This window comes from Pinus tabuliformis, chromosome 8, assembly GCF_031772625.1.
Source record: "Pinus tabuliformis cultivar Carrire ecotype Pingquan chromosome 8, CPIR1, whole genome shotgun sequence".
Classification (NCBI taxonomy): domain Eukaryota; kingdom Viridiplantae; phylum Streptophyta; class Pinopsida; order Pinales; family Pinaceae; genus Pinus; species Pinus tabuliformis.
The window spans coordinates 1,125,226,905-1,125,298,993 of record NC_142294.1 but is presented as its reverse complement, the minus strand read 5'-3'; the positions used below and the strand labels follow the sequence as shown (position 1 = coordinate 1,125,298,993).

The following is a 72,089-nucleotide window of genomic DNA, read 5'->3' as shown; positions in this document are numbered from 1 at the left end:
AATACAAATCAAAGCAGAATATTATAACCTACTTCTACTATCAATTTGAGGAAGCTTAAAGATTGAGCTGAACAATATAACCAAAAGAAGAAGAATCAATGGAACAATACACATGAAAATACTTTGGGGAAAGCCTCGGCTAAAAACCCCACTTACATGGTGGAAATACATAGGAATTATACAAAGCCTTAGCTCTCATAGTTAGCCAGCTCTTAGTACAATCTTCACAGATGCTCATAGGAAATCTTGGCTTCTCTCCAGCCTTTCTCTCTACCCTCCAAGCTCCTATTTCCTTGCTATGTTCCTTTGGGATGATTCTCCTGTTACCAAGTGGATGATCTCCTCCAAAACTGTGCAAAATATTCAAGGATGGTTCCTTGACTACATGCATGAGTTTTGTTTATAAGAAAACACATGCAACTGATAGTACACTGTCATTGACATTTAACTCAACTGGGTCTTTCTCAAAATAGACATGCATGAGTTTCTGATGAGGGAATCTTCAATTAACCAGATTAGCATTAGTTGAGTGCATGCATGCATCAACTGACTGTTAACTCATTATTAATTCCTCAAGCAGTTTGGAACTAATTTAACTGGACTTAACTCAATAAATTGAGTTAACTAATTACAACTCAAATATAACTTAATCTTATCTCCTTAATTTAAGGGATAACTTTTGCATAACTTCAGAAATACTTCTAACTTGAATTTCTCCAACTAATTAATTTAAAATTAATTAATTAATTATTTTCAAGTAGCTCTTAAGACTAAAATCAATTTTAATTCACAATTTAATTCAAGAAAAAATTAAACTGGAATATTCTTGTTGCCATATTTCAACACTCCCTCTCAACAAGAAAGGGATTATCTGCCACCCCGATCCTGTCTCTATGGAACTCGAATTTACTCTTTGACAATGCCTTTGTCAAAATGTCAACATCTTGCTCCTCTGTCGAAATATATTGTAGCAACATGATCCTATTGACTTTTGATAAGCCACGGGCAACAAATATTGACTTATACTTCTCCACATTACCATCAGCAGCTTTATTTACCTTGTAAAGTCAACGGGAACTCACAACTGACTTGTTCTCCGGTCTTGGAACCTCATCCCAAACACTGTTACGAATTATGGAGTCATACTCCTCCACCATAACATCAACCCAAATCGGTTGCTGCATTGCTTCCTCAAAGTAAGATGGCTCGGTCTCAACACATTCCCCAGCAAGGGCCATGTATCCAGTGTACCTCTCAGGTGACCTCCTCTGTCTACACTGAGAAGATGGTGATCCCACATTCTCTCTCGCATCCTCCAACAATCTGTCAGCTTCTCTTGTGCGCTTCCATCCATCTCTGGAAGACTCTACTTGAGTGGATGTCTCCACTCCTGGAACCTCTGCATGCGGCTGCTCTGCATCAGTCTGAGGCTCCTCCTCCTTAGGAACCAACAATTCCTCCATAGCCTGTAGTTGGATCTCCCTCTCAAGGGAAACTCGCATGGCCTTCTGCTCATCAAATTTGAGATCTCTGTGAACCATTGTCCTTCGACTGGTAGGCAAGTACACTCGATAGTTTTGAGGTGTATCAGTGTACCCCAAAAATATCCCCGACTCTGTTGTCAGATCAAGCTTCTTCCGTGCATCCTTTGTCACATGTCAATATACCAATGAGCCAAATATCCTAAAGTGACCCACATCTGGTATCTTACCAGAGAAAGCTTCGTCTGGTGTCTTCATCCCAAGTATGCGATGCGGGCTTCTATTTTGCAAATAGACCGTTGTGTTTCATGCCTGAGCCCACAAGTGAAGTGGTGGGCCTTGGTCATGCAGCAATGCCTGTGCTGCCCCTACAATAGTTATGTTATTCCTCTTGGCCACCCCATTTTGTTGAGGGTTATGAGGTGACGTCAACTCTCGTTTAATTCCTTCTGCTACACAAAAGTCCTTAAAATCTTGAGAGACATATTCTCCACCATTGTTGCTTCTCAAGGCCTTGATCTTCTTCCCTGACTCTTTCTTGACCAAATCTTTGAATTCACAAAACTTTGTGAAAGTTTGGTCCTTCTGCATGAAATAAATCCAGCATTTATGAGAATAGTCATCAATGAAAATCACATAATACCTTTGCTTCGCTATGGATGCCGTCGAGAATGGTCCACAAACAGCAGTATGAACTCGCTCTAAGATAGCCTCTGCTCGACTATCTCGATCATGAAAGGAAGACTTGGTGTACTTTCCCAAGGTACAACCTTTGCATGTGTCAACTTGCTCAAGTTTACCTTTGGGAAGTCCCGTAGATATATGTTGCATTATCTTCAAAGCCCTATGATGCAAATGGCCCAACCACCTGTGCCACAACTCGCCAATGTCTTGGCTTTGCACTAATTCTAATTTCGTACTCAATGTTGCACAATAATCTACCTCTAGTTTATATAGATTCTTCACCTGAATCCCTATCCTCTTGGTCTGACCTGTGGCTGTGTCTTAGGAATGCCTTTCCTTTACTGAAGACAACATCATAGCCTTTGTCCTCCAACATCGCGATCGATACCACATTTTTCTTCAGTCCAGGCACATACTTCACATATGTCAAGTTGATAGGAGCTCCATGCTCCCTCTGAGAAGCAACCGTGCCCACTCCTAAAACACTATACCTTCCATCGTCACCTATCTCTATGTGCATCTTGAGGCCTTTCTCCTCCAAGGCATTGAATAAATTTTTATCACCGGTCATGTGGAATGAGGCTCCACTGTCAAGATACCAAACATAACCCATCATCGATGACACCATGCATGCGATGAGGGTAAAGTCCATTTTGAACTGAGAGGTTAATGCCTCACCTTCCGATCCTTATGGGGATCCCTTCTTGGACTTCTTCGATGGGTAATTAGTCACATAATGTCCCATCTCATGACTATTAAAGCATCTTACTTTAGATTTGTCCCCCTTCTTCCCTCCATGAGAAGAATTTGATTTGAAATGGGAAGCCTTCCCCTTCCCCTTCCTTTAATTACTTGCTAAGGCCAAATTTTCTTCATCATCATTCTTAGATGAAGAACCAAAGAACCATCTTGTGTGCTCCTCCTGATCTCCTCCTGCATAAGATTTGAACACAGTTGTTCACAATCCGACAGTTTCTCCCTTTCATTCACAGAATCCTAGTATCTATTCCAACTCTTGGAAGGCCAAGGAGAGTGAGGCTCACCATATCATCATCGGTAGTAGTTATTCCCACACTACCAAGCTCATCTCCACAGGTGGTGAGCTTGTTCAAGTATGTGGAAATAGTATCGCCCTTCTCCATCTTGATTCTTCGAAGCTTATCCTTGAGCGCCAATTTCCGCTAGTCACTATTGTTTTGGTAAACGTCCTTCAAAGTCTTCCACATTGAAAATGGAGTATCCTTCCCATGGAGACTCGAGACAATATGGTCTCGAACTCCCTCAAGGATGATCCATCTCACCTTCGCCACACACTTCTTCCACTCAACCAACTCTTGTGCAATAGTTGAAGCTGGCTTTGGGATTTCTTGGTCAATGAATTATGTCAAGCCATTGTCTTATAATACAGCCTCCATTCTATCTTTCGATGCTATGTAATCCGAGATACCTTCCAAGGCATACTTGAGTCTCAAGCCATAGAATGCCATTAGCCAACCTTGAAGTATGATATGAATTCGATTTGCACCTACAACCTCAAACTTCAAACTTTGAATTCTCTTCTCAGTATAATGTTCACAGCTCTGATACCATGTAGAAATTTTCTACAAATCTAGCTCTGATACCATGTAGAAAGTTTCTACAAATCCAGCTCTAATACCATGTAGAAAATCTGATGGTAGGTTAACCCGATAATGCAATATAAATCAAAGCATAATACTATAACCTACTTCTACTATCAATTTGTGGAAGCTTAAAGATCGAGCTAAACAATATAACCAGAAGAAGAAGAATCAATGGCACAATACACATGAAAATACTTTGGGGAAAGCCTCAGCTAAAAACCCCACACCATTGTATTATCATACATGGTGGAAATACATAGGAATTATACAAAGCCTTAGCTCTCATAGCTAGCCAGCTCCCAGTACAATCCTCACAGATGCTCATAGGAAATCTTGGCTTCTCTCCAGCCTTCCTCTCTACCCTTCAAGCTCCTATTTCCTTGCGCTATTTGTGAGCGCTAGTATTGCAGAAAGAATGTTGCAACTCCTGGGCTGCCAACTTTACTTTTATCAACCTGTTAGTTCGTAACAAACTTGAAAGCGTCGGTGCTATATGCACAAGTACTAGTTCTCATTACAGGTTGTCACTTGGTCAGCTGGCGCGAGATCACTAGGAGCTCAAGCCAACTTCTATAGATTTAAGAAGAAGCTCTATGTGTGATGAAAGGAAAGAAAGATTACTCTAAAGATGCTATTATAACTGCAGAAAGGAGAAAGATTGGAATGTAAAGAAAAACCTATTAAACCCTAATTAACAAGCTAATTATACTTTCGCCAAAAACACTATGAAAACCATGAAAGAAATTCCATTACCTACTCAAGGAAGTAAAAAACATCTAACCATGCTATTTCCGGAAGTAAATAAGAAAAAAACATATTTTTGGATTTTTATGTGAATTTAACATGCATCTAATTTACTGTGTGTGAGTGTGGCAGTGAACAGGTGGTGTTAGAGGGCGGTTTTGGAGCTTGGGAAGATGTAGGATGGTGTGGATGGGTCCTAGGAGGTATTAGGTGGCCTTTTGAGTCCTTTTCCCACACTCGTCCTTCAAAATAAAGCCTACATGAAAAACTACAAGAGGACACAAGAAAACTACAAGAGGAAAACAGGGAAACTACAAGAGGCCTACAAGAGGAGGCCGAGAGAAATTTTTGCTGTTTTGAGGGTGTGAGAGTGGGTGGAAAAGGTGGATGAAGGTTGGAATGAGGTTTTAGGGCACCTAAGGTCTACCATGAATCACCAGGAGAGAGAAAGATGATTTGGTTTTCTCAAGGAGAGAGGAAGAAGTTCTATGAAAAATGAAGGAAACTAGGGCAGAATTGAGGTGAGGTTTGGGAGACCCGTAGGGCATGGCTTAGATGGAGGGTGTGATTGCTGGTAAGCTGGCCTACTGCTGGAAGAGATCTGTTGCATAGAAACTGATAGTCAACCAAGAAAATCAAGCAACCAATGAAATGAGTGCATCCTAGGTAAAACAGAGTTTTGCATTAAAATGGCCTAAACTATGATGTATATAAGGAAATGTTGGGAAATGTTCTAAGAAAGGAAAGCATGCAAAAGGAATATTACAAATCAGGAAGTGAACATGATAAAGAAGATCTAAAGCAAGAAAAACTGGACTATCAACCTACTAAAGAGCTACAAACACTAAAAGTTTGAGGAATGAGGAAAATCTGTGTTTTTGGGGCAGCAAGAGAGTCTTCGCCTCAGATCATGGTCCCAGAGGGAGGAAGAAATGCCAAGGCACTGTTTCTAGCCTTTCGAATCTTCTCTGATCACTGCTTAATCTGCTACAGAAAGCATAAATGTAAGGAAGCTCCTAAATCATCAAACGCAACCTATTCTTAACCATAAGAGAAATACATCTAACAGTAAATTAATCTACAAACTAAAGTAAAGCATACAAATATAAGTAAAGAGAAGCTTGGCTACTTGGATTGGGCTCTAACCTAAGAGCTTCAGCCCTCTAAGGTAACTCAGTGCTAGCTCAAAAAGGATTCCATCTTCATTATCAAAAAATAGCAAGATTACATAAAACTGTTATAAAATAGTAAGCTCGAAATTTGGGCAGAGTTTTCACAAGAAAAAAAAAAGTCAACCCTAGTGAGGCCCTAGGCCTCTCTACTTATACATCTAAAGATACCAAAAGCTTCCTTAAAATCAAGGAGGCATGGCTCCCAAAACTCAAGATAACTCTCAATCATCTTCCACTTGCGCGATTACCTTCTAGTGTGATTCGGCTGCTTGTACTCCTAGCTGAATGAAAGGGAATTCAAAGTGAGGAGTAATAAATGAGGAGGATTCCCTCCTATAAGTCCTCTCTTCTGTCTACTTCGAGTTATTCTTGTAGTTTGACCATTAAATCCTTGACATTGACCTCGAAATCCATCAATAATCTGCATTAAATACATGTTAGATCACATGGCATAATAACTAACTCAACTCACCCTATGAGCATAAATATAATCAGAAAATCATACAATAAGCTAAGAGAATGGTTGATTTGACTAGGTTAGGAGGTAAAATGAGCCCATATAATTACCCATTTATGAGGTTCATCATCACCCCCCTACTGAAGGTGTTGCTCATCCTCTGAGCAACTTAGTCAATCTCTTCGTCTTTTATGGCCCTAGTGGCCTCCTTAGCATCCCAGGCTTCTGCTGTGGTCTGCTCATGTTCTCCATAAAATCTTTCCTTTCTGTCTATGTCCTTCCACTGCTCCTCCTCTTCTTCTTCTCTTTTGTCTTCCAGCATGCCTAATATGAGTGGAGGACTCAATTTAAGGCCAATCTAGTTGACCTTTAGCCTTTTCATGGAGTGCTTATACATTGGCACTCTTTTCAATGCCTCCTTCAGCCTCATGGGGGAATGGTATTACCTAATCTGCAAGCTGTGGGGTAGGGTGTTCCATCTTCTCATGCATGCATGCACACAGTCCTCCCCAAGTAGCCTAAACATATCTTCAAAGTGTGCAATGGCTTGTTCCTGGTTGGCTAGATATTTAGGGGCAATTTGAGGGTCATTGACAAGTAGGTTGTGTGTGTTGATGAGTGCCATAGGATCTGATGGCTTAGATCTTATCATCAATGGTTCATTCTGCTCTTTTATTAACAATATTTTCATTTTTGCTGCCCTCAATTCTTCATGGTTGATCCATGAGGCCATGGCCATTAATTTCAGATCCCTTGGCTTGGCATTGGGGTCCCACACATTCAGGTCTGTGAGGGCCATGTTGTGTAGATAGAACTCTGCCATCTTTGCTTTGTCCTCGGAGGTGCTTTGGTCACACAAATCCATGAACTTCCTGTAGTCTTGGAAAGGCATTGTGCCTCTTTTTGCCAAAGTTTTTATTTGGAATTGAAGCCATTGATCCTTCAGATAGAGGCCATAAGATTTGGCTAGTGTTCTGCATTGTAATGCCTCTATGGATAAGCTGGCCATGTATGCCAAATGAGTCTCTTTCTCCTGCAGCTGCCTCCTTAGTAATTCATTCTCATTTTTAAGGTGGCTTCTTGTAATGGATTCTCTGTCTCTGAGAGCACTCAATTCCCTGCCCATTTCCTTGAGTTTGTTTTCCATATGGCCAATATCCTCAACTCCTTTAGACTTGGCTATCTGCATCCACCTATGCGTTCTCACTCTCTCTTTTTCCAATTCGAAAAACAGTGGAATTACAAATTTCTGTGGGATTATCTTGCCTCCCTCAAGTAGATTGTAATAGGAGGCAAGATTAGGCTAGCGTTTAGGTTCTTGTAGCTCTTTTGCTTCCTCTTTCACCCCTAGCTATCCTCCTATATTTTCCTCAAGTTTTTGTGTCTCCTGTAGTCTGGACAGTGTCTCCTGTAGCACTGTTTTAGCTTCTTGTAGGTCTGGTTTGCGGTCCTATAGAATTGACTTTCCCTTCCATGTAGTAGATCTTGTAGTCCCCCTTTCATAGGTTATGGGTGTCTTGGAAGGAGAATCTTTCACCTTGGCAGATGGTGAATCTTCAATGTCAATGGGAGTCTTTGATGAGGGCTGAGGTTTGCCTGTTTTAATTCTGGTACTCTTCCTTGCCCTGAAATACATGGAGGTTTTTATTTTCCTCTTCTGCTTCTGCTTGACTGGTTTGGTAAGGGTAGTGAGGGCAGCTGCTGCTTCCCTTTCCCAAGTTTCAGGGGACTCTTCTCTTTGCTCTGCCCTCTCTGACTCCTTTTCTCCCTCTTCTGTCTCTTTTTCCTCCTCCTTCTCTGTATCTTCAACTTTTCCCTCCTCTATTTATTTTCTTTCCTCCTTCCTTTCTTGCTCTGCTATATCACCACTAGCTTCATCTTCTCCTCCTTGTTGTTCTCCCTCCTCACTGATAGCAGGGCTAACATCATAGGTTAATGCCTTTATGTCATCCTCAGCTATCATATTTATGAAAACTTCCCATGCTATAGGGATTGTAAGGGTATGGAGGGCTTCTTCTACTAGGATTTTGATTAGGCCATGGTGAGCTAGTTGTTTTGAATCTCCTACTTGTACCTTGGTGTTGGAGTTAATGAGGGACTGAAGGAGGAAGTAAGGGATGGTGAGCTTTTGATGTGCTAGGGTATTCATGCCATATCTCAAATCTTGGAGGATTCTGAAATGATATCCATAAACAATGTTGTGCCTCCCCTCACAAGAAATGTATTTGATCACTTGGTAGCTAACCTCATCCCAGGGATATGGTATACTAGCCCTCCTAATTCCATTCTTGTCTTCAACAGGGGTTTCATTATCTTGGAAAAATTTATTCTTGGCAGCCTGGCCAATTGGTTTCTCATTTTACTCCAAGGCATCCCAAGAGGAAGGGTAGTGACTCTATTGAATTCAGGGGTTATTTCAATGGAGAGGCCTCTAATGGTTACATTAGCATGATTTCTTGTGTGAGAGACTAGAGAGAGAGATCAAATTCATGGGTAATTTCCTCATCAAACCCTCTAAACTTCTCAAAGAAATTCATCCAGTTTGCCCTTGTAAATATTTCCACCACTTGAGGATGTGCATGGAGTCTAGTGGAGTTAGTGGGCTCTTTTCTCATAAAACCCCTTGTCATACTGCCTATACTTCTTTTGAAAAACCAAATATGGAGGTGGAGACAAAGAATTTTGAGTGAAATAGAAACACAGAGGGGACTGTGTTTTTTTTTAAACATTATTTTTTTTTATGTATTTCTACCTTCTTAAAGACTCATTTCATCTTCAAGTTGAGACCAGTTCTTTCACATTTCGATATTCAATAGAGGTCATTCATGAACCCTACCTCTTCAAACTGGAATTCGTGCCAAAATTGATGTTTTCTCCCTTCCAAATGGCTCATTTCCCCTCCTATAGAAGCCCGTTGTCCCTCTTGTAGATTTCCTGTAGGTGCTCATGTAGAAAATACCGAGAGCAAAAATATGGAGGAAATCAATGGAGGATGGTGGATACGAGGCTATGGGGGCATAAGAAGACTTCTGTGGCTAAGTTACGAGGAGAAAACTGAAGAAAAGGTGGTGAGAATGTGCAGGGAGGAGTGCTCAATACCTTTTATGGATATTTTCGGTTATGGGTGTTGAGCTGGCAAGGTGTACATTGCCCAGATTAGGACTGTTGGTCCCAAATTACTTGATCATCATGACCCCTCCTCGTAACCATCCCTCATTATTGCATCGGAGTTAACTCTTCCTCCCACTACTTGTCCTTGGCATCTTTTGCTTGAGTTGACTTTGAGCACGTGTGGGTGATATTTCGGTTAAGTGGAGTCAACTAAATGAAGGTGGCCAAGTTAACTGGCCACCTTTTCCTCTTTTGATTTCAACCATCTCATTGCCTTTGTATGATTCCTAATTACACAGATGCATATAGAGGAGTGACTTAGTTACTTACCTATAATCCAAGTGTATTTGCTGCCATCAACTGTGAGGTGTTATGGCTTCCTCTGCTGCATGCCTTCATTTTCCTTCATGCATGCTGTCTCTGCTTGCTGATGTCTTGTTGTGTGTTTTTGCAAGTTCTTCTTTTGCTGGAGCTGAGTGGCATGTGCCTTTTCAACCTATAGATGTGCACTCTCTTGCTGTTGGTGCTGGACTTCTATGGGATCAGCTGCTACAGGAATTCCTACAGGAGCTCCTGTAGCTGCTTCTCGCATTGAAACTTCATCTATTTCCCTGTGCTTGGAGCTCGAGAATGATGCTAGAGGTGGAGATGAATGATGGAGGGATAGTAGGTAAGCTTCAGGTAAGGTTAATGGTGCATTTTCCCTCTTTTATCTTTGTTTTTTTTTTTCAAAACTGAAAAACTGTTTTTCTGTGTTTTTTCTTGGACAGGGAAAAAAATAATAATGATGATTGGAGTGTGATGCAGGCTTGGAAGGGATGGAAAGGAGGTTTGAAGATGGTAAGAGGGATTAAAGGTTCCTCATGAGGCTTTTCTTGTCCCTCAAACTGCCTTCTATAGACATTTTTGGCTCTTTGTAATTCCTACAGGAGCCTCCAGTAGAAAACATAGTTTTGGAAGAAGAGGTACAGTGGGGTGAAAGAGATGCCAAAAATGATGGAGGAAGGTGTGGATAATATGAGATGGATGCTGGTATGAATGTCAGGGTCCCCTTGGCACCTTCTTCTGCTCCCTGTAGTCCTCTTGCAAACCTGCAATGCAATAAAAATTCATTTTTTTCTTTCTCTCTCTCTTTTTTTTTTTTTGAAAACAACTAGGGCACCTCAGAGAGGTTTTCACCTTAATTGCCTACCCTGGGTGCCTCCAAGGGATTTTTTCACCCAGGGATCTTATTCTTTTCCCTTTTTTTTTGACATCACTGGGCCGCCTCAGAAGAGGTTTTCAACCCAATGATGGGACTCAAGTGCCTCATGGAGGTTTTCACTTGAGTACTTATTTTTTCTCTTTTTACTTCAGTGAGTGGTTGAAGCGGAAGCTAAGACATGCTCCACTACCATCACTGTTTTATTCAAATATTCAATAAACTCTCGCTTGGAGAGGGGTTTCATGTAGACTTTCAACTGATGTCCATTGACAAGCATGGGGATGGCTTCATCATCAATGGTTCTGATCAGAACTGAACCATTGTCATTGTATTTCTCAATAGTGTAGGGTCCCAGCCATCTTGTCCTCAGCTTTCCTTTGAAATCCTTGTATCTTCAATCATAGAGTAGTGCCCAATCTCCCTCTTGGAATTGCTTCTCCCTGATATTTCTGTCATGCCATATCATTCTCTGAATCTGAACTACCTCTATATGGAGAAGGACTTGCAATCTGTATTCATCCAATCCATTGAGCTGAAGTAATCTCTCCTTCTGTGCATGGTTGAGGTATAGGTCCAGCTGAGCTGCCATCCTTAGGGTATTGAATTCAAACTCTATTGACATCAAAGCCTTCTTCCCATAAACCAGTTCATAGGGTGTGAGCCTGGTGGTGCTCTTCCATGTTGTGTTGTAGGCCCAAGTGACCTCAACTAATCTGTCTGCCCAGTCTTTTCTGCTGCTACTCACTACCTTGGTTAGGATCCCTTCCAATGCTCTGTTAGTGACCTACAATTGCCCATTGGCTTGTGTATGGTAAGGGGTGGAAGTTTTGTGCTTGATCTTATGATGTGTGAGCAGGTCTTCAATCAAGTTGGAAGTGAACTGACTGCCTTGGTCTTTGACCAACTCTCTTGGATACCCGAATTTGTAGAATATGTTCTCTCTCAAAAACTCAGCTACTTTTTCCTCTGTCATTGCTTTGATTGCTTTTGTCTCTTCCATTTTGTCAGGTAGTCGGTGCACACAATGATGTACTGCTTCTGCTTTGAAGGGGGGTTGATAGGCCCCACAAAGTCCATGCCCCACTTCTCAAATGGTTCAAAGGTCACTTGAGGTTGCATGGCCATTTCATCCTTTGGAGTGGGTTTCCCCATCCTTTGACACCAATCACACTGGATCGTGTATCTCCTCACATCCTGATGAAGAGTGGGCCAGTAGTAGCCTGCTTTCAATATCTTGAAGGCAGTTCTTTTCACTGCAAAATGGCCTCCACAAGGCCCGTTGTGACAGGCCAGGAGGATATCTTCTCAAAATCTGATCTGGGCCAAGTTTGAAGAGATTGCCTCCAATCCAGGTGAAAGGGGCGCTTTTCCTTAATATTTTTCTCTTCTCTTTTGAGGATAGGTGTGGTGGGAACTGTGTTGAAACCAAATAGTTTGCTATATCAAGAAACCATGGAGACAATACTGATATAGCAAATAGGTGTTCATTTGGCATTTGGTCATCCACCATCCCTTCTTCACCTGCAGGCAAATTTACTCTAGACAAAAAGTCAGCAACAACATTCTCTTTACTAGGCTTATCAATAATGGTTAGATCAAACTGCTGCAGTAAAAGCAACCATCTATTAATGCGAGCATTTACATTTGGTTTTTTCATTAAATATCTAATTGTAGCATGATCAGTGTGCACAAAGGTTTGATAGCCTATGATATAATGTCTGAATTTGTTTAAGGAATGCATGATAGCTAGGAGTTCCTTCTCGGTCTGTATAGTTTAACTCTGCCTTTGACAAGCTTTTTCTTATAAAGTATATGGCATAAGGTAACTTTTCATCAACTTGTCCTAAGGCTACTCCTATTGGTTTGTTCGAGGTGTCTATGTGAATGTGAAAAGGTAGGGCCCAGTTTGGGCCTATGAGAATTGGGGCAGTCACTAGCTTGCTCTTCAAGGTATCTAGGGCTTCTTGAAAGTTTTTCAACCATATGAACTCAATATATTTGCCTAGGAGGCCAAACAAAGGAGAGGCTAGCTTGCTAAAGTATTTAATGAATCTTCTATAAAATTCAGCTAAGCCTAGGAAACTTCTGACATCTCTCACCTTTTGAGGATGTGAGACCCTTTGGATGATGGCAATTTTGTTAGGGTCCACCTACAGTGCTTGTTGAGATATTGCATGACCTAACACTGTCCCTTTAGTCATAAAAAATTCACATTTTTCTAGATTGAGGGACAGGTTCATCTCAATACACTTATCTAGAACTTTTCCTAGCTTAGAGAAAGCTTCCTAAAAGTCAGAGCCATGAGTAAAATCATCCATGTATATTTCTATTGCATCATGAACCAATTTAGAAAATATACTCAATACCACTCTTTGAAAAGTGGTTGAAGCGTTGCACAAACCAAAAGGAAAGACCCAGTATGCAAAGGTACCCCAAGGAAAAGTGAAAGTGGTCTTATCTTGGTCTTCCAGGCTAATTTGAATTTGATTGTACCTACTAAACCCATCTAGGAAGGAGAAAAACTTTTTACCTGCCAGACTGTCTAACACTTGATCTATGAAAGGTAAAGGAAAATGGTCCTTTTTAGTGGCTTTGTTCAATTCTAGATAGTTGACACAGATTCTCCACTTACCATTTTTCTTTGGCACTAGCAAAAAAGGAGAGACCCATTCACTATCAAAGATGGGATAGATGAATCCTGCATCAAGCAATTTCTGTAGTTATTCCTTAACAATATCTTTAAGTGCTAGGTTCATCCTCCTTTGAGGCTGCCTGACTGGCTTGCAATCTTCCTTGATGTATATATGATGAGTACATACTGAAGGGTGCACTCCCTTCATCTCCTTATAACTCCAGGCGAAGGCATCTAGATGTTTTCTCAGTATGCTGCATAGCTCCTTCTCCTGGGAAGTAGATAGGGATGGATTGATCTTCAATGTTCTTTCTGGGTTGAAATCTATGCTTTTAACATGGAGAGAAGTAGGGTCGGCCACACAGAGATCAGTTGAGGGGTTGTTTTGGGTTTCTCTTACTATGTCTTCTAATGGTGATACACTGGGAGGTGGATTCTGAATCAAATTTTCAATCATATCATCCTCATCTTACGATTTCCCCCCCATGGCGATTTCTAATGTACAAAGTGTTGTAGAATAAACTTCATCCTCATCCTCCTCCCCCAACCAGAGAGGTATATCATGTTATAGAAAGGGTTGGGCAGGAGGATATAGGATTAACTGCTTGGACATGTGCCCATTCTTTATGGTCATGTTCCCAGCTTGGCAGCTGATGTAGGCATTGGCTGTAGCCAACCAGGGTCTTCCCAGAATGAGAGGATACCCAGTGAGCTTTGCCTTTGGCTGGAGAACTAAGAAATTAGTAGGGTACTCCCAAGAATCAATGGAGACCATCACATCTTCCACAATCCCTTCAAGGGTCACTGTGGAGAGGTTTGCTAGCTGTAGCACCGTCATGGTCTTCCTTAAGGAGCCTTGGAGGTTAAGTTTTAGCATCGTGTCCTTTGTCATTACATTAATGGCAGCTCCCATATCAGTCAAGGTATGTGGGACCATTGTGCCATTGATGTGGACATCAACTACTGGGCTTCCATGGTCCAGATATTTTGCACAGATTATATGCCCCAACATCAGGTCGGACAGTTGTCCTATGACATTGATGGTTGGGTCATCTCTCTTGCGCCTTCTTGGATGCCTAAAGTACTTCTCTTTGATCAACCTATTGTAGATAGGCACATCTTTTGTGGCTTGGAGAAGTGGTATCTTCACACATAAATGTTTCAATTCTCCCAGGAGTTCAGTCTCTTCTGCGTTTGGCTGGATTGTTATCGATAGTATCTCAAGAAAGGGTAGATTTGCTTTAGGTTCACTTTTCTCTTTATCTTCCTCAACCTCCCTGGGTGGACATTGGCTATCTGGGAGAACTTTCCCAGATCGCAAGTTAATTTCTTGAATCTCCACAGCATAAGTTGGGCATGATGGTTCCCCACTATATACTTGTTGAGCCTGTTTGTTGTTCAGGTTTGGATTTGGCTGGGCAAGTATTTGGGGTTGCCTTGGTGGAGTAGAAGGTAACGGTTGTGGTTGGGCAAGTGGTGGAGGCAGAAGAGAAAGAAGAGAGTTGTATTGGGGCCTCCACCCCTGGTGAGATGCATTCCACTGAGGTTGCAGCTAAGCATAGATTGAAATGAATGGGTGGCTGGTTGGGCATGATATTGAGATGTGAAGGACCAAGGAGGAGGCATGGACCAGGAAGGATGAGCAGGGGGGCCCAAGACGGTATGGAGGTGACTTGTTTGGGGTTGTTGTAGGCCTGAGATGTCCCTTGCATCTCCTACTGGTATGGTCTAGGTCCATGCAGCCTCCTTTTGTTTATGTGATAGATCTGTTCAGTGACTCCTTTGGTCCCTTGGTACACAGATTTAATTCTGGGCAAGTAAGGGCACTTATCTGTAGAATGATTTTCTTCATAGATTGAACAAACCTCTATAAAGTTCAATGGGCATTCATTCCTAGGATGCCTCCTGGTGCATCTAGGGCAAAAAATGGCCAAAGCCCTCTCTGCTTCCTCTTGTTTTCTTTTGATATGTAAGGTATCCATTTGCATCGAAAGAGTCTAAAGCATCTCACTCTTGAAGTCTTCCATCATTTTTCCAATTTTACCTTTAATGGATGAATTGGAAGAAGAGATACTGGATATGGGTTGACTCCCCCTACCTGTCTTTCTGGCTGCTCTAGAATGGTTTCTAAAAACAACCTTGATGTCATCATAGGATAGTTGGTAGATGTCTCCCCCGGCCAATAGATGGAGGGTGTCTAAAATGTCTTCCTGGATTCCCCTGAGCAGGACCAACTTCAGAGACTCGGGGTCAAGTGTACACCCGGCCCTTTTGTAACTGAGCTGGAACTTCTCTTCATAGTCTTCTAGGAACTCATCACTTCCTATGGTCATTCAGAAGATTTCTTCTTTAGTATCTTTTAACCTACAATAGTCTCGATACTTGTTGTTAAAGGCCTACTACATCTGAGCCCAAGTTGTGATGCTATTGCCAGGTATTCCCATGAACCAGCGCAGTGTTGCATCCTTGAGAGTAAAAGGGAATAGTTTCAACTTTTTCTCGTCTTTTGCATAGTCATAAGTTTGACAAATGACAACAAACTCAAATAAGAATGTGTCAGGATCTTCTGTAGTCAGACCATGGAAGTGAGGTAGGGCTGAAGGACTTATATTCTTCATTTTGGTGTTTCCATTGGTCTCCGGAATGAGGAAGGTACCCTTTATTCTCTCTCCATTTCCCCTAGCATTTCTGTTTTCAGCCATTGGCTCCAGAGGAATGTTTTCTTCTTCTTCTTCCCCTATAGGTTCTTCAAATATGTCTAGTTATTCACCTAAGGGTTCTTCTTGATCGTAGCCACCGAAGAAGAGAGAAGGTTGGCTGTGTGAAGCAGTGGGGGTGTTTGGAAAAAAATTTCCTGAGTTATCTATATTCCTACGAGGCATGAAAGGAAATACTTTTGGTTGGTTTTTGTTTCTTTTTCCCCACACTAAAAGTACCTACAGAAACTGAAATTGTGATTGAACAGAACAAACTGCAACGAGATGAAATGAACTTGCTGAATGGAAATTTGTAGAATTGAAAAGGAAAGCAAGGAATGTTGAACTGGAAGAAAAGAAAGGACTAGTCTACTTTTGCCAAAAAAAACTAATAGTAGAATGTTGCAATAGAAAATAGAAGAAAGCAGTAATCACAGAATACTATAACGCTTCCCTGGCAATGCGCCAAAAAGCAGTGAGTGCCAGTATTGCAGCAAGAATGTTGCAACTCCTGGGCTACCAACTTTACTTTTATCAACCCGGTAGTTTGTAACAAACTTGGAAGCGTCGGTGCTATATGCACAAGTACTAGTTCTCACTGCAGGTTGTCACTTGGTTAGCTGGAGCAAGATCACTAGGAGCTCAAGCCAACTTCTATAGATTTCAAAAGAAGCTCTATGTGTGATGAAAGAAAAGAAAGATTACTCTACAGATGCTATTCTAACTGCAGAAAGGAGAAAAATTGGAATGTAAAGCAAAACCTAGTAAACCCTAATTAACAAGCTAATTCTACTTTCGCCAAAAACACTATGAAAACCATGAAAGAAATACCATTACCTACTCAAGGAAGTAAACAACATCCAACCATGTTATTTCTGGAAGTAAATAAGCAAAAAACATATTTTTGGATTTTTATGTGTTTTTATGTGAATTTAACATGCATCTAATTTATTGTGTGTGAGTGTGGCAATGAACAGGTGGCGTTAGAGGGCGGTTTTGGAGCTTGGGAGGATGTAAGATGGTGTGGATGGGTCCTAGGAGGTCTTAGGTGGCCTTCTGGAGGCTTTTCCCACACTTGGACTTCAAAAGAAAGCCTATAGGAAAAACTATAGGAGGACACAGGAAAACTACAGGAGGAAAACAGGGAAACTACAGGAGGCCTACAGGAGGAGGCCGAGAGAAATTTTCACTGTTTTGAGGGTGTGAGGGTGGGTGGAAAAGGTGGATGAAGTTCAGAATGAGGTGTTAGGGTGCCTAAGGTCTACCATGAATCACCAGGAGAGAGAAATATGATTGGGTTTGCTCAAGGAGAGAGGAAGAAGTTCAATGAAAAATGAAGGAAACTAAGGCAAAATTGAGGTGAGGTTTGGGAGACCTGTAGGACATGGCTCAAATGGAGGGTGTGATTGCTGCTAATCTGACCTACTGTTGGAAGATATCCGCTACATAGAAACTGACAGTCAACCAAGAAAATCAAGCAACCAATGAAATGAGTGCATCCTAGGAAAAAAGAGTTTTGCATTAAAATGCCCTAAACTATGATGTATAGAAGGAAATGCTGTAAGAAAGGAAAGAATGCAAAAGGACTATTGAAAATGAGGAAGTGAACATGATAAAGAAGATATAAAGCAAAGCAAAACTGGACTATCAACCTACTAAAGATCTGCAAACACTGGAAGTCCTAGGAATGAGGAAAATCTGTGTTTTTGGGGCAGCAAGAGAGTCTTTGCCTCAGATCATGGTCCCAGAGGGAGGAAGAAAGGCCAAGGCATTATTGCTAGACTTTTGAATCTTCTCTGATCACTGCTTAACATGCTACAAAAAGCATAAATGGAAGCAAGCTCCTAAATCATCAAAAGTAACCTATTCTTAACCATAAGAGAAATACATCTAACAACAAATTAATCTACAAACTGAAGTAAAGCATACAAATACAAGTAAAGAGAAGCTTGACTACTTGGATTGGGCCCTAATCCAGGAGCTTCAGCCCTCTGAGGTAACTTAGTGCTAGCTCAAAAAGGATTTCATCTTCATTATCAAAAAATAGTAAGATTACATAAAACTGTTATAAAATAGTAAGCTCGAAATTTGAGCAGAGTTTTCACAAGCAAAAAAAAGGTCGACCCTAGTGAGGCCCTAGGCCTCTCTACTTATACATATGAAGCTACCAATAGCTTCCTTAAAAATAGGGAGGCTTGGCTCCCAAAACTCGAGATAACTCTCAATCATCTTCCACTTGCTCGGCTGCCTTCTAGTGTGATTTGGCTGCTTGTACTCTGAGATGAATGAAGGGGAATTTGAAGTGAGGAGTAATAAATGAGGGGGATTCCCTCCTATAAGTCCTCTCCTCTGTCTACTTCGAGTTATTTCTATAGTTTGAACATTAAATCCTTGACTTTGACCTCGAAATCCATCAGTAATCTACATTAAATACATGTTAGACCACATGGCATAATAACTAACTCAACTCACCCTATAAGCATAAATATAATCAGAAAATCATACAATAAGCTAAGAGAATGGTTGATTTGACTAGGTTAGGAGGTAAAATGAGCCCATATAATTACCCATTTATGAACCTCATCACTGTTCCTCTGGGATGATTCTCCTGTTACCAAGTGGATGATCTCCTCCAAGATTGTGCAATATTCAAGGATGATTCCTTGACTGCATGTGTGATTTTTCTTTATAAGAAAACACATGCAATTGATAGTACACTATCCTTGACATTTAACTCAACTAGGTCTTTCTCAGAATAGACATGCATGAGTTTCTGATGAGGGAATCTTTAGTTAACTAGAGTATCATTAGTTGAGTGCATGCATGCATCAACTGACTGTTAACTCATTATTAGTTCCTCAAACAGTTTGGAACTAATTTAACCGGGCTTAACTCAGTAAACTAAGTTAACTAATTACGACTCAAATATAACTCAATCTTATTTCCTTAATTTAAGGGATAACCCTTGCATTACTTCAGAAAGACTTCTAACTTGAATTTATCCAACTAATTAATTTGAAATTAATTAATTAATTATTTTCAAGTAGTTGTTAAGACTAAATTCGATTTTAATTCACAATTTAATTCAAGGAAAAAATAAATTGGAATATTCTTGTTGCCATATTTCAACATTATAATCCTATTTTATTGCTTGCACTAAATGCATTGATTTCAATGTAGATGGTGATTTCTATTCCTATTTGATTGCTTGCACTAGATGCATTGATTTCAATGTAGATGCTGATTTTTAATAATGTTTTATTTCTTGCACTAGATGCATTGATTTCAATGTAGATGCTGATTTCTAATCTTATTTGATTGCTTGCACTAAATGCATTGATTTCAATGTAGATGGTGATTTCTAATCCTATTTGATTTCTTGCACTAGATGCATTGACTTCAGTGTAGATGTTGCTTTATAATCCATTTTCTTACTAGCACTAGGTTCATTAATTTCAATGTAGATGTTGGTTTATAATCCAATTTTCTTACGTGCACTAGATGAATTGATTTGAGTGTAAATGTTGATTTCTAATCTTATTTGATTTATTTCATTATATGCATTGATTTTAGTGTAAATATTGTTTTCTAATCTTATTTAATTGCTTGCATTAGATTCATTAATTTCAGTGTAAATGCTGATTTCTGTTTTGATGTAATTCGATGTATGATGGTACATTAATTTTAAAGTGATTGGATTAACATTTTCCATTGATTTCAGTGTAAGCACAAAAAATTATTGACAATGTACATTGATTTTTGTGTTATAGTAATTCAACCTATTAATATTGGAGAGAAGGAGAGACAAGGAATAATGTTTACTACAATAGATTGAACTAAATATTTAAATGGTTTATGGTTTAACCTGTCCTTTTCATATAATCGATATGAAAATATGACAATCAATATGAAAAGATGATAAAAGTAAAAAGGGTAACAATAAGAATAATAGAAGAAAATAGTTTTAGATTAACCACAATGAATACTATTTGTAATTGACTATATTCTTATTATTCACATTTTCTATCATTCAACACTATTACATTGTCCCTTTACATTCAAAATTTATATTTCATCATTTTTCATCATTAAAGTTATTATCATCACAACAAACTGAGGCAACTAAGAAAATTTAAAATTAAAATATATAGATTAATCTGAGACATATTAGCATATTTAAAATGATTATATTAATATTAGATGAATTTACGTATTATTGATAAAATTAATCATATGTTCGTTAGATTTTCTTTGGCTGCACATGACTGAAACCAACCTAGATCCATCTTAACTCTGGATCTATCAAGCACCGAGAGGGATCAAATCTCTCGAGGTACAAACCTTTCCTCAAGTTTTTCACTCAAAAAAAAGGTTTGCACCTCAAGAGATGTGATCCCTCTCGTCGCTTGATAGATCTGGAGTTAAGATGGAACTAGGCTGGCTTTATTTTAAAATTGAGGAAATTACAAATATTTTTTAAAGTAACTTTTCATTAAAATAATAATTCTTTACTTTCAATTACATAAATTGATATAAAACTAGCTTGGATCTATCTTAATTTTAGATCTTAATTTTGGATTTACCAAGGGCAGAGGGGATCAAATCTCTTTTCACTTTAAAAAAGGTTTGTATATGAAGATATTTTATGCCTCTGACACTTGGTAAATTAAGAGTAATATGATTGAATTATTAATTATAATTATTAATTTTTTATTTCACTTTACTTATTTTTATTTTTATAATTTACTCCAACTTTATTTTTCTTAACATTTTTCACATTAAATTTTATTTTACGGAGTTTCTTCAAATTAGATGTTAAAATTGATTTTCAAATAAAATAAATTGGCTATATTTTTTAGTATTAAAAGTTATTTTGAATTTGCCCCATGGTGTAGATTAGTTGATGATAGAATGGGTTGTTAAGGCATTTCTTATGATGTTACGGTTTAAACTTCGATTAGCTCAGTGTGCCACGTGTGAGGCAATGTTGGTAAACTTGGAGGTGACTGTGGTAGTGGATAGAATCGATCCTTAAATACAAACATGCTATAATTGTCTATTCTCTCATATATAAAAAAATAACAATAACCATAATAATCTTATTTTTTTTTAATTTTATTGAATTAATTACTTATCAAAATTAGATTTTATTAAAAGCACATTATTCTATTGGAAGTAGTTTAGGTGATGGAAATAAAGGAAACTACTTTTCTTGTAAGAATTTTCTAAATTGTATCTCCACTCAAACAATCTCATAGAAAAAAAAAAGTCTTGACCCCACCCATCAAGCAAGCCACCCAATGTCACCTTGGTGGCCTTCTCTCACTCTTTAGACTACAAGAAGGATATCCTTATCTAGGGGGGAATGCTTGAATATCGAGCTAAGCTAGGTCATTGAGTAATGAAAGGAAGTTCCTTAACGAAGATTAGTGATTTAACACTACTCACTTTAAAAGTATAAGGTCAGGGATAAGTGTGTGAATAGTCAAACAAACCATGAATTATTAACAAATTTTGAATGATTTTAATTACACAACTATGCTTATTCATGCAACCAAATTATACTTGAAAAATGAAAGATAAATCTTGCTCAAATAACCATATAACATGAGATGCTAGTGAAGAATATATATACAATGGCACAATAAAAATAGAAAATTAATCATAAATTGTCTATACAAGTAAGGAATTAGATCATTCATTCATCGTATTCATGAGCATTGGAGATTGAGAGTTCGTTATCATCATCAAGAGACCATTCCACAATTAAGAGATCATACACCAACAATATTAACTATGTTTGGGACAACAAAGAGTTATGTGTTTGCGATGATAAATAAAGGAAATATTCAAACTTGTCATTGTTACTAAGGACAATGAAGACAACAAAGTTGAATGTGGACTGCTTACACATTTGTAACATTCAAATTTCATGCATTTATCATGATGCAAGTCGCATGAAGGAAATTTGGTAGTGGTACTAAGTGAACATTCTTTGATCAAAGTTCATACCCTCTCCTTAGCACTACCACTTTGCAAGACGAAGAAGAAATGTGAAATATATGTGCAACCAACTAAATAAGTTGGAAAGGTTGTTGTAACATATATAGGTGGTCATGTCGTGTTGCAAAAAGAGGTGCTGGCCCATTCCCCTTTTGGATAATTTGTCAACCTTTGAATTTGAATGTGATCAAATGATATAACCCTAAAGATTCTAATAAGCTCCATAATTTTAATCATCCTTTGATCCAATAAAGAATTGTATAGGGAAGTATAACCTTTCACCCAATCTAAAATAAACTTTGAATCCCCTATGACTTGTAATTTTAGATTGTTGAAGTGACACAATTAAAATGACTAACATAAATGACTAACTCATATTATTGTAGTTTTTTTTAGGTAGTCATATTCTTTTTCCTAGACTAAATTAGTCATTTATGTTGGTCACTTTTAGCTGGGTCTCTTAATATTGCTAATTTTTTGTAGTATTTCACTTGGAAAAGTTGTGGTGACTAACTTTTTTAGTCACCTAGTCACTAATTTCACCATTTTCTACTAGTTCATGGAGAAGAAAGTTGATGATCACATGGAATAAATGCTGGTTTGCATCAAAGGTGAAAATATGAACAATCAATACAGGGTTGGAGAATGGAGAATGCCTCATATATTTTACATTTATAAGATACACACATACTAATAAGATGCACAACATATGAGTCCATAAGGGATAAACATAATTTATACAGAGGAAGGTAATGGAGATATGATATAGTAGACTCTTAAAAAAGGGTATGTTAGGATCACTTCCAAGCATAGGCACCAACTGCTAAGTAAAATTCAACAATGATTGTAACCCTTGAGACATTAGAGTCTACTTGTGACTTCGCATAGTAGTGACAAACCAGATAGATCTCCTTAGTACAACAAACCATTGTCACATTGAGATAAGAACAAAATCTAGATATTGACATCTTTCTGTTATTTGCAATCTTTTGTATAGTTAATTTACATCCATCGATCCTATGAACATGGGTGACTATCTGTCTCTCCATTTTATGGATAGAAATGAAAGGCCTTGTATGAGAAATATGTCACTAACTAGATTTCGTATCCACAATCACAATATTTGCTACAAGAAGTAGAGCATACATTCCCTCTAGTCTTTGTGCATGCTTAGAAGCACCACTTTTAGCAAGTTGTATCAATGGCTCCACCAAAGGTATCATCTAGTTGAAAAATATAAAGCAATTAATTCAATTAATACCATCTTCAAAAGAAATTTCAAGATAGGCATATTTAATTTAAAACAATATATTTAAATCTATAAGATCATTTATAACTTGAAACTTTTGAACCATTAGATCTAGACCACAATATTTACCTGTATCAAAATCTTTGAGTTCTAGCGTGCTAATTTCAGACTACGAAGGTGTGCTCTTCGCAAATTTTCCTTCTCTTTAAGTCCCATAGCAAAGAAAGAAGAAACATCATGTACAAAGTCATCTGCTGATTTTGCAATCCAAGAACCCAAAGACAACAATATTGCAATGCGTGCCTCAACATCCCTGTATTTTTTTCCAAGAAAGTTACTAAAAAACCAAATCAAATAGTATACTAGAAAAAAACAGATAAAAAATAGAAAAATAAAACCAAACCTGCACAATGGTTGTAGGACCAGGAGTTATGTTCATGCACATCTTGAGCCCTTCTTGGATCTGTCATTCAAACATAGAAGTTATCCATTTTTTAATATTTTTTCTAAATTTCTCTTGTCAACTACCTCCATACACTCAAAGATTCATTTCTCCTTCTGCACCACTAAACATCTATCACCATGCAGAATCCTAAGAGAAAATTCAGGTGCCATGTCAAGAAAAAGGACTAGGAAACCACATTTGCACTCCTCCAAGGGAATAATTATGGATTTCAAACATCAACATCATAGCCAGTGTACATAGGTAGAAAATGGGATATAAATGCAAATGATGAAATGTCCATTGGGACTAAAATGTCTTGTATAGACCCTTTTTCCATCACAAAGGCCTTGGACCAGGCAGTTAATGCTTCCAAAATACCCTCCTTGTTAGTATTAATGAATAGCAATGTGAGACACTCGAAGCAGAGCACTCGACCTTTGATTCCTTTCACAACTTCAATAACAAGGCATGTGAGTGGCATGTTCGGCATGTTGTTTCCATTTTTCTTGGGATTATGAATTTCTACAACAAGTTTCCTAGGGGCACTTATGTTTTGAAAGTGAACATTGGGTGTTTATCCTTGTCCTCCACTCTCTTACAAGTTTTGATCAACTGGTATTCCTTCATCACAAATTTATTTATCTAGGCAGTTGTTGGTCTTTCTTCAACAATGGCCCAAACAACTAGTGATTATCCACGTCTACAATCACCAACAACAAAAACACCATCAACACTTGTTGAAAAATCACCAAAGTTGGCTTTGAAATTTGACCTGTTATCCCTTTCCATATCAAGCTTCTCTACAATGATCTATCAAACCAAATAAAAAACTGAAGTTAGAGTGAGGAGGTAAATGGAGAAACTCTAGAAAATATGGTGTGTATGTCCAGTATCTTTTAGACACAAAATATAAATGTTGAAAAGATGTGTATTCAATGTTATGGATTGGGAAGGTTGTAATATCATTGAATTACTCAATTTTCCAAAGAAAAAAACATAGTCCAGCAATGAATGTTGTCAACTAAATTTAGATTGGACCCAAATCATTATATTGTGCTTATCAATAAAAATTTAAAGTTTTATATCACCTTAGCAACAACTTTGATGCTTAGAAATATATAGCATACCTGTTCTAGTCCAAGAAATCCCATTTTACCTTGATCAATTCAAGCCCTTTATCATTTCCATTGTCATCATCTATAAACCTTTTTTTCAACACTTCATATGACTTGGGATCTTTACCAAACTTGGTAATAGCTTCTTGGTGGCCATAATCTACTTGGAAAACCTTAGGCCACTACCAAAAAGTGAACAAAGACCCATAATCATGGAATTGTACTAGGATACAACATGCTAGAAAATAATAGATAGCTAATTTTTATTTAGATGAAGATGAATAAAGACAAGCCTAAGGCCAAAGATTCCCAGGAGCACGAGAATTGGGGGGTTGTGGAAGGAGCTCCAAATTCACAACATTGCTACATCCATGTCTTATGGTTGTTGCTATACAATCAGTTCCAATGTCTCCTCCTCTAATGACAACAACCCTTTTCCCTTTTGCAGAAATAAACTTTCCATCTTGCAATCCATTGTCCAACAAACTCTTGGTATTTGAATGAAGGAACTCCATAGAAAAATGTATTCCCATTAATTCACGACCAGGCATAGGAAGATCCCTGCAATTTATATATATATAATAAATTGACACTGTACAACAAGGGCCTTGACTCCTATGGGAAAAATCTAAATTGAAATCAAATATAGAAAGTGTACCTTGGTTTTGTTGCACCACATGCCAAAATCATAACATCATTTTGAGTGTCAAGCTTATCCATAGAGAAAATAGAGTCAACTCCAAAATTTGCATTCATAAAAAAGTTAACACCTTCCTCTACCATTAGATCAACACGTCATTAGATAACATCAAGTTTGTTTTTCATATTAGGAACTCCATACATCGTCAAACCTCCAATTTGATTAGCACATTCATAAACAATGATAGAGTGCCCATGAGATTTATTACGTTGATCAGCAACAACCAAACTAGCTAGCCCATTTCCCATTATAACAACTTTCTTCCTACACCCAATGACTCATCCATATCAAGATCTAGTTCAAAACATCATAGAAAATATACATATTATTTTCAAAGTGATAAGCATCATAAGAATGGCATTAAGAATTATAAAGGCAAATACCTTGTCCTATTCTCAAGTGGACATGGAAACATATAACCTTCTTCGAAAGCTTTATCAATGATGGCACATTGAATACTTTTAATAGATTATATTTTCAATTATTCCTAGTACACACAAACCTTCACAAGGGGTAGGGCATACACATCTAGTGAATTCTAGAAAATTATTTGTTTCCAACAGTTGGTCCAATGCTTCTCGCCAATTCCCTTGGTGCACTAATTCATTCCACTGAGGTATTTTGTTCCCAAGAGGAAATCCATTGTTATCCTACATGGAGGAAGAAGTTTCACATGTTCATAATACAAACAAGTGTACAATATAGCAAAACAAAAAATATACATGAACAAGGAATGTAATTAAGAAGCTTTGCAATATACAAAAAGACAAACACTCAAACAGTGAATATAAGTTATAACATATGAATTTTGAATTGTATCACTACATTATGTTTCACTTGCTATTTTAATAAATAATTAGGGGCAAATAAATGATGTCTGGACTTTAAATTGATGACAAAAGCGAGTTCCACAATTCATACACCTATCTAATTGTGTCTTCAATAGTGGCCTTCGCTTTTTTTCCTCAACCACTTCTTTCTAATCATTCATCTATGCTACAACATCTCTATATGCAAGACTCTCACTCTCATGCATCAGAAAACCATGTTGCTTAACTACATTTTCTAGTTTTGTAGGTCTTTGCGCCTGTGCCACCACTTTCTTTTCACTTTGTTGCAAACTAGATAGAAATGTTAGCCCCATGACCAAGCCATCACACTCAACATTTATACAACTTAATATTTGATGACATTGTCAAATCATTTGAAAGAGTCAAGGATTTTATACGATGGAGTTAATATTTGATGATGATATACATGTTATACAATTGAAATTAAAATAAACAAAAAATGAGTTGAACTACATGAAAATGTACCTTGTAAGCCTTGTCATTTTTTCATGTTGATTTGAAGCACATTTTGCCATCCTCTTCAATTCCATAAAGGCATATTTCTTCATCTAGTCAGCCTCCTCTGCTTCCTTCATAGTATTCCTAGCCTTCATTTCTTGGAACACTCTTTTATAGTATCATGGGAATACTTTCACAAACTTTGGGAGGAAAGATTCAAAATCAGCAAGGAATTCTCTTGCCAGCTAACTGTTAGAGTGACGTTGGTGTTGTTGTATCATCATCTTCAGTGTCATGACATCATCTTCCTCTTCAACATTTTCAAGGTCTACCAACTCGAGATTGCATCTGGAATCAAATTTTCCATTAACATTAAGAGCATAGGCAATACCTACACTCATTCTAGCTACAAAATTCCTCCCAGTTTCTCCCAAGATGACCATAGTTCCACCAGCCATGTATTCACATCCATCATCTCCTACTCCTTCAACCACTTCTTTCACACTTGAATTCCTCACACAAAACCTCTCTACTTCCATGCCATTGAAGTATGCTTCTCCACTTGTTTCCCCATATAGAGCAACATTCCCAATGACAATGTTTTCTTTAGGATCAAACTAGCTTCTTCTAGGAGGGTAAACGACTATCTTGTCTTTTGATAAACCCTTACAAACATAATCACTTATGTCCCCTTCCAACTCTAGGGTAACACTTGAACAAAGGAATGCCCCAAGTATCTAACTTGCACTATCTGTTATTTTACAAGAATCATGTCTGTGGGTAAACCTGTCATATTGTATCTTTTTGTAACTTCATGGCTAGGCATTGTACCAAAATCTCTATTCACATTCCTTAAATTGTGATCAACTCTTGGTCCAAGGCCATATCTAGACCATAATCTTGGGCTTGAACACAATATTGAGCAACTTCTGGGTGAATCTCCACTATAGGCCGAAGTAGCAAAGAAATATCGACATTTTCAAGCTTCTCATTACTGTCTATAACCTCTTTATCCATATCTAGCATATCTGCATGGCCGACCATATCCTTTACAATTTTGAAACCCATCTCAAACATAAGTTCACAAACCTCTTCAGCAAGCATGAAGAAGAAATTAATGACATGTTCTGGTTCTCCTACAAAATTTTCCCTTAAAATAGGATCTTCAGTAGCAATACCAAGACGACATGTGATTTTGTGACATTTACACATCATGATGCAACCTAGACTGATAAAGGGTGATGTACTAAAATCAAAATCTTATGCACCAAGGAGAGCATCTATGGCAACACCTCTTGTTGTTTTCAGTTGACCATCTACTTGTAGAACTGTACGACCATGCAAGTCATTAACCACTAATCTCTTATGAGCCTATTAGCCCAAGTTCCCATGGAAGCCCAACCATTTTAATTCTTGTCCAGTGAGATGCTCCAGTACCACCATCATGTCCTTAAATAAATACATGATTTGTCTGACCCTTTACTACACCACTTGCTATCACTCCATCTCCAGATTCAGAGACCAGCTTTATGTTGATTCTAATTCCTAGATTAGAATTCTGCAGCAAAATCCATTAAAATAGTCAGATACACTTTCATGGTCTACAGGATTCAGAGACTTTCTTCGTTGCCAAAGAAAGTCTAAAGCACCAAGTCAAAAAATTCATGTGAATTTATTATTATTTATTTCATGAAAGGATGACCAGTTTATTTGTTTATTATTTCTCAAAGAAAATGTCAGTGGGAAGCCATACACACAGAAGTATGAGAAGTTGATTTTCAAATCATCAATGAGATTTACAATTTTTCTGAGAACGAGATATTTAATTTATGTACACTAAATTTCGATATACCAATGACAACTAGATGAAATCCCCATCAAACTATTGGAAAAAGCTAGTAGACATGACCAACCCCCATGACTATCTCAATGGAAACTGAGGACCTCACTAAAGACCCTGCTTTAGTCTTTCTGTGTGGACTCCTATTGGAGTTTGATAACGGGCCAATTATTTTCCCCTTTTCTGATTTTCCCTTATTGGAATCTGGCAATGTGATCTTTGCTGAAATTCACTATTAAATTGATTGAAATTACAAATTTCAGTTTCTCAAATAAATTCAACACCCTCAAAATCTCTCAGGCACCCAAATTATGCAATCCCTTTATGGAATTTCATCTATACAAAATTACTTTTTCTGAATTCCTATAGGTTTTCACCAGTTTGGCCTCTTGTTATTTTTTCCAAATGGGGAAGAGGCGAAACATGGGTCCATTATCCTATATCGACTCATATTGACAAGTATGAAGACCTACATATGTCACAAAAAGGGACAAACCTACTAAATACCAAGCAGAAACAAAGTGACAGAAAGCACTGCAAAGCCAACTAAACTAATGAGAAAATAAGAGTTGCATGTCTCGGATGTTGAAGGTTTTAAGATGTGCTACACTAACTGATAGAAATCTATATGGGTGGCCATCTTCTTGTCTCTAACCACATCAACATCATGCATCTTTTCCAACTACTTTCCATGTTTCAGTTTTTAGGATAAGTTATGTTGCACATTGTTAAATATTAGCCTCCATATTTGGTAAACATAACACAAGAGAGAAACCCATTACAGAGTAGTAAGAAGAGTTTGTACAATCTTATTGAAGCACTAGGGGTATATGACCATTAATCTTTTCCTTGTTACTCCACACCACACTGTTAGGGAAGGAATTATGACCATCTTAACTCTTCCATGAGAGATCCCCAGTGCTATGGTGAATACCACTTACGATCATCACTGCTTTATAGCCTGCAATAGCTTGATGATGGTGCTATGCCCCTTCATCATAGTTCTATAGGCATATGATGGCTATCTTTAGTGTCTTTGAGGCCTACCTTTCCCTAGTGGAGATAAAAGTATAATTAGATTTTGTGGCATTTCCTTCACTTCTAGCTGGAATTTACCATTATCCATGCAATGCTTTATGCCTTTCTCAAGCAATACATTTTGGTCTATGCATAAACTATGCATGCATGCATTATGTATGTGCACAACCATATATCTAAGCATCCACAATACTAGGAGATCCCATGTGAAATAATTGACATGATATAGTACTTAAGATATAGATCCTTAGATTTCTTTTCAGGCTTTTAGGTTCCATAAGCTTGTTTTGTTTGAGTCCACAAGGTTCATCTTATAGGACCATAGGATATTGTTAAGAATTTTAAAATCATGGAAAGATCGATAGAGGCCTTCCTAACTCTCTATTTATTTGTGAGCATAGTATAGCAAAGAATCCAACCCCCATGACTGTCTCAATGGAAACTGAGGACCTCACTAAAGACCATGCTTTTCTCTTTTGGTGTGGACTCCTACTGGAGTTTGATAATGGGAGTTTGATAACAATCTTACTGAAGCACTAGGGGTATATGACCATTAATATTTTCCTTGTTACTCCACACCACACTATTAGGGAAGGAATTATGACCATCTTAACTCTTCCATGAGAGATCCCCAATGCTATGGTGAATACCACTTACGAACATCATTGCTTTATAGCCTGCAATAGCTTGATGATAGTGCTATGCCCCTTCATCATAGTTCTATAGGCATATGATGGTTATCTTTAGTTTCTTTGAGGCATACCTTTCCCTAGTGGATATAAAAGTATAGTCAAATTTTGTGGCATTTCCTTCACTTCTAGCTAGAATTTACCATTATCCATGCAATGTTGTATTCCTTTCTCAAGTAATACATTTTGGTCTATGCCTAAACCATGCATGCATGCATTATGTATATGCACAACCATATATCTATGCATCCAAAATAGTAGGAGATCCCATGTCAAATAATTGACATGATATAGTACTTAAGATATAGATCCTTAGATTGTTTTTTAGGATTTTAGGTTCCATAAGCTTGTTTTGTTTGAGTCCACAAGGTTCATCTTATAGGACCATAGGATATTCTTAGGATTTTTAAAATTATAAAAAGATCGATAGAGGCCTTCCAACTCTCTATTTATTTGTGAGCATAGTATAGCAGAGAATCCAACCCCCATGACTGTCTCAATGGAAACTGAGGACCTCACTAAAGACCCTGCTTTTCTCTTTCAGTGTGGACTCCTATCGGAGTTTGATAATGGGCCAATTATTTGCCCCTTTTCTGATTTTCCCTTATTTGAATCAGGAAATGTGATCTTTGCTAAAATTCACTATTAAATTGACCAAAATTACAGATTTTGATTGCTCAAATAAATTCAACACCCTCAAAATCTCCTAGGCACCTAGATTATGCAATACCTTCATGGAATTTCATCTAAACAAAATTATTTTTTTCTGAATTCCTATAGTTTTTCACCAATTTGGCCTCTTGTTATTTTTTCCAAATGGAGAAGAGGAAAATATGGGTCCATTATCCTATACTGACTCATATTAACAAGTACGAAGACCTACATATATCACAAAAAGAGACAAACCTACTAAATACCAAGTAGAAACAGAGTGACAGAAAGCACTACAGATCCAACCGAACTAAGGAGCAAAGAAGAGTTGGATGTCTCGATGTTGAAGGTTTCAAGATGTGCTATACTGACTGATAGAAATATCTATGGGTGGCTATCTTCTTATCTCTAACCACCTCAACATCATGCATCTTTGCCAACTACATTCCATGTTTCAATTTTTAGGATAAGCTACGTTGCACATTGTTAAATATAAGCCTCCATATTTGGTAAACATAGCACGAGAGAGCAACTCAATACAGAGGAGTAAGAATAGTAGTACAATCTTACTGAAGAACTAGGGGTTATATGACCATCTTAACTCTTCCATTAGAGATCCCCAATCATATGGTGAATACAACTTATGGTCATCACTACTTTATAGCCTGCAATAGCTTGATGATGGTGATATGCCCCTTCATTATAGTTCTATAGTCACATGTTGGCTATCTTTAGCGTCTTTGAGGCCTACGTTTCCCTAGTGGAGATAAAAGTATAATTAGATTTTGTGCCATTTCCTTCACTTCTAGCTGGAATTTACCATTATCCATGCAATTCTTTATGCATTTCTCAAGAAATACATTTTGGTCTATGGATAAACTATGCATGCATGCATTATGTATGCGCAAAACCATATAGCTAGGCATCCACAGTAGTAGGAGATCCCATGTCAAATAATTGTCATGATATAGTACTTAAGATATATATCCTTAGATTTATTTTCAGGCTTTTAGGTTTCATAAGCTTGTTTTGTTTGAGTCCACAAGGTTCATCTTACAGGACCATAGTATATTCTTAGGATTTTTAAAATCATAAAAGGATCGATAGAGGCCTTCCTAACTCTCTATTTATTTGTGAGCATAGTATAGCAGAGAATGCAACCCCCCTGACTGTCTTAGTGCAAACTGAGGACCTCACTAAAGACCTTGCTTTGGTCTTTCGGTGTGGACTCCTATTGGAGTTTGATAACTGGCCAATTATTTTCCCCTTTTTTTATTTTCCCTTATTGGAATCTAACAAATGTGATATTTACTAAAATTCACTATTAAATTGGCTGCAATTATAGATTTTGATTGCTCAAATAAATTCAACACCCTCAAATGCTCCCAGGCAACCAAATTATGCAATCCCTTCATGGAATTTCATCTAAACAAAATTACCTTTTTTTCTGAATTCCTATCGTTTTTCTCCACTTTGGCCTCCTGTTATTTTTTCCAAACATGGAAGAGGCAAAACATGCCTCCATTATCCCATACCGACTCATATTGACAAGTACGAAGACCTACATATTTCACAAAATAAGACAAACCTAATAAATACCAAGAAGAAACAGAGTGACAGAAAGCACTGCAGAGCCAACCGAACTGAGGAGCAAAGAAGAGTTGCATGTCTTGTATGTTGAAGGTTTCAAGGTGTGCTAGACTGACTAATAGATATCTCTATGGGTGGTCATCTACTTGTCTCTAACCATGTCAACATCATGCATCTTTTCCAACTACTTTCCATGTTTCATTTTTTAGGATAATCTATGTTGCACATTGTTAAATATTAGCCTCCATATTTGGTAAACATAGCACGAGAGAGAAACCCACTACAAAGGAGTAAGAAGAGTTTGTACAATCTTACTGAAGCACGAGGGGTAGGTACATTTCAACTTCATGAAATATGTGTTTTGTTTTTCTTACCTACCCTCCAAAGGGTTGTGGATCAGATGGAGTTTTTCATGCGGTCATGATCTCTGATCTTCTCTCATACCTCAGGGTTCCTTGGTCTTCTTATGTGATGATTATATTTTCTCCTTGTCTCTTTAAGTGCCATCTAACATGTCCTCCTTCTTAATCTCCTTCTTCATAATCTTTCTATAGCATGGTATAATTCCAGTATTTGCAATCCACTCAAGACAAGATGACATCAGTTCGATAAACCCCTAGTCTAAGATGTTGCATGATTATCTATTGACTGAGCTAGAACTGGTATTAGATCAAGGGGGAATTCTCAGTGATTGGTCTGCATTGAGGGATAAGATTGCACAGTTCCCACTGAGGGAAAATTTACGCAATGCCCACTAAAAAACATAATTTCGTAGTTCAAGCAGACAATGATTGCTGCAGGATGGTGCCATGGGAGGACAAACTACATAGTTTCAGGAGGCAAGGGAGACTGGGAAGCTAAGTGGATTGAGAGACTGTTAGGTCCCTATACTACTATTGTAACCCCTCATTTTTATTAGTGAAACCACCTTATTATATTTTTGTACCCATGTAGTCCCCATATTATTATATTTTGCCCCATAGAAGCCCACTATTGTTATTGTTGTGCCCTTACATTTTTATTTTTATGTCGGTTATGATTATATTATGACCCCTTAAACTCCTATATATAGAAAGGAGGTCTTTTCATTTGTATCATCCAATAATTGTTCATTTATGTAATGTAAAGGAGGTTTCCCCCTCGAAGAGGTTGATTTTTAAGCTGTTTATCTATCTTTTCTATTTTGTGAGCTAGTTGCATAACATTTTGTATTAGAGATTTGGATTCTAGGGTTTCGCTGCTCCAAACAGGTAATCATGGCATTTTCGTTATAATTTTTTCTCTATGAAGTTTTAGTAGCAAAAAAAAATCATTTGAACCGAAATTGTTATGAACCTCTGGTCCAAATTTCAGATCTTATATCGCTATATTTTTGGAGATATGATCTGAGGAAGTTAGGGTTTTTTCAAACTCCAGAATTCCATCTCAAACAGGTCATCGTGGAATTTTCGCTATAATTATTTTTCTACAAAGGTTCAGGCTCTAAAATTAAAACTCATTTGAGCCAAAATATTGGTGAAGCTCAAGCCTGAATTTCAGATCTTGTTTCCCTATATTTGTTGAGATACAGTCCAAGACATTAAGGGATTTTGGAGACTCCCAAACTACCTTCCAAATAGGTGACCCTGGGAAAATTGTCATAACGTTCTCTCTGTGCATCATATTGAAATTTCGTAAGAAGTTATGTAAAGAGGACGAACTTTAATTTTCTTTGTATTTATTTCAGGTGTTAAGGTAGAAATAGTGATATGTGAAAGGTCGTACAAGTTCTCTCTACTGAACCAGTCTATAATCAGGCCATCGTAGGAGATTTGGCATAACTCTTTATTGAAGAAGCTAATATTGATCAGACTGGTGGGGTTAGAAAGAGGAATTAGAGGGATACCACTGGCCAAAATTTTAGAACTTGAAGATATGAAATTACAGATTTACATTCGTTTAAATATCGAGCTCTTAAAAGCAAGAAAAATAATGACTTGAATCAAGAAAATAGAAACACCTAGTAAGAAAAATTGGATGGATTGATTTTAAGAATCTGATCGAAGCTAAGATAAATAGTTTTATATGTGCCATGGAAGCAGATTGAAGAAATACATGGAAGGTTTGAAGGAAGGTGGGACAAAGCTGCTACAAGAAATGCCTCCTAATGACGAAAAGGTAGTAGAGGAAACTCATGATGAGAAAAAAATAAATGTTAATCATGATTTCATAGAATCTAACATTGAATTGAAGACCCACCATATTCAAAAGATCGATATGAGGAAGTTTTATGGCAAGGATCACATAGCATGGATACTACAGATGGAGAAATATTTTGATCTACACGATGTGCAACTATTACAAAAGGAATGTATTGCATCTTTATATTTAGAACCGAATCAATTTTTATGGTATAAAGGGCTTGTTCTCGTAAACCACTTGTCACTTGGTCAATTTTCATGGAGAAAATTGTAGAAAATTATGAGGATACAAAGAGAAACACCTTCTTTAGCCAATTAATAAATCTCAAACAAAAGGGTTCAATGGCAGAGCACATTGAGAACTTCCAAAAATTGAATATAAGGGTAAATGATATTCCAGAGAAGCAGAGGATTGATGTTTTCATAGGGACTTGAAACGATAACATTCAACATGAGGTTCATCTTTGGGAACCTAATTCATTAGAGAAGGCATTTAGGTTGGAAAGAAAAATTATGGCAACAAGAAATCCTACCACTCACAATTATAACGATGGAAGTGTTGTTGCTCCTAGCATTCCACAATCTACAAGGTTGATGCCACAACAATTGGAAGAAAAAGGAGAAAATGACCTTTGTTACAGTTGTGATAACAAATACACTAAAGGACATAAGTGTGTTGAGAATAAATTATTTTACATTGATTGTGAAGAGGAGGAAGAAAAGGATCAAGAAATGTCAAAAGAAGAGGATATACACCAGGAACCAACCCCAAAGAAAGAAGAAATGAATCCGACCACATCTTGTAATGCATTGGCGGGAATTAACACTCCTCAAACTCTCAAGATAGAAGGACATATGAAGAAGAAAAAGGATAGCCTCACTTTCACAGAGAATCAAGTGAAACAACAGGAATATCAACACCGCAACGAAAGAAGTTTTGATATAGGTGACTGGGTATTTTTATGAATACAACCATAAAAAAAATGTCCCTTGAGCAAGCTAAGAAGGATAATAAATTATCACCAAATTTCTATGGTCCTTTCAAGGTTCTACAAAAGATTGGTACTATGGCATACAGATTGGAGCTTCTTACATCTTCTCGAGTGTCCCCAGTTTTCCATGTTTCATGCTTAAATTGTAGGAATTTACAGGGTAAGTTCCTCAGACAGAACACCAAAGGACACTGCTCACAAACATATCACAGATCAATACACCAATATTCTTGACATGGTTAAAACCCTCAAAGAAGGAAACAGTCCACTGCCTGAGCTAATGTAGCCACTTCAGGCAATTTATTAATAAAAGAATGAAAATTTACATAAGCTTCTCTCATGAACAGTTACCCTACAAATGACCCTCCATGCTCTTTAAATAGAGATCATGGACCAATTGGATGTTAAGCCACGGATCAAGTGTCGGTAATACCGAGGAGAGAATGAACCGTCAGATCACTTCATGTCTAGAACATATCATGACCGTCAAATTGTATGTTACAAAAGTACATAATAGAGAAACACACTTTACCTAACTCTACACTAGACCAAGTTATACTTAACTATTTCTTATGTGTCAGAATATCCTAACATCCCCCCTTAAGAACAACTTGGGATAGGATTGAAGGATGTAAAAATATGACACAATAGGAGAAGGAAGGAGGCATTACAGCCTATCCCCCCTTAGTGACAACTTCCTGAATTCCAACCATAAATCAAAGTTTAGTAAACTTCACCTCTATGAGAGCCTTTGTAAAGATGTTTGCAACTTGATCATCTGTTGAATAATATTGCACTTCAAGAACATGGTCATGAATGAATTTTCTGATGAAGTGCATGTGCAGTTCAATGTGTTTGTTGTGCTGATGCTGGACTGGATCTTTGCATAGTTGAATGGCACTTTGATTATCACACCAAAGTGTAGTCGAATGCTACTATTGAAAGCCAAACTCTTATAGAATTTGACGAAGCCACAGGGCTTCCTTACTAGCTTTTACAACACCACGATACTCAGCTTCTACTAAAGAAAGAGAAATGGCACTTTGTTTCTTGCAAGCCCACGTACTAGGTCCTGAACCAAGAGTGAACACATAACTTGAAGTAGACTTCCGATCATCAAGGTCACCAGCCCAATCCGAATTAGTGAAACCAACCAATAGAGGAGATGCTTCTGCATTGTAATGAATCCCAAACTGAATTGTACCTCGAACATAATGAAGTATTCTTTTAGTTGCTTTCTAATGAATTTCATGTGGGTTTTTCATAAACCGAGCAATAAGGCCAACAACAAAGGAATGGTCAGGACAAGTATGGGTTAGATACAAATTTTTTCCTAAAAATTGATGGTATAAGGTAGCATCAACTTCAGGGGAAGTACAAGTGATTGAAAGTTTGGCTCTGTTATAACTCAGATTTTCCTAGAAGTTGTCAAGACAAGGAAAGGTGTCCGAGGTAACCACAAACCAACTTTTAAGTACAGAATCTAGCCAATATGTACTCAGAGAGGCCTCTCTCTTTATGATTTAGCTTTGTTTATTAAGGTATTAGGCTAGGTATGAAAGCTTGGGGGTTTTTATTTTGATTGGTGGTCAAATTTAGGAACATATGGGTAAAATAAAGTATTTCAAGCCATTGGGCTATGGAGTCAACTGAAAATGGCTTAATTCGATTGGGTTGATTCAAAAAAGGAGGGCTTCAAAGGGCAAGATAGCAAAACAAGAGGCAAATGGTATCTGAAAGGGTGGAATGGTCTCAAAAGGGAGGAAGGGTAGTTAAGAATCCTTCAACGAGTTTTGAGGGGAGGGAAAGTGGGCGATCACTAATAAAAAGCAATTAAGAATTTCTTACTAAATGACCACAGTGAAAAACTAAGAAACAAGGAGCAACTAAGAATTCCTTGTCTATAATAGTTTTGAAGAAAACATTAAGAAAGATAAATCTTTTAAAATAGATTGCAATAAAGCACTTTCTGAGATATCATTATTTCGTTTATCATTCAGATTTCATGAAAACACATATGACTATTAATAAACAGAGGAAAAACAATAATAAACAAGAGATATAGAATACTTATTTGACCATTGTTTTGCACATGAATCCTATGAAAGTCCTTTGCTTTATTCACTGCTTCCAGCTAGCCATACAAGAGTTGTTCCAATAGCACTTCTTTTCCAAAATAACAAGTTTACAGAAATGTCTAAGAATCCACCCCCAGTACTCTGAATGAGGAAGTACTTATACAAAAATTTACAATAAAATATCTCTTAACAAAGAGAGATATAATCTAGGAAAGCTAAATATATTTTACATAAAAGTAGAGACAGATGGTCTCGAAGATAGAAACTGAAAGTGAGTTGCTGCCTTGTTGTCCCTTTTTTTGTGAATGAGCTGGAGGCAGGCCCTATGATTGAGCATCTTGTTGTCTAGCTTGTAATTTTGTGTTGGCTACTTGCTTTTGACTTTCGACTAATACTCTTTAACCTGTTCTAATACACTTCACCTGCTTTATCCTCATTTACCTTCTTTTACCAAAATTGACCATGGTAAATATTTGATTTTAGCAAGGTAAATCACAAAATTTCTGTCATATCTGACCACCAATCATCCCTTGGTATCCTTGTTCTTTGTAGCTTCCTAAATATTTCATCAGCCTCAGTATATTTTAAAAAATTGGGCTGAACTAGAAACAAATGTTTTAATTCGTGCTCGACATAAAAAAGGTTCTCTAGACTGTCATAGAGAACTCTGCTTGTAGGTAGTTCCTTGGGTGCAGATGCACTAGCTAATGAACTGGCTTGGTTATTTGCATATTTACCCAATTTTTCAATATAATCTTCATGCCTTATCAATTTATCATTAATAACTAAAGGACTGGGAAGTCCTTTGCTCTGTAAAATGCCAAACTTTTCCATAAATTCATCTATATCCTCCTGCATGTTTTGGCATTTTCTTTCTAGGTTCTGCATTAGAGACCTTTTGGTCAAAACTTTTTTGATTTCAAGGATGGTTGCAGTTCTGTCTTCAATATTCAGCTACTCTAATTGATGCCTGGACCTGTTGTTCAAAAATTTTATCAGCCTGATAGCTTCCTCAGGCTTACCTCCTAGCTCATCCCTAGTTTTGGCAATTTCTTGAAGAGCAACTTTAACCAGTTCAATCTGTTCAAAAATGATCTATATTGATGACCAAACATCATTTATTGATTGAGTGATGTTGGTCCATAGAATCTTCCTAATATCCGTTAAAGGCTTTTCAAATGTGAGGTCCTTCTCCAATGTTTTGACTTGTTGGGCTAAGCCTTTATTTTTCCTCACTTCTTCAGCAAAATTAATCTTTGAAACATCATATTTCTGCTCCAAGGTGACAAATTTTTCTTTAACTTTTTGGAGCTCAAAAACTTGGAGTTTCATTTCCTCCATTGATTTAATTAATTCTTCTGTGCTTTGACCTGAAGTTTCTGCCTATGTTGTACCTATTGTTGTACCTATTGCCTGAATAGTTTTAGCTGTAACCAGAGGGACATTAGGTGCAAGAGCTGTTGCAAGTGTTGATGGGACTACCGTGGAGACCACTGGTATCACATTCTGAGGCTGAGAGGTTGACTCACTCTGCCTGCTCTTTAGTGATTTTTCTAATTCCTGCTCAATCTCCTTCAACTGTTCATTTATCTTAAGGACTAAGTCCATAAGCTCTCCTTCAGACTTCTTTTGAATAACTTCAGCAGTCTGTGGATGCCTTGATGGAGGCAGCTTTAACTGCTTTCTCAAGGCAGCTACGTCTTCATTTTTTTTCTTTATCAAGGCCTCTGCAGCTCTTACATGTTTTGGGTTATGACCCAATCCAATAACCAACTCCTCCAGTGATTTGATTCTATTGCCTTTAGCTTGTGAGGAGGCTCTTTCTAGCTGTAGTTGAGCAGTGGTATTGTTTAACAAATTTTCTAATCTTTGGGCCATCATGGCTTTACTTGTTAGGGTGGAATACACCATCTCCCCTGTCTGCTTATGTAATTCAATTTGATCTAGGGGGTGAATTTCCTTGGCCATGACCTCAAAATCAGTTTTGAGGTAGTCTGCAATTGACTAAGGCTGTTGTACTTTGGGCTTAAAAAAGCTCATCTGCATTTTTCCTTCCTTGATGTCATAGGCTGACATCAATCTATTCTGATTGGTAGGAGCCATCTTCAAATATTGATTGTAGACTTGGACCCTTAATGGTTCGTTTATGGCCTTTATTTCTTTGAATTTTTGTTTAATATCTAGGGACTTGTTATCTGAAGGCCTGAAGGATGATACTTCAGCACTTTGCTATCTTTCCAGCTCCTGTCTTTGTGAGCTAGAAGGTGTCCCACCTACTGGGAAGGTATGCTATCTGTCTGCACCTTCTTTCCTCTGACTCCCTGTAGTTTCTTCAAAAAATTCCTCTTCTAAATGGGGATTTAGCCTGTGCCTCTTAGCACCAGGCTGATATGAATGTCCACTGGCAGGGGTAGCTACTTCCCTATCTATTTTTAAGCTCTTTTCCTCATTCAGAGGAGTCTGAAAAATTGGGTGGTATCCCATGTTAACTTGAATTGGGTGGGTTTGTGTTTTATCCTATTCTTGAGAGGTTTCTGGTTGTTTTGACATGTTGGATTTCCGTGTTGCTGGAGTAGTGGTCACTTGTTCGTTTTCCTATGATGAATCTGCAACTGGTGCACTTATTTCCTGTGAGTGCCTTTGAGAAGTATTTTTTGTTGAGGCACTAGTCCCTAGTGTTGGCTTTTGAGAAGTCCCAACTGGTACCTGTTCACAAGAGTCCATGTCAAGTGTTTTTTCTAGATCTTTCATTACATTTTCTACATTGACTTGATCACTATCCATTTCTACAAGAGTCCCTTCCCTCCATTCATCCATGTTAGCATATTGCTCAATTTCTGGGATTTTGTGATGAAAATATGGTGATAGTCTATTTTTCATTCTCCTATTACAGATGAAATTGTGGGGGTCATATGGAGTCCAACAAAAGCTTTTGTTTAATTTCATGTCGTCTTCTAGGATTGCTTCTGCTACTTTGCCTACTTCTCTATTGTTGCAGACAAATGGGCCTAGGTGATCCTTGATTCTTAATTGTGCTTTCTTCTTGGCCTTGCTAAAATGGATCTAATCTGACTTGATCATTTGTCTATAATATTCCAAAGCAAACAGTCTCATTGGAACATATTTTGGTAGCTTGAATGGAGGAAGCTTGCAACCATATACCCTAATCTCTGTGTAATTCTAGTATAAGTACCAGTCACCTACTCTATATTGTTCTGATAGCTGAAGGATCCTTTTAATTTCATCACTAATCCTAGGAGGAGGATTTCCTGACAGCAAGGTGGTCGTTGGGTGGAAAAACTGGTCAATGAACTCATTATATGTATAAGGGCAAGCAAAAGATTCATGGAAGACAGAAGTACAAAACATGAATAACCTTGGATTACCCTTTCTATCAAGTTTCTTGATAGAAAATGGGAACTTTTCAGACTGATAGTAGAGGATGAGGTGATATATGAATGTGGAATACTTGAAAACCTTTTCATTCTCCAGCCTCATGAATTGGTCATGGATTTTATCAGTGATAAATGCAACATAATTGTACTTGACAGCAGGGAGCTGACCAGGGGTGAATATGGACATCAAAACTAGGGTTAATTCATCTACATATTCACTGGTGTTGAATCCCATGAATGCAACTATCATATCAACTATAGTTTTGCCTGTGTTTGTGAAGAAAGTTGACACATAAGGAGGGGGATCTTTGGGTTGACAGTTCTTATCCACAAAAGTTTGACAAAGGTGACTGAGTTTAGGTTGGTATAATTTAGTTGATTTCTCAAGAAAATCTCCAAGGGAAATGGGGGTGAGGGCTTGACTATGATGAAATTGTAGCATCTCATTGATTGAGTTTGCAGTTATTGTGAAGAGGATTGTTTGATTGGGAGACATCACTGCTCTGAGGTTGGGGTCATAATTTGCATGGCACTGATGGATTATGTCAGGGAAAACATGCACAGAGGGGAGAAAGTACATTGGGAGATTGGATTCCCACAGTCCTATGGCATCATAGCCATTCAAATGATTATCTCGGCATTGGAAAAATACTTTCAGGTGGTCTTTATTAGTGGTTAGGTCTTTTATTTGAAAATCCTTATCTGCTAGGGGCAGATAGTCTAAATCACAGTGAGGGGTGGTAATGGGTGCAATATTTAGGGCTACCGGGGTTTCCATTCTGGTTCTTGTGGATTTAGATAGGAAACTGGGGTTTTCTTTGTAAAATTGGTGAAACAGAGGGTTTGGGGAACTTGAATTTCAAGTGCGGTAACTAAATTATGGTGAATTAGGATTCTTTTCAATTAATTTGTACTTAAAACAAGTATTCACAGGGTTTTATTTGACGGGAAGCTGGTAAATACCTGTTTCTAGTGAGGGCGATGAAATGCAGGTTTACTAGGTGTAATGGCAGATTCTGGTGGTGTTGACTGCAAGTCCGAGGGCAGTTGACGGTCGAATGCACGAACTGGTTGACCTCGACGTTCAAATTGCATGGATGTATATGTTTGCAGAATAGAACGATGATATGATCTATTTTGTATATATATAAATTTAAGAATTTGGCGGGTTTCGGGATTTGGATGAGTGGTGTCAGCGGAAGGATTTGATGTTTTTTCATTTAATGGGAGATGATAAGTGGTTTTTTATCGCACCGCTCATGGAGGGGGGGCAATATTTGGGCTTATCCACGCGATACCATATGATGAGTGACGCGTGGCAAGGGAATTGTTTGCAAAACCGCTTCACGATCGCACGCTAACATTCGGTTGCAGAGGGTTGTGCGATATGCACAACAGTCATTGGATGTAGGGGGCTTGATCGGACGACTATCGGGGAGGCGAGGTGACGAGAGTTTAATGAGGGTGGGCCCAACACAATTAAATATTTTTTAATCATATCGGGAGCAACGAGATTGGTTGGGAAAGTTATTAATTAACCATGGGGGTTAATTAATCCTTATTTAATGTAGTGGGGGTCGGGGTTCTTAATTAGTTACAAATTAACTAATTAATCCCAATTAGGAATGTATTATGGTTATATTTTAACCAAGGGGCGGGATATGTAAAATTTGGGGATTTTGTATAGTTATAGTAATACGGGAATGGGTAGATTTTTATAGGGAAATTACTTAATAGCATAAATTAGTAGTTAATATGACATTGAATGGAAAAAGCACTAAGTCTTAAACATTTCATGTATATATTTGAAACTTAGGCTAAGTGAAAAATGAGTCTTTTTATGGAAAATATTTTAATTTTCCTAAGTAAAATAGGATTTTACTTAGGAAAAACTTTATCAAGGGAATGAATGATGTTATGAAGGGGTGAATATTGATTTAAAGTATTTAGGCATTTTAAATTATTGGGTCGAGGGTCGGGTCCCTCCAAAAGTTAGAGAAATGCTCTGAGCCCCTCTAACTTTGATAAATACCTTGGCACTTAGGGGAAATTAGTGAAAATTTAGGGGAAATGAGAAGGGAAGTTAATTATTTTTGACTTTGCTTGCTTGATGTGCCTTCCATGTAATACATGCCTTTGCTTCATGATGAAAGTAAAAGATTGATACATTTAGAATCATCATTCACCACATATTATTCTGCAACCATCATCTACTTACCCTACCTACTTTAACCTAGCATTTTTACTTCTTTATTTGGGTGCACTTAGACTGGCAAACCCTTATCAAACTTTCTTTTCTTTTACATGGTGATGCCTATCTAAGTCTACACTTATTACATCCAAGGGCTCAGATTAAACTGTTGAGCTCCTTTTTCACTCTACCTATCTAATAATCTACCAAGATTACACTGTTTGGTCAGACCTTTATTCTCTACTTCTAAAACATGAAATTGAAATATGAACTAGCCAAGCTTAAACTGTTTGACTATTCATGAATTGTGGCATAAGTGACAAACTACACACAATTTTTATGACACAAAAGTATAAAAGTAGTGGCATTTAGACTTGCACACTTTCCTGGTCTTTCTTTTTGTTGGGGTTCATTTTATTTCATTTTTTGACCTTCTTTTATTCTTTTCACCCTTTGATTTTTCTTTTAGGGTGTACCCTCTTTACATTTTTTAAATTTTTTGATTTTTTACAAATATGGAAAACCTTTGCAACAAGTAAAGGTACAAACATATTACAAAGCTAAACCAAGTCAATCATGAAATATGACACCTATTGGTATAGGGGCATAACAGGATCTAGACTGAAAGGGAGAAGGGGCTGGGTTGAAGTCTTCCATTTGAAAATGGTGTAGAAGATCACAAGCATACTTGGACTGGGAAAGGGAAATACCTTCCTTGGATTGCAAGACTTGAAGACCAAGAAAATAATGCAAGTGTCCTAAGTCTGTCATTTCATACTTCTTTCTAAAGTTGGACTTCACATGGTTTATAAGGTTTGGATCACTACCAATAAGGATAAGATCATCAACATAAAGAAAAAGAATGATAAGAGACTTTCCCACTTTCTTGGTGTAGATAGTATTGTCAGAATGACACTCAGAAAAGCCAGTTTCTAAAAGAAATCTATCCGTTTTGGCATACCAAGCCCGAGGGGCTTGCTTGAGACCATAAAGGGTTTTCTTAAGCTGACATACAAGGCTAGAGTTTTTTTGTATAAAGCCAGTAGGTTGTTCCATATAGATTTCTTCAAGCAAGTCCCCATGCAAGAAGGCAAATTTAACATACATCTAATGGACTTCCCATTTGAAAGAGGTAGCAAGGGAAAGAACAAGGTGGATAGAGTTCATTTTTGCAACAAGGGAGAAGGTTTCAATATAGCCAATGCCTTCAATTGTGAAAAACCATTAGCAACAAGATGAGCTTTATGTTTATCAACTTTTCCATGTGTTCCATACTTGGTTCTGTAAACCCATTTGCATCTAAAAAGTTTTCGTCCCTTTCGAGGAGGAACAAGATCCATGTATCATTTACCAATAATGAATGATATTATTCATTCAGAGTTGCATCCCAATCTGGATGGCCTGAAGCTTCTGTAAAGGTGTTAGGATCATAATTCACTGAAGCTTAAGCCAATAAAGAATAGGCTCTATTGAACTGAGAACGTGTACGTCATTGTTCTATAGGATCATCGGCAAGAGCACCTGCTACATCCCGAGTAGCACAAACCCATTTTGGAAGTTGACGAGCTGAAGAGGATCCTGAGAAGGTGGGGGAGGATTGTCATCCTCACTGTCATCATCTGAAGAAGAAATGTTTTTAGAAGTAGAAGGGATAGAGAGAGGTGGCACATCCACCGAAATAGGCTCGTAGGCCGATATATTTTCAGCATATTTTACATCTCTTCTATTGATAACATTTTTGGACTTAAGTGGAATAATTCTATATCCTTTGACATCTTCAGAATATCCAACAAAAATACATTTTTCACTCTTAGGTTCTAAATCTTTATGTTTCTCATCTGGAATATGGGACCATGCTTCACTTCCAAAAACACGAAAGTGACTTACATCTAGTTTAATTGAGCTTCGTGCTTCTTCTAGAGTGATATTCTTTAAAACCTTAGTAGGAGTGCGATTTACTATGTAAAGGGGTTGAGGCGTACCAAGAGGCATGTTTTTCAAAACTATCCTGATGATGTTTTCTGAGTACACATCTGGAACAAACAACATCTCTGCAAGATACCATTGGAAGACCTGTCACCATATTTTCTTTACATAGATTCTAAAGGGAGCGATAGTTTAAGTGACCAAATTTCTCATGGAAAAGTTTGCTCACTTCATCATTATGAGTGACAAATACCAAGGGAAGATTTGATTACCCAAAGTTGTTAAAATTATACAACCTTGTAGAATCATCAGTAATGACAGTAGCTAAAATCTGTCTAGGATCTCTTAGGTCCTTAATTACAACATCGTGAGGTGAAAATTCAACGATTTTACCTTCACCTGAATGAGTTATCTGAATACAGATAGAAGGTTGTAGGACAAGGTTCGAACACATAATACATCATTAAATTGACCATTGTCTAGATGAATAGTTCCAGTCCCTACAACACTAAGAGATCTATCATCACCAACATATATATTTTTGGTGTTACAATCATTTAAAGAAGAAAACATGGTTTTTTTTTTTTGCCACGTGATAAGAAGCTCCAAAATCAATGAGCCACTCATGAGAATGAGAAGAGGAAGATACATTTATTGCATAACGAGACAAAGATGCTTGATAACCACGTGCAGAAAGTGCTATTCTTGAAGATGAATTTGAAGTTGAAGAGTGCTCCAAATGGATGTTATGCTTCTTAATTGTTGCTTCCAAGGCTTCCATCTTCTTAAAGCATTTGGATTCTAAGTGGCCATCTCAATTAGAAAAGTGGCAATGTCTATCAGTCTACTTCCCTTTGTTTTTATTTGCCTTATCATTTTGTTGAAATGATTTTTCATTTTGAGACTGAAATTTCTTAGGACCCTTGTTTGGTTTAGGACCACTCTTTTTAGGATACTGCTTCTTAGGACTCTTTGAATTTGGTTGTTGTTGGGCGGCTAAGGCTTTCTTAGAAGAGTTTCCAAGATTAAGAAGACCAATATATAAGAGCTTTTATTGTTCTCTTATTAAAGAATCACAAAAGGCATCAAAAAAGAGGTACTTGTAGTCTTGTCTTGGAGAAATAAAGGCTTCTCTAGTAGAATGGGAGGTGGAAACAAACTTAGAGTAGGTTGGTCCCAACCTAGTAAGAATGGAATAGATAAGGCTACCATCTTCTTTCTTAACCTTAACACCTTACAATAGAAGTCTAAGGGTCTTGAACTTGGAAAAAAATATCTTCAATGGAAGAAAAATTATTGGGGTCCAATGTAAGCAACTCATTTTTGAGTTGATGGGCTCTAATTTCATTTTTAATTCCAAAAACTTTAGTGATTTGTTTCATTGCTTCAATAGGAGTATCAAGTTCTGCAATATGGAATCTAAGGTCTGGAGAAATAGACATCCCTATCAACCCACGTGCTTAATCTTGCCTATTTTCCCATTTTGCTGCCTTTTCTTCATCTTGAGGTTTGGTTTCTTGGCCTGACGCTATTCTGTAAAGATCTTTACTTCTAAGTAAATCGACAATGTTGGACCACCATTGGAAGTAGTTGGTGTTGTCAAGAATAACTTGGCATAGACTTTCCGTTGTAACAGAAATTGAAGTTGTAGATGTTGAAACTAAGTGTTCCAATGGAAAGATCTCGAAAAATTAGGCTGATTAAAAAAAACGGCTCTAAAAGCGGCTTCCAGATGAAGAAGGTATGGCTTTTTGAAGAAAAGTTGTTGAAGATGCCGACAAAGTGCGTGAATGTGGGGAAATGAATGATAATGTTATATTAAAAAAAAATCCCCTCCCTTTCCAAACTTAATCTAATTAGCTCACTTCAAAAAAAATAAAAAATAAAAATTGTGACTCACTTTTATAAATAAGCGAAAGTCACTTTTACAATGGTACTTTATGAGCTACCCACTAAATTGTAACTTAAATAAAAGATAAAGAGACTTTAGAATTATAAGTGACTCACTTTTTATAATAGGTGAGAACACTTTTACATAAATTAACTTTAAAATAAGTTACATGTGTTTTTCTGAAAAGGTAACTCAACAAAAAAAAAGACTTGAACTCAAGACCTCTATTCTCATAAAGTAACTTTGGACCAAGTGAGCTAGTTTAAAAGGTTAGTAATTTTTGGAAAAGAGGAAGGGTTTTTTTTTTTTTCGTCACTGAAGCTTTGGTGTGCGTGCTTACTTGAAAAATATCTTTTTTCCTACAAAACAAAAACCACAAAACTCAACACAACGGCGGAAAAGAGCATATGCATGAGAAAAATCCTTCCTTTTTGTTTCGGATTTGCCCAGATCGCATAGAGTGGCAGGGAAAAGAGTATACACAGAAATGAAAGGTATATATCTGGTAATAAAAAACAGAGAGCTAAATGAACTGAAATAAACAGAGATATGAATAGCTAGAACTGCAAATAAAGACTATATACCTCCAAGTCTTAAAAATGTCGTAGCTAGGGCTACCAGAAACCTTTTCACGTGAAACGAAAGGGGTTCCTCACTAGAAAAAATGCTCCTAACACAATAGAGCAGTCCTCTCAACCCGAAAGCAGTCAGAAATAATAGATCTAGGAAACGATAGCCGGATGTAGTTGTACCAGCTTCATATTTGGATCACCAACCGATGCAACCCTCAAATAGCTCTGATACCATGTAGGAATTTATAGGGTAAGTTCCTTGGAAATAACACCAAAGGACACCGCTCACAAACAGATCACATATTAATACACCAGTATTTTTGACGTGGTTAAAACCCTCAAAGAGGGAAACAGTCCACGGCCTGAGCCAATGCAGCCACTTCAGGAAATTTATTAATAAAAGAATGAAAATTTACATAAGCTTCTCTCATGAATGGTTACCCTACAAATGACCCTCCATTCTCTTTAAATAGATATCATGGACCAATCGGGTGTTAAGCCACGGATAAAGTGTCGGTAATACCGAGGAGAGAATGAACTGTCAGATCACTTCATGTTTAGAACATATTATGACCGTCGAATTGTAAGTTACAAAATTACATAGTAAAGAAACACACTTTACCTAACTCTACACTAGACCAAGTTATACTTAACTATTTCCTATGTGTCGAAATATCCTAACATAAATAAGGTTATAGGTGACAAGCTCATGGTTCAAACAATATTTTCGGAACTTGACTACGAAGGAAAATTCATATTGGAACCTGAAGCAATCACAGAAACAAGAACCCAATAACTATGAAATCGATCAATTTTAGAGTATCTAATCAAGTGGAATAACTTACACGCTAAAGATTCCACATGGGAGGATGAGAATTTTATACAGAAGCATCCATAACTACTCAAGCGTTGAGGACAACACTTTTTAAAGGAGAGGGGAATGTTAGGTCCCTATACTACTAGTGTAACCCATTATTGTTATTAGTGCAACCCCCTTATTATATTGTTGTGCCCATGCAGTCCCCATATTATTATTATTGTGCCCCATAGAAACCCACTATTATTATTGTTGTTCCCTTACATTATTATTGTTATGTCGGTTCTAATTATATTATGACCCCTTACACTCCTATATAGAGAAAGGAAGTCTTTTCTTTTTTTATCATCAAATAATTGTTCATGTATGTAATGTAAAGGAGGTTTTCCCCTCGAAGAGGCTGATTTTTAAGTCGTTGATTTATCTTTTCTATTTTGTGAGTTGGTTGCATAACAGAGACAGAACTGCGCAGTTTCTGGAGGTAGTGAGCTCTAGCTAAGGAATGACACTGGAGGAAGCATATGTGCAATTCTTGAGGCCAAGGGAGGATGGGCTTTTTGCATATTACGCAGTTCCAGTAGGCAAGGAAAATTCTTGAGGGCTGCAGATGTGAAGTGCGCAGTTTAGGAAGGCTGGATGAGGCTAGGTTCCTAGGAATGCTCTGAAATTTGGCCAAGTGTGGTATCAATGAAACCAATGGAACAATGATAGAACATGATTGTGATCACACACTTGGACACTTAGTGATACAACATAGATCATCCAGAACATATGAAATATACTTCACACTTCGATATACTTTGTAAGGATAATGATGACACTTGTGTAATGATGCATGAAACTTTTGAAATGAGTGCAAAAAATGTCTATATGATGAGAACAACTCACCTTCACAAATATTTCCCCTTGAAGCAAACCAAAACTCCCCTTTGCATGACAAGCGATAACTCCCATGCCTGAAGATGACACTTGCTATATAAAGATAAAAGCGTGAACAACACTTGATATCCGAGAAGGGGGCTTGAAATCATCAACTAACCAATAAGTGACTAAGGAACGATCGATCACAGGATCCACAGTAGGCTCCAAAATTCAAGTATAGGCCAAAATTTTGGAGGGTGTTGCAGCTGCTACAACATGGTGATAAAATAATGCTTATGATAGTTTATAGTTATGCACAAGTTATCACTTGATATGTTTGAAGTGTGGCAATGATTATTAAAGCTAGTTGGTATTATATTTTCATGCATACTAGCGACAATATTGTAATAGATGATAATAAAGTTAATAATTATTTGAATGTTGGTCGTTAAACACAATAGTGATTTGTTTTTATATCTAAAGGAATTGATAACTAGGTTGGTTTTGTACTTATGTGACATAAGGTTGATTTTCACCACTACCACTATGACATCTAGGCACCTACATATGCCACTTCCACAAGCATGAATTAATCTAGGGAATTTGAACCTTGAATCTCATATTTTACATAACTCTTCATAAGATGGTGATAACCAATTGATCTGACACTGAGGGGCTAAGCACAATAGTGATTATCCAAGCTACCTCTAAAATATTGTAATTATCTAGCTTCAAAAGACATATTATCTTGCCTAAGTGAATCACAAAAGTTGAAACCACTATTAATAATGATGTCACATATACATATTGAAGGTATAGGGAAGTGCAAAATTAGTTCTTGATTATAAGGAAAAATTACTAGCAACATACCACATATATTAAACAATTTGTTCAATGTGGAAATTTACGTTTTCCCCCAAAAAAAATTGTATGACAGAAACTTTTAAAATTGATTTAAAGAAATATTCAAGGTGAAGGTGAAATATAAGCACTAATCAGAACTCAAACATAACTATAATTGACAATAAACTTATTATATATCAATAAAATAAACAAGAGCACTAGTTTGACAATTACTAATGGAACTTTGGGTAAAGTAGAACTCATTGAGATGCCTATAATGGATTTGGAGCTGGCCACTAATATATGATATCTTTTTATATTCATTAAAAGGTTGTTATTTCAAAAATAATGAACAAGAAAAAATAAATATATCAAAAAGCACATGCACGTGCACACACACATACATAATAAAAAAGAAATAGTATTTATCTATATCAAGAATCATTCAAATATTCATTGATGCATGAACATTCAACTCAACATTATCATTGTATTCTAGTAGACATAGGGGGTCTTGTGTTTCAAGGAAGTTGGTTTCCTAAGTACTGAATTAATGTAATTATTAAGAGTTTTGAGTGATTTTAATGAGAGAAGCTAGAATAGGATTTAATTGAATATGGTGAGGCATACTTGTAAATATTCTCGAATGTAGGAGAATATGAGAGACTTAGGATAGTTGAGAGAACTGAGGGATTTTAGAATTGATTGTAAAATCCAAATTAGGAGTTAGTTCATGATTTTGTGGATTTGAGAGAATCCTTAGGGATGAGAAAGAGATTTTAGGATTTTGTTGAGAAGCTTATGGATATAAACCAGGAATTGGTTTTAGAATCCCTTTTTGTATAAATGTAAGCCTAAAAGGCATAGACAGGGGTAGAAAAAGACAAATAGAGAGGGAGAGTTAGATATTTAGCTAGTGTTTGTAAGCCTACGGGAAGATAATGAATAGAGGCCATTAATTTAGAAGATTAGGTCGAGGAGAAGCAGAGAGTCTCATTATGTAATTGTTTGTTGACATATGTATGCACAGAGATTCAAATTCTAATTTATATAAGTGTGTTATCGAATATTGAATGATGAATGAATGAATTAGCATATTTTGTGTAACAGAGAGTTGCAGGTGAAGTTCGGCGATTACACAGAGAAATACATGAAGAGGAGGATCATAATGGATCATTGAATCCATTAGAGGGATCAAAATTAAAGCTCAGGAGGAAGTGCACAGTGGAATAGCCGAGGGACCAAAATCTTGAAGAAACCCGAAACCATAGTGGAACGCTGAAGGAATAGCGTAAAAACATAAGTAAATAGAGTAGCAGAGGAGTAAATTGTCAATGCACAGCAACTGTTAGATCTCATAGATCAATAGCCAGGATTAAATCGCAAGAGTGGAAAAATTGGGATCGCATCGCAATCTTTCAAAGGGAGGAAGAGAAGTGCGATTGTGACATGCGATGCATAGCCAGACCCAAAACCTTATCGAATGTAACCTAGAACCCCATCGGGTCCGAAATACATGTCAGATCGAAGTTTTAAAGTGGAAGAGTCAAGTGCAAGGATCAAGCGATAGCCGATAGTGATAGATCAGAGGCATCGGCGATCAAAGATCGGAGGAGGAGCAACGCAACGTAAGGTTTGATATGGAAGGGTAGACCCAATGATATATGAATGCATGTGTATAATATTTGAGATCCGCTTATGTGTTTCGGAGTGGAATTCCAATGTAGTTCTATGTATTACGGTTAAAGTGGGGTCCCAGTCTTTTAATGTAAAAGTGGTGTTAAATGATTCTGATAGTCACATATCAGATGCGGAAGAGGTGATAGGAGTCATATGAGCACGGAGGACTACAATGAGAAATTGCGATAAAGGCAAGTCTTGGGAACTATCCAAAGGCTTATGAAAGGCGAAAAAAAGGTATGATTTATGTGTTCTTATGTGATATCTATTATAAAGGGTTTATAATAGTATTAAAGTGTCGATAGCGATTTGTGGGTTAAGCCTATGTATGACCCAAAGTTTAATAATGGTTTAGGGGGTTGGCTTATATATGCGGGCCTAAGGATTAACGAGGGTTAATGCAAAGGATGGATCAAGGGACAAACTGTGGTTAGTTTGTTTGATAAATCATTTCACCAAGTATTAATAAAAGGGGCCTTAACCCATTGTTCATTTATAATGCATATTTGACCAGTATCCATATAAAATTCCTGGGACAGACAGGATTTATGCTTTGACATGCATACTATGGGTAAAGCAAGGGTAACCCTGTGTCATTCATAGTATCTACTAAGTTGTTTGTGGAAATTTTTAGACTCTAGAGTATGAAAGGAATACAAAAAAAATATTAGAAGAATAAGATCATATTTACCTTATTATGTGTAATACATTCTAGTAGATTTATTAGCAAAGAACGATATGTAGCTAGATCAAAATATAAGTAGAGATATGTTTTTAAAGTTGGGTGAACAAGCCCATTAAGTCTCCTTTGAAATATTCCACATTACACTAATATAAATCTCATTGTAATTATTATTTACTAGGAAAAAACTAAATTTGCCTTGCAAAGCTCTCCTTTGTCAATGTCTCTAGTGCATAGCTCCATGGTGGGATTTCAACCTACAATGCAAGGCTATCACAAAGGCTTTCCTATTAGACTTAGTGTTTGTGGAAATATGAACATGTGTTCAACTCTCTGCACTAGTATTGTTTCTACAAACCCTAAATAGGGTGATTCTTCAGTCATGTTAGTCTTTACAATCTCCTAGGTTGAAAAGGAAATCCAGAAGGGTAACCTCAAACCACTTCAGCATAGTAGCTAGCGCTACTGAGCATGAGAGGGATCTCTCTAAGTCTCTTATCTGTGATATAACTTTAAAGCAAAATCATTTTAGGCTAGATATATGTATTGTTTGTGAAAAATTGGTTTTTAAGGATTTTCTGAACTTACGGTTTCGAGCCACAGGTAGGTCTAGGTTGTGGGAATGCAGGAGAAAACATAAGAAGGAGTTAGATATCAGAAGCCATGGTGTAATTTGAGTATTTTTCAGTGTAGTATAGAGGATATAGTGTGGAAGAAACTAATGAGCATAAATAAACATGATTTCATTAGCTTAGGAAGACAAAACACATAACTATGAAAACCAGATAATAGAGCTTGAAAAACAAGAATTCTGAGTATTTTATCACAAGGCATTCATAGAAAGAAGAGATATAATGTAGATAAAGATGTTTAGACCATGAGAAAACAAAAAGAATGAAGTACAAGCACCATGAACTCATTGGGCTAGAGTTCCTTGAAAATAGCTACAACCTGTCTCTGTATTAGTTTAAAGATGATTACATGCAAGCCTCCTTCACAAAAAGTTCAACCTTATTCTCCTAAAGTGAAATGATACATATAGACTCTCCTGGACCACTTCCCAAACTTCAGGAGTTTAATTCCTTTGTGGAGGAACTGACACCAAGATTCTCTCAACCAACAGGTGAGAGTGCGAAGGTGAAACTCAAACACTTCATGAAGAGTTTGTTTAGGAGTTTGCTTCTTTTATGAGGCCTAATAAACACAAAAAAACTACCTATGATGTACATTTATTCATGCCTACATCACCTAGCCTTGTAACTAGTTCCATTACATAGAGAATCTTGACTTTGACCAAGTCAAACTAGAAACTAGAAATTTACACAGTGAATTTTACAATTTGAAACATAGAAAAGTGCAGAAGCGCAACGCTGACGTTGAGTTGATGTTTAGGTGCCTTCCAAGGGTCAAAATGCAAATATGAAATAACGGTCAACTAGCTCTTCAAGTTTAGCTTCCAGAACAATTTGAATTTATGAATTTGGAGTATGGGAAGACCTTCAAAATTCCATTCTCCCAAGATCGCTCCAGAAGCGCAGCACCTGTCAAAAAATGGTCCAGAATGCTATTTTTTGCCACTTTTTGCATTTTTCTCCAAAACTAAGCCACCTCTACAAAATATGGGAAAATGGGTTCTTAGAGGATTGAAATACCTTTCCAAAAATGTAGACCTTTCCTCAAATGGGAGCCTAAGGAAAAATCGCAATGCCAAGGTGTTGCGCTTCTTGAGCAACTGAATTTCTGAACTTAGACCAAAAATTCTCAAAAAACTAAAAATGCTCAGAATTTGCTCAAAATTGGAGGGAATGTGTAAAAATAGGTTTTTTATAGCTTCATGGATGCTTTAGCAAGCATCTCCAAGTTTCCCTCATCCTTTTGGTCTTTTTTGGCCTCCTTGAGCTTGTCTTCAAGTTGCTTTACCTTGACATTGCCGATCATGTTTTGAGCTTGTTTGTGGTGTGCCATGTGTCTGAGGAACTGATTGTCTCTATTTTCCTTCTCAAGGAGCTTCTCCAAATTTTCATTCACTCTATTGAGCCAATATTCCTTATCTTGATGAACCTCTAGGGCGATCTTATCTTCTAGGTCAAGGTCCTCATTCAGCAGAATTTGTTCTTGCTCCTTTTGCAAAGATTTCTTGACACCTCTTGTTCTTGGTCTTTTCAATTTTCCTCTCACCTTTGATGCTTTAGGATCACTTGATTTCACAATATCCTTACTGTTGGGTTTTGTTATATTCTTTCCACGTAGTTAACAGGGGGTCTGAGGGGCACCCGTAACCCCACTTTTGGTTTTGGACCCTATGTTAGGTTGGGCGGACCCACCTATGGTTTTGTGCATGATTTTCACACATGTTTTTTTGGACGCGATGGTTTTTCGGTCCATGGTATTGGACGGGATGGTTTTCGGTCCACGGTATTGGATGCTTCAGCATGTACAAATATGTATTATAACATTGAAAGGAACATAATGAAAAATCAAGCTGGTAGTGCCGGTTTTGGGATCTAGTGGGAAAATCTCTGTGTATATGTGTTTTATGTGTTATGCTCTCACATTGTTTTTTTTTTTTTTGTTTTAGAATTCGTATGCAGGTAATTTCTGTACGGGGTTAAAACCTACATTTGGTATCAGAGCTGTTTTGGCTTCAAGGGGATGCCTTTGTTGCTGAGGGGTTTCGCTCGGGCTTGTGGTAGACCTTGTTCAATGGGAGATCTGTGAGATCGATTCTGGTGGTGAAAGAAGATGGCGAGCAATGGAAAGATAGAGATCGAGAAATTTAATGGTCAGAGTTTTGAGTTTTGGAAACTCAAGATGGAGGACCTGTTGGTGGATAAAGATCAGTGGATCGTGGTAGATCCGGACACTAAACCAATAGTAGTGTCCGATGAAGAAAGGAAGAAGTTGGATTGGAAGGAAAAGAGCACAATATGATTGTGTCTTAGATTCAGTATTGTTGAATGTATCAGGGGAAGCTACAACAAAGGCTTTGTGGGACAAGTTAGGGACTTTGTACCAATCTAAGTCTCTGGTGAATAAATTGTTCCTGCGGAAAAAGCTGTATAACCTGAGGATGAAAGATGGAGAATCTGTGACAGAGCATCTGAACACTTTTAATACTGTGGTAAGTCAGTTAGCATCTATTGATATTAAAATTTCAGATGAAGATATGTGCATTAGTTTGTTGTGTTCTCTACCAGATTCGTGGGATAGTCTAGTTATTGCAATAGGTAGCAATGCAACTACCTTGCAGTTTGATGAAATAGTCTCAGCCTTGCTAACGGAGGAGATGAGACGGAAAAATATGGAGAGCCAAAATGGTGATGCGTTGTTTGTATGAGGACGGTTCCAGAATAGAAACAAAAATAAGTCATCGAGTGGGAGATCTAAATCTAGAGGGAGATAGAAATCTCCAGGAAAACCTGTAAAGGTGTTGTGTTGGAAATGTGGAAAGGAAGGCCACTTCAAAAGGGACTGTAAATCTAAAGCTCCTAACAAAGGAAAGGGATCTGATGAGGCTCCTTCTGCAGAGGCAAAAACCACCTCAGATGAAGGTGGGGATGTGTACTTGCCTTCTTCAAGTACACATGTAGATCATGAGGCATGGTTGATTGTCTTAGGTGCATCCTTTCACTTCACTCCCCATAGAGAGTGGTTCTGTGAGTATGAGAAATATTATGGTGGTCATGTCTTCTTGGGGGATGACAGGAAGGCTAGAATCATTAGTCGTGGAAAAGCAAAATTGAAGATGCAAGGTGGAAGGGTTAGAAAACTTCCGGGTGTTCTGCATATTCCTGCATTAGCCAGAAATTTGATTTCTATTAGTAAGCTGGATGATGCAGGTGTAAAAACAGTGTTCGAGAAGGATACCTGCAAGATGGTTTAGGGAGCACTGGTATTGATGCGGGGAGTTCGGATTGGAACTCTGTACAAGTTGCAAGGTATCACTGTTGTTGATGGGTGCAGCAGTTCCATGGTTCCTAAAAGTGGAGCAGAAAATCTAGTGGTCTCTGGAGAAAAGACCATGTTGTGACATCAAAGGCTTGAACATATTGGAGAGAAGGGCCTTCGAATACTTCATGGTAAAGGTATGGTAGAAGGTATGAGTAATAGCTCTCTGGATTTTGATTTCTGTGAAAATTGTGTATATAGCAAGCAGAATCGGGTGAGTTTCCCCTCTGGTGTTAAGAGGGTGAAACATATATTAGAGCTTGTGCACAGTGATGTGTTTGGACTTGTGAAGGTTCCATCACTAGGTAAGTTTGTGTACTATGTATCATTTATAGATGACTTCTCAAGGAATACATGGATATATTTCCTTAAGAAGAAATATGAAGTCTTTGACAGGTTTAAAGAATTTAAGGCTCTAGTGGAAAACCAAACAGAGAAGAAGATAAAGGTGTTGAGGACAGATAATGGTGGAGAGTTTTGCAGTAAGGAATTTGAAGAATTCTGCAAGAAGTGTGGTATAGCACGGCAGAAGACTACTCCATATACACCTTAGCAAAATGGAGTTGCAGAAAGAATGAACAAGACGTTGATGGAAAGGGCAAGAATGATGCTCAGTGGTGTCGAGTTAGGACAGGGATTCTGGGCAGAGGTGGTGGATACTGCATGTTACCTGGTCAACAGGTCACCTTCATCAGCGTTGGAGGATAAGACTCCACAAGAGGTATGGATTGGTAAGAAACCCTCTCTTTCACATCTGAGGGTATTTGGATGTGATGCATATGTACATGTTCCAAAGGAGAAGCGAACCAAGTTGGATAGTAAATCTGAAAAGTGCATCTTTATTGGGTATAAGGATGGTTTAAAGCGTTATAAGCTTTGGAACCCAGTCACACAGAAGGTTGTGTATAGCCGAGATGTGGTGTTCAGAGAGGTAAAAGATGTTATTAAACATGAGGTCCAACCAAAGGAACCTGAGAAGATAGAGTTTGAGCTAAAGGAGGAAGAATCAGACTCTACAGCAGAGGAGGAATCAGAAGATGAAGAGCCACAAACTCCGGCTATGAGAAGATCAGTTCGAGAAAGAAGGCAGCCAAAAAGGTATAGCCCATCTGCTTTCTGTTCAAATTTTGCTTTATCTGTTACTGATGATGATCCTAGAACTGTGAAGGAAGCAGTGGATTCAGAGGATGGAAAACTCTGGAAAGAGGCCATGGTTGATGAAATGACATCTTTACACAAAAATGAGGCTTGGGATCTGGTGGAGTTTTCGGCTGGAAGGAAACCCATTGGTAGCAAATGGGTGTTCAAAAAGAAGACAAATGCAGAAGGAAAAGTGCAGAAATACAAAGCTCAGTTGGTAGCAAAAGGTTACTCTTAGGTGCCAGAAATTGATTTTGGTGATATCTTTTCTCATGTTGCCAAGGTAACTTCTATTAGATTACTTTTATCTGTTGTTGCTGCTTTTGATTTTGAGGTAGAACAGATGGATGTGAAGACATCATTTCTTCATGGGGATCTGGAAGAGGAGATCTACATGAAGCAACCTGAAGGCTTTGCGGTGAAGGGTAAGAAAGAACTGGTGTGTAAGTTAAATAAGTCTCTGTATGGGTTAAAAGAGTCACCAAGGATGTGGTATTAGAAATTTGATACATTTATATGGGGACTTGGATTTACCAAAAGCAAAGCAGATCACTATGTGTATTTTAAATTAATTGGTGACCATGTTATTTATCTGGTCTTGTATGTAGATGATATGTTGCTGGTTGGAAATGACAAAGAATTTATCCAGGATTTGAAGACCCAATTGTCCTCCAAATACGACATGAAAGATCTTGGTTCTCCAAACTATATTTTGGGCATGGAAATTAAAAGAGATCAGGAAAAGAGGAAGCTCTGGTTAAACTAGAGGAAGTATGTCGAGACAATATTGTAGAGGTTTAATATGCAAGATAGTAAATCGGTGAAGGTTTCTATTCCTGTAGGTGTGAGGTTATTTGTTGAACAGTGTCCCAAGACACAAGAAGAGGAAGAGGACATGTCACGTGTTCCATATGCAAGTGCAGTCGGTAGCCTTATGTATGCAATGGTCTGTACTAGACCAGACATTGCACATGCAGTGGGAGTATTGAGCAGGTTTATGTCAAAACCAGGGAAGGAGCACTGGACAGCAGTGAAGCGGGTTTTCAGGTATTTGCGGGGCACTAGCGATTATGGTTTGTGCTACCAAGGAAGACCAGGATTGGACAGAGTGTTGGATATTCATGGCTTTGTTGATGCAGACTAGGCTGGAGATTTGGATAAAAAAAGATCTACAATTGGGTATGTGTTTAACCTATTTGGAGGTGCAGTTAGTTGGATGAGTAAGAAACAATTTGTAGTGGCACTATCAACTACAGAGGTAGAATACATGGCAGCCACTCATGCAAGCAAGGAAGCAGTTTGGTTGTAGAGATTGTGTTCAAGTATGGGGTTAGTACAGGAAGCTATAAGGATAGACTGTGATAGCCAAAGTGCAATTTTCTTGGCAAAGAACCCTGCATATCATTCAAAGACAAAGCACATTGATGTTCAGTATCGCTTTGTAAGGGATATGATAGAAGACAAAAAGGTGTTGCTGGTAAATGTGGAAACTTTGAAGAATATTGCAGAGGCATTGACAAAATCTGTGAGCTTTGAGAAGTTCTCTTGGTGTAGAGAGACAATGGGCATTTCAGCGTTGGAAAAATGACTAAGCTCTCTTGTGGCCCCATGTGGAAAGAAAACAACAAGTGGGAGAATGTTGGGTTGTGTTATATTCTTTCCACATAGTTAACAGGGGGTTTGAGGGGCACCCGTTGTAGAGTCGTTAATATGCCATTGTTATTGTCACTTGTGAACGTTTATTCCACCCATTTCTACCATTCTTCATCATGTCATTTATTATAATTTATCATTTAAATCCATTTTATTAATTATTTATGCTCTCATGAATAAATATTATTTATTCTCCTTTATTTCTAATAAATTGATGATTATGCATTATTTTACCAATGATAGTTCTAATAAGTTGGTTATAACATTATTCACCATTTTTATCCTCCAAGGTAACTTCCAGATTGAAGATTTGATTTTTAAATCTGCCAACTCAGAAATTCGCTGGTTTAAGGAGTGACAGTTTTGCGGTTGAGATTCTGAGCAAATGAAGACGAATTTGGAAAATCCGGAACATGGGTTTTGTCCAGAACGGGCCCAATTATCTTCTCAAAGAACAGATTGCCCAAATTCGGCTTGTACTAAGAGAAACGCAGGGTTCTTTGAGCATGATTTTCTCTGATTTGCAGTTGCGGCCGTCCTCCAAATCTCAGCTGCAAAGCCAAATTCGCCTTGTTCTTGTTGATCAAATGAGATCAGAGATGGGGATGATTTGAGTGAGACGTGATGATGGATTTGGGGAATGAGAGATGATGGACAACGATGGTGGATTATTCATGCTGTAATTCTTAAGCTTTGCTATTGTAATGATTCCACAATTGGCTGATTAATAAATGATTTGGGAGTGCTGTTCATTTTTCTCATTCTGAAGTGACCCCGCAGCATCCGCTGGCGGCTAAGGGCCCAGCCTCTAGTGGAGTACGCTACTGCTATTGTGTATCATATATTTACACTTGCTGTTGTATATTATCTTCTTTGGTTTATGCGTGGTTTGCTCATCAGCGTGATTCGGTAATCTGATTTGTTTTATTATTTTACAACACAGCTCTATTACGTTTGATCTGCTGAGTGATATCGTTTTCTAAGACAGAAATATCATATTGACTTTGCAGCGCATTGTTGTTTCTTTACTTGCTGGTATAAAATGGTTTTGACCGGATATCATTGTGATTTAATTATAGAGTGCCTGTGTTGTAACATTTAACCATTGGTATTATTTTCATCTTAGAAATCATATTTCCTTGCGATTGTTGAATTTATGAACGTTGCTGTTCCATTACAAAATACAGTCGTATTCTTTATAACTAAGACTGATAATTGGGTTACCATATCAGATTACTATTAAGGCGTGCCGTGTGTATTTCTATTTGACTTTCCAGCATTGTTTCATATTCCATCATTAATCAATGTTGTTCTATTTCTTTGTGCTGTTCGATTTATTCTTAGAGTAAAGATTGCTATTAATTTGGCTTTGTTGTTGTTCATTTCCATTAGTTAAAGTTTGTTGTTCAGATTCCTTTAATTCTAGTTTGCTGTTCCATTTACGGCCGTTCCATTTTAGACTTGCTGTTCCATTTACTTTCTGTTGTTCCTTTTACTTGCATTTATTGTTTTGGTGTGAGAGAAGGTCCAAGGCTGTCGTGAGCCTCAGCAAATGCTACCACGCTCCCAGATCCATGGTCCATGCTCTAATTCCTTTTGCATCAATTTCTAGAGGAAAGAGTTATTGCTACTATATCCTCGATTGATGGTTGTTTGAACGAATGATTTAGTTTCTTGCTTTCCCAATTAGATTTTGTTTCAAGCATTCATTTACTTGTGAGTTTTAAACACTACACTGCAAAACATTACTCTTAAGTAAATAGCCGCCTCAGACAGAGTACACTCTTGAAATAAAAAGTCGTCCCTGGGTTGATAATTAATGTGAGGTAATTAGGAGTTCACAAGACACCTTTTTATCGCTCTACATTTTGGCGCCGTTGCCGGGGAGAGTGTAGCCATTTCTAAAGAGTAGTGTGAATCCGATGAGTGCCTGCTAGGGAAGAGTTGGATCTTAAAAACGGAAGGTAAGAACCTGCGTACGGAGCATGTAAAAGCCCTACTCCCCCGTCCGCTTTCCAGCAGGACTGTTAAAGAACCTAGAGTAGAAATAGATGTTTGAATTTTTGTGTGAATTATTAGGAAAAATAGAAATTTTTTTTAAAAAATGAATCACATGATTTCACTTAAGTGGTGATGTAAGCACCACCCATTCCACTAACCGATTGACAGGAACATTTGAAGAAGGAGCCTCGAAGAAACACATGAAGAACATCTTAAACTATGGTAAGAAATGGCTCACATTTCTACTTTTGAATTTCCTATCAAAGATCTAGGAGGAGTGACACAAATGCACATAATTCCCCCATCTTTACCAAATTTTCATGGTTTAGCAAATGAAGATCCACATACATTTTTGTTTGAGTTTGAAATACTTTGTAGAGGATATGATTATTGTACAAATGATCAAAGATTGAAAGTGTTTCCTCTTACTCTAAAAGGAGCAGCTCTCCGATGGTTCATGAGCCTAGGTGGGAATTGCATCCAATCATGGGAGGACATGAAGAACATATTCTTGAAAAAGTACCAAGACTATTGCAAAGCCAATGAAGATATTTTCTATATGATACAAGGGGAAGATGAAAGTTTGGAGGACTATGTAGATCGATTTCATTATAACCTTCAAAAATCAAAGCATAAGCATTTGGAAAAAGAGATCTTAAAAACACTCCTTCTTAAAGGAATCAAAGATGAATTTTTAGAACTTTTAAATTTGATAGGAAAAGGTGATGTTTTTCAGTTATCATATGATGATGTTTGTGAGTTGTGCATAAGGTATTCAAGAGGAATCTCCAAGGCTGGTAAGAATTCTAGAGAAGTTTGTTCCTTATTTTCTAAATCTGCTACAAGAATAGGAGACATAAGAGCTGAAATCAATGTTTTATTTGAAAATTTTAAAGTTGACTTTATTAGCTCTCTAAATGAAAAATTGGATGTTTTGCAGGTTCATAAAAATGAAGAATTTAATAAAGTGTTTTGCCCTCATGACCGAAAGGAGCATCTCATAGATACTCACTCTTCCTTATCTAGGATGGAAGTAGCATATCAAAGAGGTAAGAAAGCTGCAACAAGGCCTACAGGTATGGTTCAAAACACTTTTTCTCCATTGTCATACTTGCATAATCCATTATGGAATGCTAATGTGTTAGGGCAGCCATGTCAATTTCAATATAACCACCTATCTTGTTTACAAGTTGGGCATGGTTCATCTTATGATGGCATGACTACTCTCCCTCATCTTGTAGCACAAGCACATTCTCCATATTCTCCACCAGCTCTTTCACAACACCTTGCTCGCTCCTCAAAACCATTCACACAACCCAATCAGCCACATCATCAAAATGCTCCATACCATACACATTTTCCTGCTCAACTAATTCCACACCCTCACCATAATAAACCAGTACAACATGCTTACAATGTTGAACTGACAAATTTACCCACCCTTCCCACCCATTCTATCTCACATGTGTTATTAGAGAAAACCTACAATGAGATTCAGAATGTTTCAAATGCAAAAATTGTAGAAGCTATGGAAGAAAATGAGGTTTCTTTTACTATGCATCAACAAGCTATTTTAAAAGCCCAAGAACTTCATGATATGATGGCTATGCAAGATCAAAAAAGTAAAGGATACATTGAAGATCGGTTTTACTCCATTATTTGTTTGCAACATCACTCCATGCTTCAACAATTTTTGATATCATTTTTTCAAGGGAAGATGGCTTCTTATACCCTAATTTTCATTAATATCCATTTTTCAAATTGGGGTATGTGTATACATGAAGCCTTATTTCGAAAATGGCTTCACTGGAAGTACTCATACACGTAGTCATATTCATTTTTCAAATCAAAATAGGTTAGGGTAGAAAATAAAATAAATAAGGGAATAAATAAATGCATTTTGTTTTTCCATGTAAAACTAGGGTTTTTGTTGCAACATGCTATGCAAATCAACATCGGTGATAATTTTTTTATAATTTGTGTATGTAGATGAATCATAATGGAAATAATAAGTTCTACAAACACTCATTTTCATTTTTATCACCAATTTGAAAAAATGCTTGAATTTCATTTTTTTGGCTTGCGGGCTTGATGAACTTTTTGGAAAAACAGTCGGGACAGTCATGTTTTGAGGGACCAAAAGTGAATATTTTTAAAACCTGTTTTTATCCGAGGTAGCCCTTGATGTCTACTTTCTAACCCAATTTGAATCACTCAATTTGGATTTGAAATGAAAAAGTTAGAACCAAAACATTGACAGGGTGTCTAGCGGGCAGCTCAGGAACAGAGTTGGGACAGTCAGTTTTTGGAGGCCTAAATGACCATATTTTTAAAACCTGTTTTTATCCTAAGTAGCCCTTGATGTCTACTTTCCAATCCAATTTGAATCACTCAATTTGGATTTGAAACGAAAAAGTTAGAGCCAAAACATTGACCGGATGTCTAGCGGGCAGCTCAGGAACAGAGTTGGGACAGTCAGTTTTTGGAGGCATAAATGAATGAATTTTTAAAACATATTTCTATGGTAGATTCCCCTATGAATCTAGTTTACAATTCAATTAGAATCACTCATTTTCGATATCGTATGGGGAAGTTATGATCAAAATACTGACTGCCTATCGTAAATCAGCACTCTTAAAACTATGTCTTTACAGCTGTTCCTTAAAGTATTTGACCTATCAATTCTTCTTGTCTTCAAAACCTGTTTCTATTGGAGATCAATAAATGAATCTATTTTCATTTCCAATTTGAATCATTCGAATCCGACATCAAACAAAAAAGTTACGCTTGAAATATCAACTGTTGGTCTAAGCCGGGTAATCGAAAATGACTATGTTATGCAGGTTGTTCTAGCTAAAATTGACATATCATATCATTGAATATTTAAAACATGTTTCTACTAGAGATAAACCTTTGAATTAGCTCTCATTTGGCTTTGGAATCACTCGATTTCGACGAAAAACAAAGAAGTTGTGATTAAAACACTGCGGGCTAGCATGATTGGCCACTGCTCTCCCGCAAGTGACATATAAATTTTACTTTGTTATTTTCTCAATGGATTTGTTATACAGAGTAACTACTTGTTGTTTTTTGCATAATTCTTGGATTAGGGGAGCCCGCGCACCTCTCTTTCTCCATGATTGAATGTTTTATTGCAGGTAGACACTCGTTTTTTTGCAGGTCCTGGGAAAATAAAGAAGGTCAACTTATGGACGAGTGATTTTTCAAACAAATCTTAATAAAACAAAGGAATTTCATCCAACTTATTACCCAACGGATTCATAATAGAAGAAATGAAGAATTGATTTCCATTTGAAGATTCATGTCATCTCTTTGCTGCCAAAACATTTTTCAAAAAGATCATTTTTTTACATAATATCATAGCTGTTGTAACTTAATTTACATATTGTTTTTAAATAAAATGTTGTTTTTTTTCTAATTTCTTTTATATTTTGTGTTTCAGGTGTTGCTTCATTCAAAGTGCAACTCATCCTCAGCATCAATGCAGTGAACAACTAATTCATTATTTGCGTGTTTTTGCTATTTTTGTTGTTCTTTTCCGAAAAGGGAACAGCACTTGTGTGTTTTTGCTGTTCCTTTTCGAAATGGAACAGCATTCGTGTGTTTTTGTTGTTCCTTTTCGAAATGGAACAGCATTTGTGTGATTTTGCTGTTCCTTTTCGAAATGGAACAGCACTTGTGTGACTTTGCTGTTCCTTTTCCAAAAGGAACAGCACTTGCGTGTTTTTGCTGTTCATTTTCGAAATGGAACAACATTCGTGTGTTTTTGCTGTTCCTTTTCGAAATGGAACAGCATTTGTGTGATTTTGGTGTTCCTTTTCGAAATGGAACAACACTTGTGTGACTTTGCTATTCCTTTTCAAAAAGGAACAACACTTGCATGTTTTTGCTATTCCTTTTCGAAATGGAATAGCCTTCGTGTGTTTTTGCTGTTCCTTTTCGAAATGGAACAGCATTTGTGTGATTTTGCTGTTCCTTTTCGAAATGGAACAGCACTTGCGTGTTTTTGCTATTCCTTTTCGAAATGGAACAGCACTTGCGTGTTTTTGCTGTTCCTTTTCGAAATGGAACAACATTTGTGTGTTTTTGCTGTTCCTTTTCGAAATGGAACAGCATTTGTGTGTTTTTGTTGTTCCTTTTCGAAATGGAACAACATTTGTGTGTTTTTGCTGTTCCTTTTGGAAATGGAACAACATTTGTGTGTTTTTGCTGTTCCTTTTCGAAATGGAACAACATTTGAGTGATTTTGCTGTTCCTTTTCGAAATGGAACAGCACTTGTGTGTTTTTGTTGTTCCTTTTCGAAATGGAACAACATTCGTGTGTTTTTGTTGTTCCTTTTCGAAATGGAACAACATTTGTGTGATTTTGCTGTTCCTTTTCGAAATGGAACAGCATTTGTGTGATTTTGTTGTTCCTTTTCGAAATGGAACAGCACTTGTGTGACTTAAAGGAACAGCACTTGCGTGTTTTTTGCTGTTCCTTTGCGAAAAGGAACAACACGTGCATGTTTTTGCTGTTCCTTTACGAAAAGGAACAACACTTGTATGTTTTTTCTCATCCTTTGCGAAAAGGAACAACATTTGAGTGTCTCTGCTATTCCTTTCTCAGAAGAAACAGCATTTGTGATTTTTCGAACGACATTTGCATTTTCACGTTTTTTGTATGTATTTTTGTTTTTTTGGTGTGCATTTTCTTTGATGTTCCTTACACGAAACACCGCTTTGTGAGTGTTTTTGTTGTTCATTCAAAAGAGCAACACTTTGGGAATATTTTTGAGGGCAACCCTTTCCTTTCTCTTGTGGGATTATTCATAGTCAGCTCAACCACATTCTCCTGATTCTCTTTCATGGCATGAAGTACACTATTTTTATGAGGACAAGAATTATGGATTCTTTTGAAGCAAGTATTATCATTTACGTTATGATCTTTAAACAGGACAGCTCCTTGATGGCAGATTTTTTTTCAAAAGAGACACAATTATTTATATACTACTTTACTGCATTGTTTTCTGTTGAACATGATATTGATTGATCATCTTAATACCATGCTGGTTCCATCATCCCTGGTTATAATCTTCTTTGTCTGTAATAAATGAGATTATGGGTATATTTTTTTTTTTTTCTATTGACATCTTCAACTTCTTCCGCCATCCCTGCTCTTAAGGAGTACTGAGCCTCCCTCTTTTTTTATCATAAAAATGTGTAATAACAATAAAATTGTGTTCGCAGATGGAGGATAGGGGGTCTCATTACGAGCCAGCCTACCATGTTCATAAGGTTGTAACAAAGTGACATTCCCATTATGGCCACCACACCAGGGTTATGATCCATTGGATAGCCAAATTATCCATGGAATAGGAGGTCTCATCACGAGCCGGCCTGATCACTTTTGCTACATCCTAGTGAATGGCAGTGTGGTTATCTGGTTACCATGCCAGCACATTGATCTCTTCTGTAGAACAACACTGAAACTCTCTAGTTATAAATTGAGGATTCTGGCTCATATGGGTTAAAAAGCAACCCTGCCGAGGCTATGGACGCCTGCTGGCAGCAGTGGCTCTGCTTATGGTATTGAAGTTATATCTTTTCGTCAATTATTATTATAATACCCTTTTCTTATTTTCTTTTTATCAGAGAAGTTATTTCCTTAACTTTTTCCCTGTTTGAACCTTTATGCATGAGAAAGTGTTTTATGATCAATCACATCATTTTCAGCTAGAATACCGTCAGCAAAGCATCTTTTTAGCATATTGTTGTCCTTTTTCGTTTTGCATAAACTATCATCACTCCAAAGCATCCTATCTCTTATTCATAACTATCTTTACACACTTTGCTCTCAATATAACCATAATTTTCACCGTCCTATCATTCATAAGTGTACTCTGCCTCCCTTACTGATCTATTGTTCATTCCATTGCCTTGCCGTCAGCACCACCCCTTTCATATGCTTTATGGTTATGGAACCCATTTTCCAATTGGAGGGGGGAATGTATGCATTATGGGATTGCATGCGATATGATTACTGCACTTTGCCATACCTTGTTGATTTGACAACATATTAGTATTGCATGTCTACATAAGTTTTTCTAATTGCAATTTTGCATGCATCTTGTCTGTTGCTATTCAACGCTAACACTATGGATTCAAGCACATTGTATGCAAAATAGTGTTTTGTTTACATGAGAACAACAAGTATGAGCAAAATTCTATTCGTAGCATGACCACACTATTGCACTTCACAGTAGAGGCTCGCGAACGTGAACAATTCTTCAGACATGATGTGCTTCTCTGGATTCCACCTTTTGCATCACTTTCAGCACCAACTCTATCTACATCAGCTTCAACAACTGCCAGTCCATATATGTCATTCCACATTTTTTTGGAGGTAAAACTTGAGGTAAAATCGCATAGTTTTCTAATTTATTATGAATTTAGGAGAATTTCATCAAAATCTATTTTGAGCATTATTTGTCATCTTTCATTCCACATCTTTACCACTTTCCCTTTTTCAGCAGCATATCATTTTCGAGTATGGGGGAGTGTTCCTTTCATTCATTTCTTTCTTATCACCACGCCATTCATATTCTTTATCCTCCATTGCTATTCTTATTCACTCTCACCACCTCCCTTATTCCATGTTGTTTTACACCAAGCATAGAATTCAACAGTCGGTAGCTACCACCTCTATTTGTTTTCTAGCATCGCATGAGGGCATGCTAATTTTTCAAAGAGGGGGAGGAATTGCTACGCATGATGGATGTTTTCTATTTTCTCTCCTTTAAGGCATACAATTTCAGTGTAGAAATTTATTTTCCTAATATTTTTAAAAAACTATGAACTCAATTCTTGTGATCTCTAGGAAACACAGACATACTATTGAAATACACATACCTAGATAAATTCAAGAAATATTGGTTCATAAAATTTCGGAAATCATGCACTCTCACTTACAGCCATTTTGTTTATATCTCATGATCCGTGCATCAAAACAATCTGATTTTTGGATTATAAAGGCATTCATATATTATAAATTTACTTGCCAAATTTCAACAAAAGCTGGTTTGTAGTTTATGAGAAAATGGTTCATGAAGTTTGCTGTTACATATATCATATTTTGTTGCAACTTCATATATACATATAATTGAATGTCAATGTAAAAATTGTTATGCCTTCATCAAGATTACTAAAATTGAATATTCATTAATTAAGGAAGCATTCATTGATTCTCAAATTTTTATTGCTTGGTTAACACATGACTTTTGTCTTTGGGTTGCATGAGGACATGCAATATATTCAGTTTTCGTTGCATGAGGACATGCAACATATTGAGTGTGGGGGTGTGTAGAGTCGTTAATATGCCATTGTTATTGTCACTTGTGAACGTTTATTCCACCCATTTCTACCATTCTTCATCATGTCATTTATTATAATTTATCATTTAAATCCATTTTATTAATTATTTATGCTCTCATGAATAAATATTATTTATTCTCCTTTATTTCTAATAAATTGATGATTATGCATTATTTTACCAATGATAGTTCTAATAAGTTGGTTATAACATTATTCACCATTTTTAGCCTCCAAGGTAACTTCCAGATTGAAGATTTGATTTTTAAATCTGCCAACTCGGAAATTCGCTGGTTTAAGGAGTGACAGTTTTGTGGTTGAGATTCTGAGCAAATGAAGACGAATTTGGAAAATCCGGAACATGGGTTTTGTCCAAAACGGGCCCAATTATCTTCATAAAGAACAGATTGCCCAAATTCGGCTTGTACTAAGAGAAACGCAGGGTTCTTTGAGCACGATTTTCTCTGATTTGCAGTTGCGGCCGTCCTCCAAATCTCAGCTGCAAAGCCAAATTCGCCTTGTTCTTGTTGATCAAATGAGATCAGAGATGGGGATGATTTGAGTGAGACGTGATGATGGATTTGGGGAATGAGAGATGATGGACAACGATGGTGGATTATTCATGCTGTAATTCTTAAGCTTGCTATTGTATTGATTCCACAATTGGCTGATTAATAAATGATTTGGGAGTGTTGTTCATTTTTCTCAGTCTGAAGTGACCCCGCAGCATCCGCTGGCGGCTAAGGGCCCAGCCTCTGGTGGAGTACGCTGCTGCTATTGTGTATCATATATTTACACTTGCTGTTGTATATTATCTTCTTTGGTTTATGCGTGGTTTGCTCATCAGCGTGATTCGGTAATCTGATTTGTTTTATTATTTTACAACACAGCTCTATTACGTTTGATCTGCTGAGTGATATCGTTTTCTGAGACAGAAATATCATATTGACTTTGCAGCGCATTGCTGTTTCTTTACTTGCTGGTATAAAATGGTTTTGATCGGATATCATTGTGATTTAATTATAGAGTGCCTGTGTTGTAACATTTAACCATTGGTATTATTTTCATCTTAGAAATCATATTTCCTTGCAATTGTTGAATTTATGAACGTTGCTGTTCCATTACAAAATACAGTCGTATTCTTTATAACTAAGACTGATAATTGGGTTACCATATCAGATTACTATTAAGGCGTGCCGTGTGTATTTCTATTTGACTTTCCAGCATTGTTTCATATTCCATCATAAATCAATGTTGTTCTATTTCTTTGTGCTGTTCGATTTATTCTTAGAGTAAAGATTGCTATTAATTTGGCTTTGATGTTGTTCATTTCCATTAGTTAAAGTTTGCTGTTCAGATTCCTTTAATTCTAGTTTGCCGTTCCATTTACGGCCGTTCCATTTTAGACTTGTTGTTCCATTTACTTTCTGTTGTTCCTTTTACTTGCATTTATCGTTTTGGTGTGAGAGAAGGTCCAAGGCTGTCGTGAGCCTCAGCAAATGCTACCACGCTCCCAGATCCATGGTCCATGCTCTAATTCCTTTTGCATCAATTTCTAGAGGAAAGAGTTATTGCTACTATATCCTCGATTGATGGTTGTTTGAACCAATGATTTAGTTTCTTGCTGTCCCAATTAGATTTTGTTTCAAGCATTCATTTACTTGTGAGTTTTAAACACTACACTGCAAAACATTACTCTTAAGTAAATAGCCGCCTCAGACAGAGTACACTCTTGAAATAAAAAGTCGTCCCTGGGTTGATAATTAATGTGAGGTAATTAGGAGTTCACAAGACACCTTTTTATCGCTCTACACCCGTAACCCCACTTTATGGGGTTCGGGGCAACACCCAGGAAAATTTTGGTTTTGGACCCTATGTTAAGTTGGGCAGACCCACCTATGGTTTTATGCATGATTTTCGCACATGTTCTTTTGGACGCGATGGTTTTTCTGTCCATGGTAGTGGACGCGATGGTTTTTGGTCCATGGTATTGGATGCTTTAGCATGTATAAATATGTATTATAACATTGAAATGAACATAATGAAAAATCAAGCTGGTAGTCCCGGTTTTGGGATCCAGTGGGAAAATCTCTGTGTATATGTGTTTTATGTGTTATGATCTAGCATTGTTTATTTTTCTGTGATTTAGAATTCATATGCAGGTAATTTCTGTATGGGGTTAAAACCTACACTTACCTTTTCCAACTTGTTACATTAACTTGGCTTTTTCCTTTTCTAGGATCAACTCCTTTGCTTTGAGTTCACTGTTTTCCTGTTCAAGGAATGATATAACATACTTTCCCCTTTCCAAATTGATCGCCAACTCCTTGATTTGGTAATCCTTATCCCTAATGGTCTATCTCATGTTTGTGGTATGATCCTCAGTCTCTGGATTAATTAGTTCAAACTCATGTTCAACTATGTCTTTATCCTTTGTTGTCGATTCCTACTTTGTTGATGAAGAATCCTTGACCCCTTTCTCTTTGTGAGAAGAAAACACAAGCCTCTGCCCATTCTTATACACTTTAGTCACCTCAGGTTTAGATAGTTGAGCCTTCTCCACTATTTTGCTAGATGACCCCACCTCTGTTTGTTGTTTTGGCACACTAGGAGACTGAGATGTTGCATTCCTCTCATGACATTTCATAGCTATTTCCAAAAAGGCTTCCCAAGCCATACCTCTCTTTGTATGGAACAAGCTTGGGAGTGATCTTTGTCCTTTAATTGTACTTTTTTAGACATTTTGGAAATTCTCCTCAATAGATAATTACACATGTTGAGTGGCTTTTGAGAGGTGAAATGTATCAGGAGGCGAATATGATAGGCATACAACCTGGAGAATCTAACTTCACAAGTGAAGAACCTCATGACAGTTTTCATCAAAGCGGCATATTTCTCCAATAAATAGCTGAAAGGCATGAGGTGAGTATGTGTATCTCTGTATGGTGTATTCAAGAAAGGCGTGTAGTTTTCAAGAGGCTCATTCCTTTGAACCAATATTCGCCATTTTCCGGTAACCCAATTGCTATTGAGATGGAGGCCACTGAGAAACTGAACTCAACACCAGCAACAACAATAGTTTCTTCTTTCAGTTGTGTTTCTACCCAATCTATTAGTTGCTCATGAAATCCCGCCTCGCTCACCCTTTTGCAAAATTCCAAGAAATGGACATCCTCAAAGCATTGTTTGATGAAAGGATAGGAGTTGATTGTGTTGTAGTCTGATGGTTCATATCTGAGGATCCTCCCTCCTTTATGTTTTCTCTTTATTTCTGGTGAAGATTCTACCTCCATGATGACACAAATCCCTAGCAACAGGAAGCGAAAATAAGATGTGAGGTGTGAATGGAAATGAAGTGATATGTAGGTGATTTTTGACAAAATTATGGGAGGGTGTTTTGGAGAATTTAGCATCTACGGATAAATACTAATTCACTAGACAAGTAGTTGTGCCTAG

The 72,089-nt window shown here is 37.3% G+C and overlaps 1 pseudogene; it reads right to left on the bottom strand.

The window, feature by feature from the left end:
- Positions 1–24,632: 24,632 nt before the first annotated feature.
- LOC149239305 (glutamate synthase 1 [NADH], chloroplastic-like) lies at positions 24,633–39,540 on the bottom strand (annotated as a pseudogene).
- Positions 39,541–72,089: the final 32,549 nt, after the last annotated feature.